We start from the raw sequence: 72,089 nt of genomic DNA, 5'->3' as shown, positions 1-72,089 counted from the left end.
TTTCCTACCTACTGGTTTTGAATGGGTAGTTGAAGTTGACATTGTAACGTCAGTTTGAGCAAGCAATGACCGAGCAAGCAAACAACCAAGCTCAATTTCAGTTGACAGTATTAAATGATTGTTACAGATCAATCAGAGGGAAAGAGAAAAGCAGCTGAAAATGGTTTCTTTGATGCTAGAGACCTATGGGTTTTCTGCTATCTGTAACTGCCACTAAATGAAGCATTCACTCTCCTTTCTGCCTCCCACCCACCCCCAAGTTGTTGTTTTGGACAAAACCCAGTTCTACTCAAGGGTGAAATCTATTTACCTTCCTTACCAATTCGGAAGCACATGTGCCGTGCACGCACAGACCTTCTGTGCATACGCAGAAGGTAAAAAATACATTACTTCCTGGTTAAAACCAGGAAGTAATGACACCCAGGTGGGTGGGCGGAGCTTTGCTCCACCATCGGTACTGGATCACTGAACCACCGGCCAAGATAGCTACTGGACCGGGTGATCCCGTCTGATCCAGGAGCATTTCATCCCTGGTTCTACTTCATTGAAGTGGCAAAAGAGAAGGTCAAAGTATACGGAACTTGATTTTGTGTTCACCTCCACCATGGACCACAACACTTTAGCACTATTGTGCAGAAGAACCCTAAGCATAGGGTTCCCCAGCCTTGACAATTTTAAGATGCATGGACTTCAACTCCCAGAATTCAGCAGCCAGCATGTCCTTGGAATTCTGGGAGTTGAAGTCCACACTACAATTGCCAAGGTTGGGAAACCCTGCCTTAGTTCCATTAGCGGGATAGAAAAGTTTCAGGATTTAAGGAATTTCATTTCTCTTTTGAATGAACCAATTCAATCTTTCTGTAGTTGTGAGAATCTCACAAATTCTTAGAAGTCATAAATAGTTTTGGAAAGTTTACTTCCAGAAACTAAAATGGGCCAGCCTACCAGAATGGGCAAATTTGCAGCAGCCAGCAATAAAGAGAATATTATGGGGAACCATTGATTATATTGATGGCAAAACAGAGGTTTGCATCTGGTTGTTTAAACTTAGAACTACATCTTCCTTTTCCCCCCCTTTTTAATAGTAAATAGAGCTTACGTTTTGCAACTTGTGGCATGACCTCTTCAAAATAAGTCATCAGTTTCTGAAGGCTCCACATCACTTCATTGAAAAGCTGCTCACCTGTTGAAAAGAAGGAAGACACTAAGAGGGTGTTATGGAAAAGTTGTGACCTGGGCCACAGGAACTGGCATATTGAAAGCACTGGAGCATTCCATGGAACAAATTTAAAGTCAAGGCAGCCCAAGAAAAGACTTACAGGTAGTCCTCAATTTACAACCACAATGGAGCTCAAAATTTCCATTGCTAAGTAAATCAGTTGTTAAGTGAGTTGCATCTTATCCTGTGACCTTTTTTGCCACAGTTGTTGACTGAATCATGCAGTCATTAAGCACATCTGGCTTCCCACTTTCACTTTGCTTGTTGGAAGCTGGCTGGGAAGGTTACAAAAGGTGATCAAATGACCCAGGATAACACAACTGTCATAAGTTGCCAAGCACCTGAATTTTGATCACATGACCGTGGGAATACTGCAACCGTGGTAAGTGTGGAAATTGGTCATAAATCACTTTTTCAGTGCTGTTGTAACTTCAAATGGTCATTAAATGAACGGTTGTAAGTTGAGGATTGCTTAAGAAAAAAATCCTATTGTCTGTGATGAGAGGAAGGACTCGGAGCTTCTACTATCTTCATGTGGCTCCCACTGCTTTATTGTCTTATATATTTGTGGAAAGACAGTCATCCTCCCCCATCATATCACCTTTCCTCAGTTTTCTACCTGACTTCCAAAGAACAATAAGACAGAAGACTACTTAAGCCAATTTGACACCTAGGCTGAAACTGACAAAGCAAGTTTTAATGCAGAGGAAATTGGCGAAAGGCACCAACTTAACCAAATAAGAACATCACCTCAAGATATTAAATGTTCCCCATGCTGAACCTAGATTTCCTCACAAAATCCCTTCACTCCAGAGGTCACCATCCTGACTCGCAAAGATAAAAACCACAGGCACCAACCTGCATTTTCTTTCCACCTGACTAAGCACACTCTCCAAAAATTCCTAGAAGGCTGACTGAGCCTACACACTTTCTAGAAACAATACAAGGACTTCTTCTATAGTCTGTGGAGATCTTCTACAGCAGGGGTGTCAAACTTGCGGCCCATAGGCCAGGTACATCATGCACTGGCCATGCCCACCCCCAGTTTAGCAAAGGGGGGAAAAGTTGTGACACCTCACATGACGACGGGTCGTTGCGAGTTTAACACCCCTGTTCTACAGTCTGTGGAGGTCTAAATACGTTTATTAAGATTAGCAAACCCAATCTTAATGATTCATTAGAGTGTCCAGTTGTTGAGCCTAGAGTTAGAGGATCATTTATATCCTCAGCCTCCTCACCAGAGGTGGGCTTCAGCAGGTTCTGACCAGTTGTGGAGAACCGGTAGCGAAAATTTTGAGCAGTTCAGAGAACTTGTAATAAAAATTCTGACTGGCCCCGCCCCCATCTATTCTCTGCCCCCCCAAGTCCCAGTTGATTGGGAGGAAATGGGGATTTTGCAGAAACCTTCCCCTGGAGTGGGGTGGGAATGGAGATTTTGTAATATCCTTCCCCAGGAGAGAGGAGGGAATGGAGATTTTGCAGTATCCTTCCCCACCACGCCCACCAAGCCACGCCCATCAAGCCATACAACACCCACCAAGCCACACTCACAGAACCGGTAGTAAAAAAATTTGAAACCCACCACTGCTTTTCACCTCCCAGCATAGACCAATTTCTGTCTACAGGGACATCATATGTTGTCCATGAATCAACAAACATGAGTTTGTTGATTCATGAGAGCAAATTCTCTGCTAGGTTTACTCCAGTTCCACCAGTTCTATTGTAAACATACAGTGAGGTTATAATTACCAGTCATGAGATGGCTTCCCTATGGAGCCTTTATTTGGGATACTTAAGCCACTGTCTTTAAAAAAAGAGTCTCTTGGAGACAAAAAATATGTGATCCTGGCTTTGCTACCTCCCTCTTTGCAACCTTTGCTATTCCAGCATCTGGTTCTAAACCTAATCCCTGTTAGCCATTATTTCTGAGAACCATTTTAAGATGCTTAGACTAGAATTGTCTTTGAGGCAGGGGTGAAATCCAACAGGTTCTGATAGGTTCTGGAGAACCATTAGTAGAAATTTTGAGTTGTTTGGAGAACTGGTAGTGGAAATTTTGAGTAGTACAGAGAACCAGCAAATGCCCCATCCGGCTGGCCCCAGAGTGGGGAGGGAATGGGGATTTTGCAGTATCCTTCCCCTGGAGTAGGGTGGGAATGGAGATTTTGCAGTATCCTTCCCTTGCCAAGCCCACCAAGCCACGCCCACCAAGCCACATCCACAGAACCGTAGTAAAAAAATTTGGACTTCACCACTGCTTTGAGGCACATTTTAAAGATTGCTAATGTGGAGGGAAGGGAAGGAAGGGAAGGGAAGGGAAGGGAAGGGAAGGGAAGGAAAGGAAAGGAAAGGAAAGGAAAGGAAAGGAAAGGAAAGGAAAGGAAAGGAAAGGAAAGGAAAGGAAAGGAAAGGAAAGGAATATGAATGGGGGAAATCCTTTCTTCCCTTGGATAAGGGAATTTCACAAAACCACCAGATGGTGCTGCTTAGTTAATTCCAAGAGAAGAATATTATATTGGAATACATTATGATCGTGACTTTAGACAAAAGCAGCAAACAGGCTATGGGTGGGGGAATTGGGCAGGCAAGGCAAAATTTTATTGAGGTTTGTTGAGTACCTTGCACCACTAACCCTGTTCTTAATGGACTGCAGTATGTCTAAATTTAAAATAATCCTGAGTGCCCTTCAAGAGGAATAAGTCTTACGCATTCCTTTTATGCCCATACAGTACCATTCTTTTTAGCAGGTCTCTACCTTCAAAGTTATTTTCCTTGATCTGATTCAGGGAGCGTTTGAAGTATACAGTGAGTTTTTTTAGTGTTATTTCATCTGAAAATAATGGAAAAGAGGAAGAATTGTAGATAAAAGAAAATAGCTAGATTCCTTTCTCCCCTCTCATGCATTTGTCTTAAGAAGTCTTGTTTAAATCAGTTTTCCATATATGAACCTCAATCCACAACTTCCGTACAATAAGTCCCTTTGTGAATTTTGTGGTTTGCAAACATAAAAACTGTTTCCAAAAGTTTTCCGGTTCAAACAAGCATTAAACTAAACATTGCTGGATTCATTTTGAGATAGTGTATTGTGGACCCAATATAATTTATGCCTAGTGTGCAGGAAAGTCCAAAGCAAGGGTTCAAAATTGTGGCTTTGCATCAGTGGTGGGTTCCTCCTGGTTCGGCCCGGTTCAGCCGAGCTGGTAGCGGTGACGATATGATGTCACCGAACCAGTTCTCTTAGTTCAGGAGCTGGGCCCTCCCGCCCCCCCCCCGTGTTATTCTTACCTTTTATTTGGCCCCGCCCCCAGTCTATTCACTGCCTCCCGAGTCCCAGCTGATAGCTAGAAGGAAAAAAATTGTTTAAACTCTTGCTGCGGGACTTCAAAGGGCCGCCCTACAGCTGATCACTGTTAAAAGGCAGTGTGGTGGTAGACCAGTGCCTCCAAAAACAAATGAGTAGACCGGTGCCTCCAAAAACAAATGGGTAGACCAGGACGCTCCAAGAACAAATGAGTAGACCGGGATGCTCGACAAATAAATGGGTAGACCAGGATGCTCCAAGAACAAATGGTACAGCTCTGCAAGCAGTTAAAAGCCTGGTAGACCAGTACCTCTGCTAAATCCTAAAGAATTGTCACATCAAACCACACCCACAAAATAAGCCATGCCCACAGAACCAGTAGTAAAAAAAATTAGAACCCACCCGTGCTTTGCATTATGTGTAAATTTCTCCAAATATGCCCTTATAAAATTTCACGCAAAGCCTGAATTCATTAGGGAACTGATTATTAACCCTACTATAGATAATTCTCGATTTATGACTACAGTGGAGCCCAAATTTCCATTGATAAGCAAGACTGTCATTAAGCGAGTTTTGTCCCATTTTACTAACTTCCTTGCCACAGTTGTTAAGTGAATCTGGCTTCCCCACTGACTTTGCTTGTCAGAAAGTGGCAAAAGGTGATCACACGACCCCAGGACACTGCAACTGTCATCAATATCTGCCAATTGTCAAGAGTCCGAATGATCACATGGCCATGGGGAAGCTGCAACGGTCATAAGTGTGAAAAACAGCCATAAGTCCCTTTTTTCAGTGCTAGTGTAACTTCGAATCGTCCCTTAATGAATGGCTGCAAGTCAAGGACTACATGTACATAAGTGTTTACTACATTTTGAAGAAACAGAAGTATTATCTCGCACAGTCACAAACACACATGAATATATCTTCATAAATGCATACACTTATGCATTCCAATTATTTATAACTTCAAAGAAATGATCAGATATAAAAATAAAATATCAGTTCGGTATACTGGGTTTGATAGTAACCCTTTAGTAGCACATAGTCAGATAGATCAGGGGTGTCAAACTTGATTTCATTGAGGGCTGCATGAGGGTTGTGTTTGACCTTGGAGGGCCGTGGGTGTGTGGGGCGTGGCCAGGGTGAGTGTGGCCGGAGGTGGGCATGGCCAGGAGTGGACGTGGTCATGGTGGGTGTGACACGGGATGAATGTCAGGAGCACCTGTGGTGGCCAAGTGCTAAGGCAGGACTTCCCTGAGACCTTCCCTCACTCTCATTATAATCTCCTCCCTCCCTCCCTCCCTTCCTTCCTTCCTTCCTTCTCTTCTTTTTCCTTCCCTCTTCATTCTCCTTTCTTCTTCCTTCCCCTCTTCCTTATTTTTCCTTCCTTGCTCTTTTCCCATCTTTTTCTTTGTCTTTCCTCTTTCCCTTTCTCCTTTCCTGTCCCGTCTTGTATGCTCAGATGCAAAAGGGAAAAAAATTCTCTTTTTATTCTGTTTTGTTTTTAGTTTGTTTTGATAGCCCTCTGCCAGGGAAAACGGAGCTCAGGAGGGCCACGCACCTCCCCCCCCCCCGAGCTCCATTTTCATCAGCAGAGGCACCACAGACTGGTTCTTTGCTGTTTCCAGGCCAGCCCCACGGGCCAGATCTAAGCACCCTGCGAGCTAAATCCGGCCCCGGGCCTTGAGTTTGACACCCTGAGATAGATGCTGAGCCTAGGGTTGGATCTAGATCTTGTCTTACTTAAGATCCATTCAGTTAGGATAACTAATATCAGTTCTGTACAAATGTACACACATACAAAAAGGGATGAGTTATCACAGTGATGGCTAACCTTTTTGCCGTCGCGTGCCAAAAGCGGGGGAGCGCAGGGGGATCGCGTATGTGTGTGTGCCCACACCCATTATTCAATGCCCCATGTGCCCCGCCCCCTGTGCATGCATGCATTCCCCCGCTTTTGGCACGTAATGGCATAAAGGTTGCCGGTGGGCCCGGTAGGCCCATTTTCGCCCTCCCCAGGCTCCAAGAAAGGCTCTGGAGCCTGGGGAGGGTGAAAACAGCCTCCCCACCCCCCGGAGACCCTCCGTAGGCCAGAAATGGCCAGTTTCCCGACTTCCGGTGGGCCCGGAAGGCCCAAAAATCAGCTGGCTGGCACACGCACGCATGCTGGAACTGAGCTAGGGCAATGCTCATGTGCCCACAGATATGGCTCCGTGTGCCACCTGTGGCACGCGTGCCATAGGTTCGCCATCACGGAGTTATCACAACAACCATTTTTGCCAATGTCGACATCTCCCCTATGGAAGCCCCCCGTTGTGTTTATCTGAGTGGGCATCCTAAGCATGACTAGATCTCCATTTAAACAGGGGCTTTAAGTTCATCACATCTTTTGTTAACAGAAGCACCCATTTCAGGGTTAGAAATGTATTGCAAAACCATGATGCAAGATTACATTATTGAAATTGCTTGCATGAAATAGGAATATGGTCAAAGGAAAGGAAAGGAGTCTCCAGACTGCTCCTTTAGAGTTCTCATCTCCAAATGAGAAGAGTTCATCTTAAAAGCTTTTTTAAAAAAATCACTTCATTCATTCAGTATGATATCTTCAGCTTGTATTCTCCCTTCATTGCCCAGGCTCAAAGCAATTGTCATCAGGATTCATGTTTTTGAGGCTTTTACTTTCACCCATCAAGGCAGCTCACCCTCTGACTTTCTAGTTGCCTTCTATTCAGTATTGTTTGTTTATTTATATAGGTTACCAACAAAACAGCCTATGTTGAATACATAGCTTTGGACAGATAACAACCAGTTCACAAAAACCAATATAAAATATCACAGAATAATTAAAAACAATCCAATACAAAAAAAAAAAACCCTCCGAGGCAACATATAAAAAAAATCTATTGGATATACATGTGTATGAGGCATCTCTATATCTTGGTCCATCCCATGAGGACATAGGGCAGGGGTTTGCAACCTTAAAACACTCAAAAAGCCATTTGGACCCATTTTCCACAGAAAAGAAAACACCGGGAGCCACAAAACCTGGGTGGCTGTGGCCAATTCGACATCACTCACTCAGTCACATGACACACCCCCAGCCGTGCCTACCCAGGTTTTGTGGCTCCTGGTGTTTTCTGTGGGGTATGAGTATCTCTCTTTGTGTGTCTCTCTCTCTTTCTCTCTCTCTCTCCCTCCCTCCCTCCCTCCCTCCCTCTCAATGAGTTGATGAGCAAAATGGCAAAACTACTTTCAGGACTTTCAGGGACACATTTCACCTTTAAAATACACAACATATCTCCCCCCCTCTCTCTCTTTACCTCTCCCCCCTCTCTCCCTCTCTTCCCCCCCGTCTCTCTTTCCCCTGGGAGGGAAGGAAACCCTGACCTAGTGCTGGGTGGTAGGAATCTGACGTGTGGAGGCCAACGAGCCCAGGACCAGCGTGCTGAAGACCAGCTAGCTAGCAGGGAGGTGGGGCATCACACCACCAGCAGCTCTGCAGGAAAAGCAACTGACATCCAGGAAGCAAGAGTGAGTCCACGACGACGCTGCTCTTGCCAGGGGCAAGTGAGGCAGGTGTCATAGTGGGCTCCAGGAGGAGGGGACCGCATCTCCCCCATTGTGAAGTGTGCTAAATTTTATTGTGCTGTGCAAGGCACCGTGAGAGAGACAACAGTAAATGCACCGCGAAGAAGGAGGAATGCTGTTTCGCACAAAGGCAAGTGCAGGGGCGCTTCGTTCCTGCACTAAGGCTCCGCCCACCGCCACTACTGCGATGGGGTGACAGCTCTTTCATCCCTCTGCCATGACAGGGCGACAGGGAGCTGCAACAGAGGGATGAAAGAGTTGCATGAGGCTCTGGAGCCGTGGGTTGCCGACACCTGACCTAGGGGAAAGGCCAGGTCTCTGTAGCCTTCTCAAAAACCAAGAAGGCCCGGGACTTCTAAATCTCAGTGGGGAGGCTGCTCCATAGGATAAACACCATGAAAGAGAAGAAATGTTGGTTTCATCCAACAATATGACACAGTTTAAGACAGGGGGTCTGGGACATGCTGACTTTGTTGGGTCTGGTGAGACAAGCAGAGATAAGTGCTCCCACAAAAAAACAGAACCCATTTATAATATGTTCCTAAAAAACATAGCTTTTTGTCCCCACGAATTTCTCTAACTTGGTCCTACCAATGTTTGGGGATGAGGTTGTTATAGCACAGTGTTTCTCAATCTTGGCAACTTAAAGAAGCGTGGACTTCAACTCCCAGAATTCCCCAGCCAGCAAAATATTAATTTTATAAATCAGTATAATTTGGTAACGTGACCTCTTTGTTCCATATATAACTGTGTAAAATTCAAAACCTGCCCTTAAAAATGCTCACAGTGCCAGGAGGTGGGTTTAAGTCTGCCCAAAATGGCCCTGATCTACTCCTGAAAAATTTGGATCTTCTTGGAGAGCTACTGGAAGGAATGCATTCATACCAATAATACCCATATATTTTTGTGGATGTATGGGTTGTTGCCATAACCTTTCCAGGGTATTGTCCAGGAGCTGCTTCAATTTTGTTTTGAGATCAGGGTCTCCTCGGAGTTTGTTTTCCAGGTAGCTGTTTTTGAACTCTTCTTGAAGTGCCATGGCTTCTTTGCTACATTTTAAACAACCCTGAGATCCTGTGATGACCATGGTCAGGAGGAGCCCAAACTCTAACCAAGACATGACAATATCTTGCCTTGTCAGCTGCTGGGAGGGGCCTGGAACAGCAAAACAGTGACATCATAACCACGACCTCACAAACCAGTCAAGTGAATGTGACTCTTCCATTGAAATGTCCCCATTGTGCTCAGCTGTGGTTCATCATTGGCTGAACACATCACAATGGTCTGGCTTTGCTCATATTTAATGGAAACAGAAGAAACCACATTATGGTTTAGCACAGTATATGAACATTGCTACAGCATAAGTCAATGTTGCAACGGACAGGGAAATGCAATCTGTACTTAACTTCCAATTAGCATCCTGAAATGTTTTTTTAATCAGAAGATGGAGGCAATTTAGCTTCTGTCCTTTCTGATATACTTCCAATGCTCTCCTGCATATTTAATGCCTGTTCCTTATTATTCTTTCATTGGTGAGCTTGTATTGGATGAGCCATCTCTCACTAATATAATCCCTGTAAACTTGCATTGAAGTATAATTTCTGTTTTCCTCAGCTGGCTTCTAGACCCTTCTTTCCCAATTGGGCATATTTAAAATAGGGGGATTTCAACTCCCAGAATTCCCCAATCAGCCATGCTCACTGAGGAATTCTGGCAGTTGAAGTCCCCATATCTTACAATTGCCAAGGTTGGAAACACTGATTTAAATAATACTGAATAAGAGGAGCCTATGAATTTAACTTGAAAGCAGATTTCTTCTTTTAACTCTTTAGTAGAAAGGGTTTTTTTTAGTGTTGGTTTATCTGAAAACCATTGAAGAAAGGAACCACTCTACGAATAGGAAAGCAATTAGCTTCCTATCTGCAGCCAGCTTTTGGTCAGCCAAATGAGTATAGATTATTCATAGCCCGCTTTTAGGCCCCTGAAGCTGACAGCAGAGAAGACCATTCTGGCACTTTAAAGCAGCTGCTGGGAGCTTGGAAAGTGAGAAGATTTTCAGTGTGGAAATGACCCAAAGTACTAACTTGTGGGTTGATGAATGTGTTTGCAACATCTTTGTATCAGCGAGATGAAATAAGTGGGCAGAATCAAATAATATTAAGTTTAAAATGGTAGTGACCCTAAAAGAAAACTAGAAATCATAGAATTCCCGGATTTTTTAATTTTTATAAATAAATTTATATGCCACCAATGTCATCATCAAGGGACTGACTTGCCTAGAATTTCCTTCCAAAACTCTTCTTTGTGATACTGGTTGTTATTGTTTCTGTTATATTCTGCCTTTGTTCTCCAAAATTTAAGGCTATACTGCCCCGTTTATCTTGAAAACAACCCTGCAAAGTAGGCTGACTGAGACAGCCTTAGAAAACTGTGTGAAGATTTGAATGCATCAAATGCTTGCCCAAAGGTGTCCAACCTTGGCAAGTTTAAGACTTGTGGATTTCAACACCCAGAATTCCCCAGCTAGCCATACTGGCTGGGGAATTCTGGAAATTGAAGTCCATGTATCTTAAACTTGCCAAAATTGGAGACCCCTGGGTTAGACCAATATAACAACTACCCAGTCATTGCATAGTCTTCCTCACTTTCTGATTTGGGTAAATCAGCCTTTTCAAAGGGCTAAATTCTCTTATTCTGCAAACAGGAAATGCACCTCAAGATTTCAGCCTGGTTGACTTGCATACCAAGTGACTCTGAAGTTGACAATAACAGGAGAAATTTCTTGTACATAAGTAGGGAATGTAGGCAAGATAATAATTTCTATAGGAAAGGTTTTTTAAAAATTAATGAATTGATTTAAAAATTGATAATAAGAAATAATAAAGGAATTAAGAGCTAATTTAGTTAGAAATAGGTAGATGGTGAATTCTAGTTTCTCCTTACACATGAAAGCTAGCTAGGTGATTTTGGGTCAATCATTACCAGTCAGTGAGTTCTAGTTCCGCCATAGGCATGAAAGCTGGTTGGATGACTTTGGGTTGCTCCCTCTGTCTCTCTTTGCCCAACAGCAGGAAAATAGCAGGAGGAAGGTGTCTTGGATATTTTTGTTGCTTTGAGTTGTTTATAAAATAAATATATTTCCTGCCTTGAGTTGTTAAATAAATAAACAAACAAACAAACAAACAAATGTCACATACATTGAATCAAAAAATGGTTTGGCTTTTAATGTAGCTTGCTTCCAAAGTGAATTCAACTTTCCCTTAAATTTAGTGCCCCCCCCAGCTGACCCTGAGAAGGTCAGGTCCCCACAGTCTCCTCTTTCTTCCCTTCGGTCCTCTCACCCGCCACGCCTCATAATCTTCTAAATTCCTGGGCTGTGTCCCCCTTTCATCACATCTTGTATATCAGGTCTTTGGGACCACCTGGCCATATGGGGTCAAAATAACTGTGGTCACGGTCTGCTCTGCATTAATTAACCTTTGATCCTTAATGGGCACCTCGGGGAAGAAGAGGTGGGAGGGCCTCGTAAAAACAACAGAGAGATTAATAGCCAGCCAACCAGCAATTTCACTTTCAGAGCTTGGGACAGCTGGGGGATAGGGAGTGGAGAGGGAGGAGCTCATCGGCTGGGTGAGAGGTGGGAGGAAGGGCAGTAATTTGGGAACTGGGGAGGGGACATCTTGGGCTGAAATGGTAAAGCAACTGCACGGAGGGTTGCCAACTGCTTAGAGGGAAAACCAGCCCGTGCTAAGCAGTTGGATTTGCAGGAATCTCAAAATAGAAATAAACTTCACCATCTGCTTCAGATCTGTGTTTAAGGCTCACAAACAGAGAGGGAGCAAAAAAGTGGCAATTCTAGCTGTGAGCCCAAATTGCAGGGTTTCGGTCTGTGGCACAATTTGAACGTTTATCTTAAATTGTGTGAAAATTGCAAGCTTCAGAATATTTTGACAGGTGGCTGAGGTTTGGGATTTGGATCTGCTGAATTTACCAAAATATGAATTATTGTTAGAGCGATATGTGTAATTGCTAAAATTCTCCTTTTTTGTGCCAAGCATTATTGTTAAGTATTTGGATGCTGATGTGGATTGTAAATCATTGCCAAATGTCGTAAGTTGAGGACTTCCTATATTAGTAGGACTGAAGGTTCAATTTTAACTGCAAGAAAGGGCAATTTTTTCTGGCTCTGTATCCCATCCTGCCATATTTGTACAATATCAAAATCTTGCAACATTTCAGTCAATCTTACAGAAGTTCACAGTATTCCACGTTGGGAACTCATATTCTGAGGATATTAATTGATTAATATTAATTATTTACATTATAATGTCAGACAGTTCCAAGACTATCTGAAGAGATTCACTAGTTTGACAAGACTTGGCCAATCTATTGCTGCTTTATAAATTTAGGCTCCCACTTTTCATTCTGATTACTTTAATATGAAGAAAGTTCTGTGTCTTCTTCTATTTACTGCCTAGAAAGTTTCTTTGATTATTTAAATTTATTAAAATTTAATCAAGTTATTGAATATACCCAGATGATTAAGTGAATGTAATAACAAAACTGTAATACAGTCTCCTTCTTGAGCTTATTAAAAGACAGTTTAATAAGATAATTTAATGATCAGTTTAATAAGCAAATGTAACCTCAGTGGAAGGAAATTTTAGCTAGGGTTTGTTTTATTCTTTCAACACAAGCAAATGTTAGGGATGCCCCCGGGTAGCACCGGTTCTATAGAACCGATAGTAAAACCGGAGGGAGGCTCCGCCCACTGATCCCGACGTCATGAAAACGCTTCTGCGCTTGCGCAGAAGAGCACACGCGTGGCCCCATTGCGAACCGATAGTAAAGGTAAGCAGAACCCACCCCTGATACACATCCACAGACACACAGACACACAAACAAACAAACAAACAAACACAGGAGGTAGGCATTCTGCCTGGATCTACCAGTAGAATAAGACTCTGAAAACAAAACTGAATTGGATAAGATTTGGTATGGCGGGATTTGGTGCTGGGAAGAGAACAACCAAATTAAAAAATGGGCTGTATCAGATCAATGGAGGGGGAAAAAATGAAGAAAGAAATATTCTCAATGCCCTCATGATGGGAAATTGGGCAACGTCTTCACAACAGAACTGAAAAAAGTAACTCACGACCAATTATAATCATTGCAGCATCCCCATGGTCACATGATCAGAATTTGGTCGCTTGGCAAACCTGCATGTATTTGCGATGTTTACCATGTCCCAGGGTGATGTCATCCTTATTGGCAATCTTCCCAGCTGGTTTCCAATAAGCAAAGCCAATGAGGGAAGACAGATTCCATTAACAATCACCTGATTCACTTAAACAATTGCAGTGAATCGTTAAACAAATGTAGCAAAAAAAAAAAAGTCACAAAATTGGGTGTGACACACTAACAATTGCTTTGCTAAGAAACAGAAATTCTGGTACCAATTGTAGTCGTAAATCGAGGACTCCTTGTATTTTCCTGGGCATGCGTGGCTGTAGGATGAGTTCAGGAAAAGCCATAGTTTCTTTTTTGTTTTGTTTTGTTTTAATTTGTATACCATCCTTCTCCAGCAGGACTCAGGGCGGTGAACAGCCAGAATAAAACAGAACATACAAAATTTAAAAACAATTTAAAAATAATTAAATATTTTTGGCCGCAATTTAAAACAACCCAATTAAAATCAATTAAATTTAACAAAAAACAGTGGGATCAAGCCAGCCCGGCTAGGTGAAATAAATAAGTTTTCAGGGCCCGACGAAAAGTCCGGAGGTCTGGTATTGTACGTATCTCTGGGGGGAGGTTGTTCCAGAGGGCGGGCGCCGCCACAGAGAAGGCCCTGGGAGTCACCAGCCAACATTGTCTGGCGGACGGCACCCTGAGGAGGCCCTCTCTGTGTGAGCGTACTGGCCGGTGGGAGGCTATTGGTGGCAGAAGGTGGTCTCGTAAATACCCCGGCCCTAAGCCATGGAGCTCTTTAAAGGTGGTCACCAACACCTTGAAGCGCACCCAGAAGACCACCGGGAGCCAGTGCAGCTCGCACAGGAGAGGTGTCACATGGGAGCGCCCCGTCACTCCCATAATCCCCCGTGCGGCCGCATTCTGGATCAGCTGGAGCCTCTGGGTGCACCCCAGGGGGAGCCCCATATAGAGAGCATTGCAGTAGTCCAGGCGGGAAGTGATGAGTGCCTGAGTGACCATGCGTAGGGAGTCCCAATCTAGAAAGGGACGCAACTGGCGTATCTTTAAGAAGCAGCCAAGAAAATGCACCCACAACAGATTCAAAGCACATTTGTCCACTTCTGAGCCAAATGTAACACACCTGTACTTCTGAAAGCAAACAGCATTGTATGTAGTCTTTAAACAATGGTGTGTTTTTTCTTAGGCCTCCAGAGCAAAATGGACAAGTTAAAGATAGAAAAGTAGGCATTGGGGCCTTTCTGAACCTAGGATGGATTTTCTCTTGGATGGAAAAAGATTAGACCAAACTAACTCACTAGACCAAACTGACTCTCGGATTATAGACCAAATAGGATTAAATGACAACATCTGAAAACTGAAGGAAGAACTATGTTAGAATGGGAAATGGGCCCTTTTTTAAAGGGTCACCTTTCCCCCCCCCCAATATTGAACTTTCTGGGGGGGCCATCTCTTCCTTTTCTGCCTCTGAGAAAGATGAGGTTTTGTGAGCACAAGAAGGTATTGTAATATAAGGGTGGCCCAGGTCCTAAATCTTTATTCATCTGCTTTATGATCCCCTCATACCCTCTGGATATGTGAAGATTGGACTCCAATAGTCTTTTGTTTTTCCTGCTTAAATCCTGTTGGTCTACAATCTGGATGTTTTTCCTGATGGGCCATTTTTATTTTGCCCCTTTTCCTTTGTATATCTCTCCTCTGTTCAGTATCCTGCAGCCCACCTGTCTGCATGTGTTTGGCTTCTGTCCCAACAGTGGAATTTACTCCCTTCTTTGACTCATGAAGATCTCTGTTGGAAGTCCCCTCATGCAGGGCAATGCCATCAGGAAATGTAGCAACCCCAGATCAAAGCCTCTGAGATCTGGAAAAGTGTTTTACCCTCCTGATTCCAGGACTGGGTGAGAAACCTGACTATCAAAACTTGTGTTAACTCATGAACCCTTTAACAGATCTCCAGAGACACTGTTTCCCGTCTCTCCCCACCTCCGTTACCCTCCCATACATCCAACAAGACGACTGTCTAGTATTTTTACCCAACGGCTTGTAAAACTTGCTAAACTTCCTCTTAAACTCTCAACAAAGAGGATTTCATTTTTAAGAAACTCCAGCGTGGCTGATATCAGATTCCAGAAAGCTCGGTGGATAGTGGAGTTGGACACAAGCTCCAGACACAACAATTGGGGGAGAAAAGGTGGGTTTGCTCTCATCAAGCTATTATATCATTCTTTCTTGTTTCCCATTATTTTTCTGCATTCACTTCTTTAATGCATGAGAAATTCTACCTGGAAGTCAACCCCGCCAGCCCCAAATTTGATAAATATTTAGGGTGGCAAAGTGTTGTTTCATACCTGCTGCATTATGTTGGCTTTGCTTGCAAGATAGATAGATAGATAAATAGACAGACAGACCGACAGACAGACCGACAGACAGACAGATAGACTTGAATAACTATTGCAATATAATGTGGACCCAGTTATTTAAGAGCAAGATGTATGACACTGATACTGAAAACATGTAAAGTTTACACTGCAGTTATTATCTGAACAAAGCTATAATATCTCAGATGATGCAGGCAAAGGAAATCTTATAAAGGATATCCAAGCAATAGAGATAGACAGCGTGCCGGTGCTTATATTGCTAAATATATCCATATTTACTGCAGGCCCCCGGCAATAAAACATATAATAGATGCAGAGGAATGCAAGTGGTTTTGTAGCTAATGGTTCATTTGTTGTTCATATTTTGGGGCTTAGTGACAATTTTGTGGGGAACTGGAAGAGTTTTTCAAGGTTTCTTAAAATGTATGGGTGAGATGAAAGTTCCCCCAAGCTTTTGCATCTTAAGACCTCTCTAATCTGCCATTGCCTGTTCCGCTGTGTGCCTGAAATCAGAAGAAATGCTTGAAATTTCCACAGTGACATCTTAAAATTATTACAATTTTCTGTACAATACTTCTTAGAGTACCACAGGTTGGAAAATAAAGAAGTACTGAGACTGATTCTATTATTCTGCATCTTGAATCAGCTTTATGTTGATGTCAACTATTTAATTTTTTATGTATGTGATAGAATCTATGCTACTTCAATAGACCTTGTTGAAATATTCGCTGTTTTAAAGCAAGCAGAGGTTATTGCTTCAAAACAGCTTCTATTACTATGTGAGTGTTCATCAACCTATTTTTAAATGCATTGCTTTTTAAAAAATATTCATTTCTTCTGCATATGTAGAACCTAAGATTTATGTACTTCTGAACATTTGTGTGAAAATGTTAACAGCCAAAATTTCCATAATTTTGGAGAAAACAGATTGTTGATTGTGTAGCATCAAAATCTCAGATTGATAGCCACTAAAATATTTCTCCCACACCGCAAAAATACATTGGAGGGTAATTTTTTTTTAATTCTATAAAACAATTCTCCCTGCCCTCCTTTACAATTTATAGATTAGTTTCTATTCATGTATAGTCATACATGTTTATGATACATTACTAATAAGCATATTTTATGGCACAGAAGGCAAATGAATTATTAGCACAATTTACTACACATGGCTACTAAATCACACCTCCATTTTAAAAGTTCCAAGTAAATGGTGAAGAATTGTTACTATGCTGGAACCAAAATTTCCACTCCATTAAAAAATTGCACTGAAGCACAAGTTAACAAAATTTGAAGATCCTTAGTGACAAATGTCAACATTAGATGATATTAAGTTTATTTTGTTTGGGAAAAGCTTTGATCTATTTAATATGTCTGAAAATGGAAAACAAAACAATAATATGAGCTCTGAAGGTTGGCATGTCCTGCTATACATTTGAGAATTTTTCAGATTTTTATATTTTTCTACAGCTTAGAAACAAACAATTATGCATATTTAAGAACTATTACATTTTTCTGTATAGATCCCAAACTTAATTTGGTAATATTTTAGCTACAGCTAAACTTCTTTTGCTAATATTTTTCTACAGATGTTCGTCTTGGTAGATATTGGTAAACATTATAAAAAGCTCTTACAACTCCTATGAAAACTATTATCAAGGGATGTATTTAAGCATTAGATCCTTATTTGCTGTATTCTTTTAAGCTAATGAATACTTAACAAAATGGCTCTGTATACCTGTGTAAATGTCCCAGTAGAAGAGAATTTATAAAATAAGAATTGATTACCAAAAAAAATTATATCTTCATGAAATGGTTGAGAACTTCATGGCTCTCAATAAACAGTCCAGTATTCTTTTTTAATAGGTGATGTACTAAAATTACAGTAGACTGCATTGCAAATTTTAACAAAAAGGAAATAATGTTTCAAAGTCAATAAGACACAGAGATAAGTTTCATTGGTGTTTGTGCTATGCAAGGTGGCTATTCACTTTATAATATTTATTAATTCATTGCAAGACAATCCCAGATTTAATAAGAATCCTTTTCTTTGGTATTTTAATCACAATCAGAGTTGAAACTAAAAGAGACTGACCAGCAACATCAAATAAATTGTCTCTTCCAGGCATCTGTATGATCCTTGGTTTTAAAATTGTACTCTATGCAATTGATGAACCCATTGTTCCTTTATGGGTAGATTAATTATCAAAGGCAAACTTACTTAAAAGCTTGTTTTCTTTTTCTCTGTAATTTACAGCTTCAGGAATGTTTTAACATGTGCACTAGATTTGGAAGGCACATACATTTCTTGTGTATCTAATTGAGATGAAATAGACATTCATATTTTTAAATAACAGGGCCGGACATACTTGAAATTCAGACTTCTCTAAATGTGTAAACTCTGGTAAAAATAGTTTATAAAAATTGTATAAATTGGGTTAAACAACAAAAAAGTTACATTTAGACATTCAGATCCATTTAAAAAAAAATCAAACAGTACAGAAATGGGAGAAACAAAACTAGAGGATAAATTAAAACTGACATATTTGCATAAATGAAAAGCTTTTCTGTGGTGTACATAAAAATGAGTTGCAGTTAACAAACTCTCATGATGAGAGTTCTGATGAACTTAAAAATCGAGATGCATTGTAAGCCGCCCTGAGTCTCCGGAGAAGGGCGGCATATAAATCAAATTTTAAAAAAAATTAAAAAAAAAAAGTTTCTTTGAACTCCCAAGTTTGAAAACTGCTGCTAGCCTTTGTTTCCATTCTTGATAATTGTAGCGCAGTACCATAAATGTTGGATGTTTATAGACAGGTCCTAGTGTGATAAGAAAAAAACCCCGAAGGAGATATCCAGATAGTCACAAAAAGAAGATATCCCACAAAATCCCATGAACAAAGCAAGATACATATATACATAGTGAAATTCTTTGTGTGGAAGCATTATCAGCTAAAAACTGAAAATTATGTATTTGCTTCCAAAGACATTTACATTAAGATATTTTAAATATAAAAGTTGGTATCTAGTAAAATCCTACACAAAATTACAGAGTCCCATTGAATCAAAAGATGACTCCTATTCCTAGACTGCAATTCTACACATACTCTAACTTAGAACATATGTACAGTTAACATGTATCGTATAGTAATTGTATTTAGGCCATATTAAAATCAATGGGCACTTTGGTTACCGTCTAAATCCCACAGAATTCAGTGGGAATGAAATATAATTAAACTCTGGATCCAACCTAAAGACTTTTCATTAGCAAAAGCTATGTTTTCATAACTTGCAATATTTCAACAGATGAAAACTAAGTTGTATTTATCACAGCTATCACAGAGTAACTAACTGAAGCTGCCCCAAAGAGAAAAATAGAGAAAATAGAGCACCAATTTGTATACCAGGGATCTTCCTGGCATTTACATATAAGTAAATATGTTCTGTATAGGATTGCAAGTCTATTATCCCCAAAAAGAGAGTGACTTGTACAAAGATCAACGTGGGTTGATCTAGGTTTTGTGTTGTGTAAACTCAGTCCTTGAGGTTTCAGAATATGCTTTATGGAATAGGACTATGTGAGTGTCCACCCAATTGTCAATTATACAACAAACTATGATTAAAATGTGGCTTAGAGTGATGTTTGAAATTAGCAGAGATATAAGAAGGAAATGAATTATATCTGAACCACAGGGCTGCACTGAAATTCTGTAAAACAGGAGCAGGGGGAATCATGATTTGACTCCTTTAATGACCTACTCATAACATCCAGCAAAAACGGTCTCTTTGTGCACATTAATGTCCCATTCATACCCAGGATATGGAAGTTCTGAGGCATTTTTAGTATTTATTGGCTTTTTACTTTTATCATAGAAATGCCAGGCCTTCACAAGAATGGTAAGTGGTCCCACTTGGATCGTAATCATGTTCCAATTACAGAGAAGCCACTCTGGTTATTCATATTCATATTATTTTTATTTTTGTTTAATTTATTTGATCCCTATAGCTGCGCATCTCAACAAGTGACGCTGGGTAGAGTACATCATAAATATAAAAACAATGAAACACTATTAAAATAATTTAAGCAGTAGAAAATAAATACATATAGTGGTGAAGGTGGCTGGCTAGAAACCAGGAGAGTTTTGAGTTCCCTAGTCCCGTTTTAGGCATGAAAGCCAGCTGGGTTACTTTGGGCCAATCACCAGGAGACAATGAATTCTAGTCCTGCTTTAGGCATAAAAGATGGCTGGTTGACTTTAGACCAATTGCCAGGAGACTGTGAGTTCTAGTCAGTGGTGGGTTTCTACCGGTTCGCGCCAGTTTGGGCGAACCGGTAGTGGTGGCGGCATGAGGCTCCGCCCACCCACCTGGACATCATCACAGACACTCTGCACATGCACAGAAGGCACGCTCACACTTCCGAACCAGTAAGTGGAACCCACTACTGGTTCTAGTCCTACTTTAGGTATTAAAGCTGATTGGGTTACTTGGGCCAATCACCAGGAAATTGTGAGTTCTAGTCCCGCTTTAGGCATAAAGGGTGGCTGAGTGACTTTGGGTCAGTTGCTCTCTCTCTCAGCCCAATCCACATCACAGGGTTGTTGCTATGGGGAAAACAGGAGGAGGAAAGAGCATTATGTATGTTCATCACCTTGAATTAATTATAACAACAATAAAAATCTAATAAATAATAAATATGGATCCAAGTGGAACTGTTACTATGGTTGTTAATGCAGCCAGGAAATGGGGTCCTTAACACTCACAGGGCCCCAAGCTTGGCACACAATCTAATAAGTATGTTATTGTTGATTTTTTAAAGCATATCCAGAATAATTGGCTTTTTCAGACATCCCACCCAGCTTTATTTACATATATCTCCAATAAAGTTGTTATTTCCAGTTCTAAGTATTTTTTACACAGAAAAGAGTCATATTGTTCTCCGAACTTTATTTTCTGGTAATGTATAGTTAGAGTTGCTGACTTCAGCAATTTTTCCTAGGTTTTCTCTAGACATAATAAAATGAAAAGTTTAATGTTTTCCTCTCTTATCAGCAATCTAAACTACAGTCAGTGGATCTGAACACTGCTTGTAGCATAAATTTGAACAGAAAGGAGGAATATGAATTGAATAAGCAAAAAATACTATAAATTAGTTGTGTATATTTTTCTGTTAACATTCCATTTTAAAAACCCTTCTAAAATTTTGAAAGGCTCAATAGTGTCTATATAATTTGTCATGGAGTTAAAAATTTGAAAGATACATTGCTCTATATTTAAAATAGATTAGAAAGTTGCTACTGGACATAATTTTTAAAAAGCAGATTTTTAAAAATAAGTACATTTCTTCAGAAGGTTTTTAAATTACCATACATTTTGTATACTATATTTTACAGTTTGCTCACCATACTGAATTTTAGAATGTGCAAGGGTGAAAAAAAAATCAATCCATAATATATATAAATATTTGTATTTTGAAGATTTTCAAAGTAGCCTTCTCAAGAAATTTGGGCATGTTTGACATAAACCAGATGCAGGGAACATTTTTGAGATAAATAAGAGAGATGCAAGATGTAGTACTCACTTATGTGAAAAATAGAAAATCTATTGCATGCAATGTGTCTTACTTCTATATAGTAATAAGTCATACAGTTCCTTATAAATCATAAGGCTTATTTTTCTTTGGCTGGATTGGGACTCTTTGGAGAAAAACCTCAACTGGGCATTTTCAGAGGTTTTCAGCACCACAAAGAAAAGAAAATGTTGCAGCTCATTATTATCAAAGTGTTAATGGTACTAATATTAATCCCTTACTAATAAAAATCAGCTTCCCATTAGTGTATTGTTTTGTGACACGTTTGAAAATGGCCAGTTTATTGCAGCACACAGTTTGTAAGCTACACTCTATTTTATTGTGTACATTGATTGTTACTCCAGTAGGCCCACAAAATATGTGATAGTCTTTAAATAGTCATAATCTTCTTCTTTGTTGTTGTAATATTAACACAGCCTACCTATCCAAAAAGCCTTAATGCAAAAAAAAAAAAAAAATCTGTTGCTTTGATATAATTAGGAATATATAAGAAAATGGCAAACTCTTGTAACCGTTTCTTAAATTTGCCCACAGGTGAAAGATTTAATAGGAATAAATTATGCAGAAAAACAGTAAGCATCCAACATTTGAGGGGGTACTATAAAATGAAGAGGTTGAAATATCTGAAACTTGTGAATTTAGCTGGCAGGTTGAAAATAGGTAAACCAGCCGAAATCATGTTAACATCTATCTGAACTAAAGGATCTTTCAGTAATCAACTGGACCTATTGCTGTATATATTGTCATGGCAATGGGAATCTAATAAATAACAGCATCATAACAAGCAGACAAAAATCCCAGCATTGAACAAAGCAGTTCTTTATCCTGATCATTTTTTCTCCAATTTTCTATTGTTCTGAGCCAGAAGCCAAGGCTTTGTGGTTAGACAAACTTGCACTGGGTGAAGGATTTGCACTGTTAAAATGAAAATGATTGTGAAGGAAAGAGATGATAAACAGGAAACAATTGATTAGGTAAATGGGAATGTTGTATTTACAACAATCAAACAGATCAGCAACAATAATAGCTTCTTTTGCTTTAAAGTTGCTTGTTCACAGGAGAAAACAAAACAAAGCAAATTATACAGAGGTAGCAAACAGGGAAGCAAGTGCTCAGAAGTATTTCTGGATTTAATGTATTGGTGTTGCGAAGTGGAACACCGCTTGGATTGTATTATACCAACAGAGGCTTATTTCATTTAATCTTTCAAAGAATGTGAGGAATGAGCTGGATTTATTCAAAGACCATTCGAGTCCAACTTTCTGTTTCTGCAGTCGTCAAGGGTAGGGCTTTGGGAAAGCTGGAAGCAAACTTTAGCAGAAATTTGATAGAAGAAGATATTTTTTAAAAACTGCCTTTGAAGTTTTTTGAGGATTGATTTTAGCCTAGGAAGAGCAAAAATATATTCTTCAACGCAAGTAGCCTAATGCAAAAAAATTTAAACGTGCCATTTTGTTTCTAATTATTAAGGTTGCATTGTTTTATCAATTACAAATATATTATCAATGCATCTATTCTTAACCTATTCTGATGTAAACATTTTACAATAGAAGAAAAGGAGAAAGAGTTAAATCACAATATATGTTTAGGGCTATAATCTTGCTTGATTAAAAATATGCCTTTCCATTCATCAGCAATTTGTTTGCCTCCATTGTACTTAATTGTAAATATCAGAGATTGTACAGAGACAAATTGAGGAGGGGGGATGACAATTTTCCTGCATTTATATTTCAAGTATTCAATATTTCAAGTCACAGGCTCATTTTTCTGAATTTCTTTTTGTTGTTCTTTGTGGACCATTGCAAACAGCAGTGAGAATTGTTTCAGTACCAACCCATCTATCATTTGAATCCTTCGTAAAATCCTACATCTTCACCCCCAAACCCCTCCCCCCAATCCCCAAAATTAGTGATGCTCCAGAACATTATACAGGGAAAATGGCAGGTGAAAATTTAGGAACAAAAATGTATTAAAAATATATTAGAAGTTGCAAAGAAAACTTTCTACAAGACAGCCTTGTCTGGACAAAGATTGAGGAGAAAAAGAAAAAAAATCTCAAATATTTTTTAGGGAATAAAGTCTTTGGGGGAACTTTAAAAAATATTGCAGATGTTATATATATCCTCTCTGACAAAAGAGTGCTCCCTGTTCTAAGGTGATAATAGTTAAAACATATATCACGTCAAAACGAGTCAAGCATGCTCTCACTTCTGATCTACCATTTTCTGAAAATATATGCAAATAGAAGAGTTTGTTTCTAATCAATAAAACCTAATGATACACAGAGATATCTTTGTTCAGGTGAAATTTCTGTACTAAATTAACGCATAGAGGAAATACATGGCAGCTTTAGATACCCAAGAAATCGGGGGACATTATGTCACCTTTGCCGGTGCTAAATAGTAACTAGGAATTATTCAGAAGACCATATAATTGCTTCTCTGAAGATTTGCCAGAAGCCATACTTCCCAGTATTTTGAAAAAATGAAATAAAAATGTTTCCCTTGAGTTTTTAAAAAAATGTAGTCTAACTTTCCGCATGTTTATCGAGAAATCGTGCTTATTCTCAGGCACTTATTTTTCAGTACATGCCATATATCATTCCAGTTTTACGATTGAATTATATGTGATGCTTAAGTCACATATTCCCTCTTCCCTGATTTTTAAATTTTGTAAAATGTAGACATTGAAATCGATATAGATAAGGGGCTGATTTTATGAGTCTAAAACCAAATCCCCTTCTGGGGTCCCCTGTTTCTACCAAATAATATTTTTTTTTAACCCAGAGAGGAACTGAATCCCAAGCAGTGCAAAATCACAGTAGATTTGGGGGTATCAGTAACATCTCTCAGACATGCACCATATGCCTGGAGCAGATTTACAAACTTTTTATTGCTGTATTTTCAAAGAGGAAGGTATGCCTGTGCGTATGAGTGAGTACGCATTCATGCATTTTGATTCCTGTTTTTGCAAGTATCATTCTTAACACTCTTCTATCCTCTCTTGCTTATCTTTCTCTCTATTAGACCTGACAGAAACTGTATTTTTTTTTACTCAGTAATAGCCCTGGATAGCTCTGTTATCTGATTAAAGATAGCTAGAAACCTTAAAATTGCCTCAGAATGTTATTATCAATGGTTCAGAATTATTCAGAGTCTGGCAATACATAGTAGAATATATATTTTCTTACTTTCTCTATTTTTACATATATATGAGGCATATTTTGAATTAGACCTAGAACCCTGTTGAAGAAACAGTTCATTGGTTTATAGCAACAACTGAAGCATGATCAGAATGTAATAGAAACCCAAGTCTTTTTTTTTTTAATGACATAAGACACAGGAATTGGCACACTTGGTGAACGAGCAAGGAATATTATTTTTTAATTTAGGGAAATCTGCTGCTAAAATTGCAGATGGTTCCAAATCATGTTGTCATTCATGTTTGTGGAAAATGTTTGTGGAATAACCAAAGTTTTGTGTTATTTTTTGGTGCTGTTTGAAGATGAAAAATACTGAGAACAGGTTCTTAAAAGTTGTTGATTGCTTCACCCCAGTTTTTGCAGGCAGAATAAAGAGGCTTATGACGCATTAAAGAATATTAAACATCAGCATCTTGAATGATTCTTTTTAGCAGCAGATATGTTAGTCCCTTCCAGCCAAACAACATGACTATCTGTTGATTAAAATAATTATTCCTGCTAATGAGTGGAATAGATGATTCTTAAACTTTCAGTTGCTCTCCATTCCTCATTTTTTGAATTTTAAATTCAGCACATTCAAACTCACATTAATCTGAGATTCTTTTTTAAATTTGCACAAACAATGGATATAATATGAATGTAAACAGGGGTGAAATCCACCTACCTTCCTTACCAGTTTGGAAGTGCACGTGCCGCCCACATGCCCCCCTTCGCTCACATGCACGCATGCATCACATGCGTGTGCAGACCTGCGCATGCGTGTGCAGACCTTCTGTGCATGCGCAGAAGGTAAAAAACACATTACTTCCTGGTCAAAACCAGGAAGTAATGACACCTGGGCAGGTGGGTGGAGCTTTGCTCCGCCATCGTTACCAGATCGCCAAACCACCCCCCACGATCGCTACCGAATCGTCCAATCTGGTCCAAACCGGGAGTATTTCACCCCTGGATGTACAGATTTTTCTTGGTCTTTATAATTGTTCCTAATATAGTGTGCTTGTGCATTGTTTTTGTAACCTACATATTTGTTTAAAATATTTCCACTAGATGTATGCATTTTTAGAAAGTTTGCTAATTAGAAAACTACTTCACAAAATTAGGAGTGAATTTCATGAGTATTTCAGCTCATGTATTGGTTAAAACTAAACAAGTGTGCACCATGGATATTTGTTTTTCCCCTCAACAATACCACATTGATTGTAATGCAAGTCCCCTTCCCCCTTCATACATTGGAAAAACAGATTTGCTTCACAACATCAAAATGTGTGTTTTATGTGTCCTCCATCACCAGGCACTTAAATGTATATATAGGAAATTCTTTTACATTGCAATATGGTTCTAGGAGTGGAGTACCAAGCAAAACATGGAATTCTTTTAGATAAGTGTTGGTGTTTTTAAATAACTATGAAGGACTGTTTCATTGAACTGCTTTCGGGTGCACTATAATCCTTTAAATCACCTTGGAAACAGGGGAAATTCAACAATAGATCAAAAGAATCAAGAATATGGCCACAGCAGCAAAAAAACAAACAAAAAAAACCCACTTTGCATGCAGAGCCAGTTTGGTTTAGTGCTTAAAACACCAGGCTAGAAAGCTGTAGACCATGAGTTCAAGCCTTACTTTAGCCATGAAAGCCAGCTGGGTGACTTTGGGCCAGTCACTCTCTCTCTCAGCCCAACCACCTCACAGGGAGAGGGATCTTGGAGTCCTAATGGACAATCACTTAAATATCAGCTAGCAATGTGCGGCGGCAGCCAAAAAAGCCAATACAATCCTAGGAGGGATAGAATCAAGATCACATGAAGTATTAATACTGCTTTATAAAGCCTTAGTAAGACCACACTTAGAATACTGCATCCTGTTTTGGTCACCATATTATAAAAATGGGGCAGAGAAGAGCGACAAACATGATTAGAAGACTGGAGGCTAAAACATACGAAGAACAGTTGCAGGAATTGGGTATGTCTAGTCTAGTGAAAAGACTAGGAGAAATTTCCTAACAGTGAGAACAATTAACTAGTGGAATGGCTTGCCTTCAGAAGTTGCGGGTGCTCCCTCGCTGGAGGCTTTTAAGAAGAGACTGGACAGCCATTTGTCTGAAATGGTATAGGATCTTCTGCTTGATCAGAGGGTTGGACTAAAAGACCCTTCCAGCTCAGTTATCCTGTCACCTCACAAGGGTTGTTGTTGCTGTTGTGGAGAAAATAGGAAGATGTGTTGGATATGTTGGCTGCCTTGAGTTATTTATAAAAATAATCATAGATAAATAAGATGTGAGGCTCCGATCACACACTTGCGGCTGCCATGGATCTCCTCTTGCTTTGATAGCACCATATTTTTTGCCAGAGGGCATATTTTTGCTAGCATGGTGCCTAAGTAAGAAAGAACCTCAGACAGAAGGCGAAAGCAGAATTGCTTGTGGCCATTTCTTCCAAGTTAGAAGTTGGCTATCCCGTGTCTGTAAAACTGCCATTCTTACTCTTCATCAAGATGTGGCTCTGTCAAGGGAGAAGCTTGTTCCTGGCAATGGAAGCTGTGTTTAACCGGGTGCAGCAGCAAAAGGAGATGAAATGGAGACAGGCTGCGGGAAGCCAAGAGCCGCATATCCTTCAGAAAGAGGCATTAACACACACACAGAAAAAATAAAAAATAAAGAAAATCTGACATCATGGAATGGATGTCACGAGAGCCAACAGCCTGAGTGAGATGGAGAAATCGAGATGGCCCTTTAGCCAGCAGGAATCCCTGCTGCTTGCAGTTTGCTTAAGTAAAGACACATGACAAAATAATGTATCCTTCTAATCCTGAAACCACTAAGCCTTTGTTTTTGCTCGAGGAGGAAGTGAGATGGATCGGTAGCATGGAAACATTAAAGCAAAAGAGAGAATCCAAACACGAAGAGGATTTTCAATTGACAAAAAAAGATAAATGGCCCTTAATATTTAGCAGAATGTGTCTTTCATTCCAGGAATTTTGTAGACACTATAATTAAACACATATATCCATAAAGATGACACAGTACAGACACTACACTACAGTACACTACATAGCCCATGATACTCTATAGGAGGGAAAGTTGCACTTTGAAGAAGCAAAATAGAAATAACATTGACGGGTTTTAAATGTGGTGTTGGAGGAGATTCCTGAGAATAGCATGAACAGTCAAGCAAACAAATCAATGAATCATTAAACAAATCAACCCAGTTCTCAATCAAGGCACAAATGATCAAACTCCAACTATCCTATTTCAGATGCTTGATGTGAAGATCTAATTCTCTAGAGAAGGCATTAATGCAGGGAAAGATGGAAGGAAAGACAAGAAGAGGACAAAAGGCAGCAAAGTAGATGGACTCAGTTACAGTGGCAATGAATGAGTACTATTGTAAGATCTGAAGGACCAGGCTAGGGGCAAAACATCAGGGAGAAAATGTAGCTATACCAGGGGTTTGTAACCTTGGCCACTTTAAGATTTGTGGATTTCAGCTCCCAGAATTCCCCAGCCAGCTGGGGAATTCTGGGAGTTGAAGTCCACACATGTTAAAGTGGGCAAAGCTGGACATCAGAGGTAGTATTCAGCCGGTTCAGACCAGTTTGCCCGAACCAGTTATGAAAATCGCGGGTGGGCCTGCCCACCTTCCCCAGTGCTATGCCATCCTATTTAGCCATGCTTTTGAGGCCAGGCCAGACGTGGGTTGCATCCGGTTCGGTCTGGTTCTATAGAGCCGGTAGTAAATCCGGTGGGAGGCTCCGCCTACCTGCCACGACATCATCATGGGTGATCTGCGCATGCGCAGAAGCTTCTGCATATGTGCAAAAGCATCTGTGCACAAAGCAAGCGCACACGCACACTTCATTGTGAACCGGTAGTAAAGGTAGGTAGAATCGACCCCTGAGCAAAGCACATGCACAGAAGGCTGGGTGCATGCTTGGAAGGTGTGCGCCAGTGGTGGGTTGCCCCCAGTTCGCACCGGTTCTATAGACAGAGCAGAACCAGTAGTAAAATTGGTGGGAGGCTCCACCCACCGACCCCAACATCATCAAAACGCTTCTGTGCATGCGCATAAGAGCGTGTGCGCACAAGAGCAAAGCGAGCGTGCATGCGCGGCCCCGCTGCGAACCAGAGTAAAGGTAAGTAGAACCCACCCCTGGTGCATGCACACGCAGGGCGAACTGGTGGTAACAATATCTGAAACCCACCACTGCTGGACATCCCTGCTCTATAAAGTCACTAAAGCCCCAGCATCAACTGGATGGCACATAATCAACCAATAATTCAACACAATGTTAGCATTACTAGACTATGATATCAGTGCAACATATGTAAAAAAAGGATTGGACTTTGATCACATGATTGTGGCTGCAATCATTAATTTTTTGACATATAATCCTCCCATTGGAAACACCCCTTCCAGAAAGATTTTGTTTTACATGTAGTCCTCAACTTACAACCATTTGTTTAGCAACTTTTGGCACTGAAAAAAGTGACTTACAACCGGTCCTTGAAGTTACGACCATCACAGCATCCCCATGGTCACGAGAGCAAAATGTGGGCACTTGGCAACCAGCACGTATTTATGATGGTTGCAGCATCTTGGGGGTCATGTGATTGATATTTGCAATCTTCTCAGCTGGATTCTGACAAGCAAAGTCAATAAGGGAAGCTGGATTCACCAACCATGACAAAAAAGGACATTAAATGGGTGTAAGCAGCCATTCTTTAGCAATGCTCCTTCTTTAGCAATGGAAATTCTGCTGCCAATTGTGATTGTAAGTCAAGGACTATCTGCCGTATTTTTGTGTGGGACGGAGACACTAAGGCAGAATCCTGAGTGTCTTACAACAGCTTCTCAACAATTCAGATATACGATATCTGGTTTCTTGAAATTCAACGCATTTTGGCATCAATCTTCTGGGTTTCTGAATCAGTTTTTTTAAAAAAAGATTGAAGCTCTTCATGGCAATGGCAGGGACTGAAATGCAGGGCTTGGGTGCCATTTCATTAAATTACAGTCTTTGCTCCTTGATTGTTTGCTCCAGAAGAAAAACTCCTAAACATCCAGGGAAAAAACTAGAATTTTCCTCTCTTGTACTCCCTCTGTGCCAAAATATTTTCTAAAACAGTGCCCCGGTTCCTTTCCATCTTCTCCCCAGTCATTCACACCCAGCAGATTGGAGAAGGTGACACAACATATGTGGAACGAATTAGTACAGACCTTGGGGCTTCCACAAAAATTGATGGCAGAGGAAAACAGGAGGGAAAACATGTGGATAGTTGATGGGAAGAAGGCAGTCGCTTTTAGCCATGATTTATGCTTCACGTACCCCTTCCTGGAACGGCAGAGGCTCTAACCACCTGCCCTCTGGAGATGCCAAGAAGTGTCGGATGCTCAAATTCTAGCCAACACACCAAGGACAATTCCACCGCCTTAGTTCCTGCCGATTTTTGCTTTATAAAGCCAGAAGAAATATGCGAACTTCTTTGATTAATAGCTAGCTCAATAGGGCAAGTTATCTCCAAGTTCTACATGGGTTTATTTTAAGTCCTCTGAGTCTTGATGGTGTCTGCCCTAAAGGCTAAGGCAGGATGAATCTCCAACGAATTCCTACTGGAGCTCTTTTTCACAGAGAAGAAGGCCCAAAACTCAAAAGAGAGGAGAGAGAGAGACAAATTCTACATGTATCAAACACAGCTGGATTTTAGGTTTAAACTGCTGCTGCTCTGTTAACATGACCCAAGAGTAGTAGTGGGTTTCAAATTTTTTTACTACTGGTTCTGTGGGTGTGGCTTGGGGCCATGGCTTGGGGCCGTGGCAGGGGAAGATTACTGTAAAATCTCCATTTCCTCCCCCCTCCAGGGGAAGGTTACTGCAAAATCCCCATTTCCTCCCGATCAGCTGGGATTTGGGAGGCAGAGAATAGATGCGGGTGGGGCCAGTCAGAATTTTTACCACCGGTTTTCCAAACTACTCAAAATTTCCACTACAGGTTCTCCAGAACTGTTCAGAACCTGCTGAAACCCACCTCTGCCCAAGAGGTGTAAATATAAACTGGGGAATGGGAAGGGGAATGTAACATGGTACAATAGTCCTCAATTTACAATCATTTGTAAATCCAGTGAGCATTCAAATTCACAGCAGCATGGAAAATGTGGCTTATAACTGGTCTTCGCATTAACAATCGAGAACATCCTCATCCTCATGTGCCATGCATGATACCGCACATTGGGTATCCCCATGGTCACATGATCAAAATTCAGATGCATGTATCTACAATGGTTGCCATGTCCAGAAGTCACGTGGTCACCCTTTGCGACTTTCCCAACTAACAAGCGAAGTCAATGGGGAAGCTGGATTCTTACGACTGTGTGATTCTACTTAACACTGCAATACGTCGCTTAACAACCATGGCAAAGGGGTCTCATTAAATTAGGCACAATTCACTTAATAAACTCTTTGCTTAATAATGGAAATTCTGGCCTCAGTTATGGTCATAAATGGATCATTATCTCCTGTATAAAAACTTGCCTCCCAGCTAACCATGGGCTGTGTTGTAAAACTAACAGCAAACATCAACCTCCTGTAAGCATCATCTTCACAAAATACATTTAGCACAGTTGTAACAGTCTGTTCAAATATTGTCTCCCCATATTCTTAATATTACCAGTGACTGAAAGTCCATTTCTATTGTTGATTTTCACTTGCCACGCATGTGAAACAGGGGTGAAATCCAGCAGGTTCTGAGAGGTTCTGGAGAACCGGTAGCAGAAATTTTGAGTAGTTCAGAGAACTGGCAAATACCACCTCTGGCTAGCCCCAGAGTGGGGTAGGAATGGAGATTTTGCAATATCCTTCCCCCAAGAGTGGGGAGGGAATAGGGATTTTGCAGTATCCTTCCCCTGGAGTGGGGTGGGAATGGAGATTTTGCATTTTGGATACTGATTATTGGAATGCAGGCTGCTCCTGTGTCCCCAACCCAAGAAACCTACAATTTTATGCCCATGTCAGGAAATTTAGAAAACAGCCAGCACTGCACAAAATTCAGAGACTGTAAATATATAAATGTTACAAGCAGAATCATCAGAAATGTTTTCAGAGTAAGAGTTTCTCTCAATAGACCAACTTATTGACTTTCAGATAGAAGAAGCTGAAGGCTGAGCAAGTGGCTATGTAAATTGATTATATAAATATAAATCAATTGATTAATAAATTTCCATGGATTAGTAGGAAGCACAACAGCATGGCACAAGTATGGAGATAGTAAGAGCCATGGTGGTGCAGTGGTTAAAGTGCAGTATTGCAGGCTACTTCTACTGACTGCCATCTGCCTACAGTTTGGAAGTTCAAATCACACCAGGCTCAGGGTTGACTCAGCCTTCCATCCTTCCGAGATCAATAAAATCAGTAAAAAATTTAAACCGGGTCTAAAATGTCTAAAATGTAACCCAGATTGTTGGGGGCAATATGCTGACTCTATAAACCGCTTAGGCTGTAAAGCACTGTGAAGCGGTATATACGTCTTCCAGCTTTCAGATTGCCACCACTGCTGGCATTGGAAAACCCAGCCAGGATAAGCTTGCCAACTGACTAGTTTTGTCATAGCATCCACAAGTGGTGTCAAAAAATTCAAGATGGTAGCCGCAATTGCACAACTGAAGTTCTCCCTCTGCTTTATGTGTGTTGCAGATGCCCACATTTTATAATACTGTTTGGACAACTCCAAAAAAATTTGAGAGAGAAGGATACAGCTACTTTCAACTACTTTTGTGATAAGTTTACCATCTTAAAAATATTTACAGACCCCTCGCTTCCTGGACATAAACTGTTTCAACTCCTACCCTCAAAATGACACTATAGAGCACTGCACACCAGAATAACTAGACACAAGAACAGTTTTTTCCTGAACGCCATCACTCTGCTAAACAAATAATTCCCTCAACACTCTCAAATTAGTTACTAAATCTGCATTACTATTAATCTTCTCATTGTTCCTATCACCCATCTCCTCCCACTTATGACTGTATGACTGTAACCTTGTTGCTGGTATCCTTACAATTTATATTGATTGTTTCCTAATATGATTTGATTGCCTATTTGTTCCCTATGACTATCATTAAATATTGTACCTTATGATTATTGATGGATGTATCTTTTCTTTTATGTACACCGAGAGCGTATGCAGCAAGACAAATTCAATGTGTGTCCAATCACACTTGGCCAATAAAGAATTCTATTCTATTCTATTCTATTCTATTCTATTCTATTCTATTCTATTCTATTCTATTCTATTCTATTCTACTCTATTCTACTCTACTCTACTCTACTCTACTCTACTCTACTCTACTCTACTCTACTCATAACCATCCATATTTTTTCAGGACAGATTTAGTAGCTCTATTTTGGAATGACTCGAGGGTATTTTCAATGGGCAAATGTTTTATAGCTGGGAACTATGGATGTAGTAGGGCCAGGATTTTCTACAGGTAGTTAAACAGGAAATAAGTAGTCAAAATAGGGAGCGCCCTATCAAACCCAGCACCAGTTAACAGTGGTGTCCCCCATGGCAGCATTTTAGGACCCACACTCTTTCTGCTTTACATACATGACCTTTGCGATCATATTATAAGCAGCTGTGTCCTCTTCACTGATGGCATAAAACTATTTAACACCACCGACAATACTGCTGCCCTACAAAGAGACCTTGACTATGTGTCAGAATGGTCGCGCAATTGGCAACTCCAAATCTCAACCAACAAATGCTCTGTCTTACACATTGGCAACAAAAATCAGAACATGAAGTACAAACTGGGTGGATACGTCCTCGTAGACAATCCTCACTCTGTCAAGGACCTAGGAGTACTCATCTCAAACGATCTAAGCCCCAGAGCTCACTGTAACAACATTGCCAAAAAGGCATTAAGAGTTGTTAACCTAATTTTGCGAAGCTTCTTCTCCGGTAACATTGTACTGCTAACTAGGGCATACAAAACCTTTGCCAGACCAATTCTTGAATACAGCTCCTCTGCCTAGAATCCACACTGTATATCGGACATAAATACAATTGAGCGGGTCCAGAGGTATTTCATGTGAAGAGTATTCCACTCCTCTGCTCACAATAGAATCCCTCATGCCACCAGGCTCAAAATCTTGGATAACCTGGAACTACGCTGGTCTGATCTAAGCATAGTACACAAAATTGTCTGCTACAACGTCCTATCTGTCAATGACTACTTCAGCTTCAATCTCAATAATATTTGGGCAAACAATAAATACAAACTCAAGGTAAACCGCTCCAAACTCGATTGCAGAAAATACTACTTCAGCAACAGAGTGGTCAATGCCTGGAATGCACTACCTGGCTCCATTGTTACATCCTCAAACCCCCACAGTTTCAACCTTAAACTCTACTGTGGACCTCACCCCATTCCTAAGAGGTCTATAAAGGGGTTATGCATAAGTGCACCAGCTGGCCTACCGTCCCTGTCCTACTGTCCCCATTTATTTGTACTCATTTCCTATGTTCATGTTCATGTTTATACTTATACCTGCTATCTTGTACATGTTTGACAAATAAACAAAATAAATAAATAAAAATAAAATAAAATAGTCTGCAACCTATGACCTCAATTGAGTCCAGAATTTCCATTGCTAAAAAAAGTAGTTGTTAAGTAAGTTGCCCTAATTTTATGATTTTTAATTTTTAATTTTTTTTTTTGCTGTTCTTGTTCAGCAAATCTCTGCACTTAAACGAATCCAACTTCCCCAATTGACTTTGCTTGTAAGAAGCCAGTGGGGAAGGTTGCAAATGGTGATCACATGACTCTGGGACCCTGCAACCATCATAAAAACATGCTGATTACCAGGGGTGGGTTCTAAAATTTTTTACTACTGGTTCTGTGGGCGTGGCTTGTTTTGTGGGCATGGCTTGGGCGTGGCCAACTTTTTTTTTTTCCTTTTAAAAGCATTTTTTCTACAACCTTAAGAGGTTGCAGAAAAAAATACTTTTAGAAGCCTCTGACTATCAGGCAACTCAGCTGAGATCGGCAGAGGCCTTTAAAGGCATTTTTTTTTCTACAACCTCTTCGGCTGAAGAGGTTGTAGAAAAAATGCTTTTAAAAGCCTCTGACGATCTCAGCTGAGCCACGCGATGATCAGAGGCTTTTTTTTTTACTTTTAAAAGCATTTTTTCGGAAAAATGCTTTTAAAAGTTTTTTTTTTTTTAAAGCCTCTGATGAGGTGGGCAGGGTAAGCGAGCGGCGACCGGGCCGGGAACCGGTTCAGGGGCGTGACCAGCCAATGTTATTACTGGTTCTCCGAACTATTACAAATTTTTACTACCGGTTCTTGTGAACCGGTGCGAACTGGGAGCAACCTACCACTGCTGGTTACCAAGGATCAAGGATAGCCTGGATAGCTCTGCAGACTAAGCACTGTAATTTAACACCAGCTGTCTGTAATTAAAGTAAGTTCGAATCTTGCTCAAGGTTCAAGGTTGACTCAGCCTTCCATCCTTTCTAAGGTAGGTAAATTGAGGACCCAGTTTGTGGGGGCAATAAGCTGACTTTGTATAAAATATACAAAAGTATGAAGGCTATTGCTTAATGCATTGTAAGCCGCCCTGAGTCTCCGGAGAAGGGCGGCATATAAATCAAATTAAAAAAAAAAAAAGAGGATCAGAATTTTGATCAAGTAACTGTGAGAATGCTGCAATGGTTGTAAGTGTGAGGACCTGTAGTTAAATCACTTTTTTCAGTGCTGTTATAACTTTGAACTGTCATTAAACAGATGGTTGTAAGTCAAGGACTAGCTGTATTATATTATGAGCTTCCATAAAATTCACACCTAAAAAGGATGTTAGAAAGCAATTACGGGAAGGATTCTGTCTGTCAATTTATCAGTGCAAGAACATCCGAACAGGAGTAGATTTGGTGAAGCCAGCGAAAGAAAGCCTGAATTCGAAAAAGGATCAGATCTGGCTGGGGTGCAAAGGATCCCCCGGTACTTTTCTACACAGGAAGCAAAAAACGGAAGGAAGATGGGGAAGGGGGAGAGGCAGCCATTATTGGCCAAAGGGGCAGAACTAACTTCCTGCTGTTGCTTCTGCTCTGGTGGATAGATGCCATAATGATCTTCCTGGGATACAGAGGGAGCAGCTTCCTGGTGATCCTTGCTCCCAGAATGTGCTGATGTACTGTTTTTGTGATGACAAATTGTATGTTCTAATTGGACACGACTGTATCTTTGAAATGATCTTTGCTCCGAAGTTCTTGCTCTCTCCACTCGTGCCAGCAAACACCCCAAAGCAGGGCAGAGCAACAGAGCACAGCCAGAATCAATTAGGTTTTTAGCAGCTCAGTTAATCTATACAAACTCAGAGCAATTCTAATTCTGTCCCCTTATTGAACTCAGCTTCATTCCACTTCAATCTTCCTTAACCTATCAGTTCTCCCGATATATTGGACTCCAACTCCCATAATGTTCATCTTACACAGTGTGGGAAGAAATATCCATCTGGTTCAGTTTCAATCCGGGAGAACGGCACTGGAGACAAAATGGAGGCTGGAGGCTGATCGGAAAGAGGGTCCATTTATTGATGAAGCAGAACCACCAGACTCTTGTGATTCTGGGCAGCTGGCCAAATTGAGAGTGGGGGGGGGGTTATACCTTCTCTTGGACTTTGCACTTGAACTTCCTGTTCCTGTGCAAGAACATGTTTTCTATTGGCTTTTGTAGGGGGTTATGTAGGGGTCATAGCTGGCTCTATAAGTCAGTGTTGGCGAGCCTTTTTGGCACCAAGTGCCGAAACAGGAGCGCGCTGTCAGTATGTCAGTGTTCATGGATCGGAATAGACATGGCCAATGGGGACTATTTGGTAACTCAGACAGTTTGGAGCCTGGGCGGAGCTTAGCTTAACTTATGTATAAAAGAGTTGGTTTGTCCTTGCATTATTGCTTCAGAATAACCGGAAGAGTAGCCGCCTGGAGCGCATGTGCACGCCAGGAAGATGATCTTCTGGTTTCCTGCATGCGCATGTGCACCGGCCAGCTGGTGTTCACATGTGCATGCATGCCAGAAACTGGAAGACCAGGTGGCCGCTGCGCATGCACACGCCGAAACGGAAATATAATCTTCTCAGCGCACGCATGCACACCGGATGGCTGCTCTTTTGGTTTCCAGCGCGTGCATACGGACCGGCCACCTGGTCTTCTAGTTTCTGGTGCACATGCACATCCGAAGACCAGGTGGCCAGTGTACAAGCATGTTCCAGAAACCAGAAGAGCAGCCGCCCGGTGTGTGTGCACTCATCTGGAAGATGTACTCCTGATTTCCGGCGTTTACATGTGCATCGGCCACCTGGTCTTTCAGTTTCTGGCATGCATGCACATGTGAAGCTGGCCGGTGAACATGCGTACGCAGGAAACCAGAAGATCATCTTCCCGGCACACTCATGCGCTCTGGATGGCTGCTGGTTTCCGGCACTCCCATGCGTGTGAAGACCAGCTGGCCAGTGCGCCAGAACCCAGAAGAACAACTGGTGATGGCTTGCATGCCCAGAGAGATGGCTCTGTGTGCCACTTCCAGCACGCGTGCCATAAGTTCGCCATCACGGCTATAGATTGAGTTTGAGTTTCTGAGGGTAATGCAATGAAGCGGCATTGGGCAATTTCTATTGTGGCTGAGGACTAATCCTAACCTTTGCTGGATCTTGGGTGAGGGTATTTGCTTACGAATAGAGCTATGTACCTCTATCTCTTAAGTGCTGACATCTGCTGTGGGCTATTAAAGAAGGTGGGGGTTGCTTTCTCCCTCTAAAAAACATGTTTCCATTTCTCCCTTTGGGAAATATAATATTCTACTTTTTAAAAACATTTAATTCTTCTAGGAGAGAGATGGGTGCTAATTTTCTACAACAGGAAGAAGCTTATTGGTTTATGAGCTTCAATTCATCAAGAAGGTGGAATGAGCTGCCCCCGGAGATACGGCAGATCCCGGATCTTCGCACCTTTCGCCGTTCCCTAAAGACGTTTTTATTCCAGCAAGCCGGGCTGGCCTAACTCTTTTAAATTGTTTTAATTTTTAAATTGTTTAATTATGGGTCTTAATACAGGGGTGTTTTTAATTGTGGGCCAAATTAATTTAATTGGATTTTAATGCTGTTTTTAAATTTTGTATTTCTTGTGTTTTAACTGTTGGCTGTTCACCGCCCCGAGTCCGTCGGGAGAAGGGTGGTATATAAATATAAACAATAAACAATAAATAAGGTGCGAGTTGGTTATATTACAGGTTGTCCTCGTTTAGCAACCCACAGTTGGGGCCCATAACTCAGACATTAAGCAAACTGGCCACTAAGTGAAACTGCACTGGGCTTATGATCTGACCTCAGCTTTCCTTTGCTTGACAGACCAGCAAAGGCTGTAAAAAGTTACGGTACTTTTTCATCACAGTCGTAATTGTGAACAGTTGCTAAGCAAGACAGATGCTAAATGAGGACTACCTGTATTTTGAAGCTTCTCAACAGGGATGTCATAATTTTACTTCTTGCTAAATATTGAGAAGGTCCATGTTAATTACTGCAACTGCTACTTTAATAATAAACAATATAATTTGCATTGATAAACAGTCAAATGTAGCAGAAGCATATGGCTACATAAATCAAACTGTCAAGATTTAAAGTCAGAGGAAATCGACCTATTTACAAATGAGAAAGTTTACCGGTTGCAATAATTATCCAACCTGAAACTAATGAAAATAAAAATCCCAAATAATTGACGTTCTCAGTAAATATGCTCCAAGTCTATTTCCTATTATATTTCCTCCCTATAACAACCATGGTCTTAAAACACATTTTTTCTCAAATCTCTACAGTGTTAAGTTTCACCAGACTGACATCTTCAGCAATTGTGTTAAATTAATGCTAATATAAATTATTCTTCCCATAATCCCTCTCCCAAAGGTATATCCCTATGGTATCTGTTATAGATGACAGACCAATATTGAGGTTAAAGGATTAAGCAAAATGCAATTTCCTTCCAATCTTTGGGAAGGTCCCTAGGTGTTTCTTGCAACCTGAGACCAATGCATACTTCCAAGACAGTTCTTCCAAAATTACTTTTCCTGTGGGGTGAAGTAACAGGATGTGACCCTGTGTGCTTCAAAAAGCATAATTTAAATCAGGAGCGTCCAACCTTGGCAACTTTAAGATTTGTGGACTTCAACTCCCAGAATTCCTCAATTAGCCATGCTGGCTAGGGAATTCTGGGAGTTGAAGTCCACAAGTCTTAAAGTTGCCAAGATTGGACACCTCTGACTTAAATCAAGAGTTGGGGAAAAAATGTTGTAGGCAAAGGTCCGAAAGTACTATGAGATGTACTAAATGACATAGATTGGGGTGTATAAAAGTTAGTGAGGTCAAAAATGGCTACTTTAAAAACAAAAGGAAAAACACCTTCTTGGAATTGGAAATGTAACTCTTCCCATTTTTAATTAATTAATTTAAAAGCTGCCTTTTAATTTAACCCTAACCCTAACCCTAACCCTAACCCTAACCCTAACCCATTACTACTGCTACTACGGTTACTTCTACTATTACTACTACTACTATTACTACTCTCTCTCCCTCCCTCCCTCTCTTTCTCTCTCTCTCCCCCGTCTTTCTTTTGTCTCTGTCAATCAAGTGCTTTAAAATAGATGGCTATCTTTTTGCAATTGAAATAAATGGCATATAGAATAGAATAGAATAGAATAGAATAGAATAGAATAGAATAGAATAGAATAGAATAGAATAGAATAGAATAGAATTTTTTACTGGCCAAGTGTGATAGGACACACAGGAATTTGTCTTGGTGCATACACTCTCAGTGTACATAAAAGAAAAGATACGTTCATCAAGAATCATAAAGTACAACACTTAATGATAGTTATAGGGTAAAATAAGCAATCAGGAAACAATATTGATATAAATCGCAAGGATACAAGCAACAAAATTACAGTCATACAGTCCTAAGTGGAAGGAGATGGGTGGTGGGAACGATGAGAAGATTAATAGTAGTGCAGACTTAGTAAATAGTTTGACAGTGTTGAGGGAATTATCTGTTTAGCAGAGTGATGGCGTTCGGGAAAAACTATTCTTGTGTCTAGTTGTTCTGGTCTGCAGTGCTCTATAGAATCGTTTTGAGGGTAGGAGTTGAAACAGTATATGTCCAGGATGTGAGGGGTCTGTAAATATTTTCACAGCCCTCTTTTTGACTTGTACAGTATAGAGGTCTTCAATGGAAGGCAGGTTGGTAGTAATTGTTTTTCTGCAGTTCTAATTATCCTCTGAAGTCTCTGTCTGTCTTGTTGGGTTGCAGAACCAAACCAGACAGTTATAGAGGTGCAGATCACATATTTGTCTAACTAATGAAGCTCACTTTTGCTCTTTCGCTGATCAAATCTACTTACTTGAGGAATGTTATGGAATTACCATAAATACAGGTAATCCTCCACTTACGACCGTTTGCTTAGCAACCATTCAAAGTTACAACACATCTACCAAAGGGGACTATGATCAGGACCTGACGTTCCAATGACCACCCCCCTTCCCCCCCACCTCCCCATCCTTATGGATAAGAAAATGTAACTGTACTTTTGGGGCACTTTGCAACACAGCTGCAAAGCCATTTTGTAGCATCCTGCAGTCATAACCAGATTTTATGATGGTTTTGCCAAAACCTAGCACATAGTTTTGGTTTTCAGCAAAACCATGCCATAGCAAACAATGACTGCACCGTTCAGTTAATGACTATGTGTTCCCACTTATGACCGCTGAATTCACTTAACAACGACTGCAAAAAAAAAACCCATCCAATTGAGTTAGTTGGTGCTTTTTTCATAACCGTCATCACTTACAACTGCAATGAACAGCCTGCATTACAGTCGTAAATCAAGGACTGTGTGTGTGTGTGTGTGTGTGTGTGTGTGTGTGTGTGTGTGTATGTGTGTAGCTTTTGTGCTGGTGCTTACATAACCTTGACTGCTTTATGGTATGAACTGGATGTGTGAATGACAATAATCCTAGAGAAATGCAGGTCTTATTTTATTTTCCACATTTCCACACTGATGTTTCCATTCGCTCTCTTTCATCTGAGCATTGGGCTTGATTTGCAAAAAACGTAGCGAAGGTAGCAGTGCAAAATCTTAAAGCCTTGTTCCATACCTTCCTTAAAAAAAAAAAGATTTTTGTTCTGCTTGACAAATGATCTATTGAAATTCCAGATGGTTTTGAAACTCTTCTGCGTTATGTCAAGATGGTCTACTAGAAGGGGGAGTGGGGGAGGTGTTTGGTTTGGCAGTTTTAAAAAGAAAATTGTTCCCCTCCACCCAAGCCTCTTTGCTAAAGTGACGGGGTCTATTTCCCAAAAGGAACAATAGAAACGGATGCCAGAACCTCGTCTTGATTTCTCCCTCTGCAGAGCAGGTGCTAAGACAGAAGGGCTGCAAAGGAGGATGTTAAGAATTGGACAAGATGGCATGAAGTCAAGCCTGGGATGTTTCACATATTGCAGCAGAAAGGAGTAGAGTGACAATTTGACAATTAGAAGTAACACCATTAAGACAGTCAAATTGGGTGACTTTACGGGGAATCTCCAGCAGTTGCCTATACGGGTAGTCTTAAACCTACGACCACAATTGAGCCTGGAATTATCGTCATAAGTCATGCTGGTTGTTAAACAAGATATTGTAAAGGGGAAGGGAAGGAGGAAAGAAAGAGGGAAGGAAGGAAAGAGGGAGGGAGGTTAGGGAAGGAATGGAAGGGAGGGAGGGAGGGAGGAAAGAGGGAAGGAAGGAAAGAGACAGGGAGGAAGGGAGGGAGGGGAGGGAAGGAGGGAAGGAATGGAAGGAAAGAGGGAAGAAGGGGAGGGAAGAAGGGAAAGAATGGAAGGAAAGAGGGAAGGGAGGGAGGAAGGGAGGGGGAGGGAGGGAAGGAATGGAAGGAAAGAGGGAAGGGAGGTAAGGAGGAAAGAGGGAAGGAAGGAAAGACAGGGAGGGAGGGAGGGGGAGGGAGGGAAGGAATGGAAGGAAAGACGGAAGGGAGGGAGGGAGGGAGGGAGGGAGGGAGGAAGGAAGGAAGGAAGGAAGGAAGGAAGGAAGGAAGGAAGGAAGGAGCTTTCCTAAGCTCCCTATCAGATTCCCCCAGAGAAACACAATGGATAAACTGGCCAGAAGCCAGAATTTGCTCTTGCTCCCTCTTGTTTTTTGCTGGTCCTTTATCATTCTGTTTCTTTGTTTAAGTAAGAAAAGCTCTCTCAAATGATGACACAACGGGATACTGCTTGTCTAGTCATCCCTAAGAGTCAGCCATCAAGCCTCTTATATATGGAATAGCCTAACTACCATTTTGCCTTTTATTCCATCTTCATTTGATTTGATTGCACCTGCAGCAAAAAGAAGGTCCTAACCCCACTATGTAGGGCTTTAATCAGACCCCATTTGGAATACTATGTCCAGTTCTGGAGACCTTATTTTAAAAAAAGATATTGATAAGATTGAGCAAGTCCAGAGAAGTGGGGTGGGGGTGGGGGTGGGGAATGGTGCCAAGTCTGAGGGACAAAACATATCAGGAGAAATTGGAGGAACTGAATATGTGCAGCCTGGAGGATAGAAGGGAAAAGGGGGACATGATTGAAACCTTTGAATATATTAGGGGTGTGAATAAGGTCCTAGAAGGCAGTACTTTCAATATTAAGCAAAAAATCAAGAACACGGGAACATAACCATAAACTAACAGGAGGAAAGTTCAAAAGCAACATTAGAAAGAATTACTTCATAGAAAGTATGCTTGGGACAAACACATGTCCATCATCTGACAAAAATTTAAAAAATATTTTTTTTTAAAAAAAAACATTTTTAAAGAGCATACTCAATGGATCACTAGGTTCCTTTCGGCTGACAGTTTTCTATATTTCTGTGTTTTATATTCCATTCTTCTGTGGGGCTTCCTATTCTTGCGCCATTTTGCACAAGATTCTCAAAAGGCGTCACTCACCAGATCTTCATTTCAAGAAACAAATTAGACTGTTGTGAGACAGCTTAGTTTTACCCTACTGATGATATGTTGCTGCGCTAGTAATCCTACTCAGTATGAGAGGAATTGCAGGTTCAGACTTTTGGTGTACAGACTTGGCTGAGGAGCCAATGGGGCGAAGCTACCATCTTTAGGATTATAACTGAACGCCTCTAAGTCAGAATCCCCCCTAAACGTAATGATACCGCAGCACAAAGAGCTTCAGTGGGCCTCGAATAGCTGGGCCACCCAGCCCAGTGCAGAGAGTTGTTTGTCACAGGAGTGGTATGTGGCTGGAAGGCGGCCACCTCACACCCGTGGCAAAGTGCTCGTTCGCGGAGAACCCGGTGCTAAATCATTCGTAAACAACCTGATTCTGGGTCGGGGATTCGTGCACAGCAGAGCAGCTCCCTCGCTGTGATCTACTGAAAGTCAGCCCTTGACACAATCTTTTGTAAGAAGATTAATGACAACAACAACAACAACAACAACAACAATACAGTTATAACACAGTTCAACTGTTCAGCAGTGACATCAAAATAAACTTTGGACTTGAAAAATATGCTATATTATCCATGCAGCAAGGAAAAATGGAAAAAAAATAGAAGGAATAGAACTGGGAAATGGAAACATAGTGAAAGCATTAGAAAAAGATGATGGTTACAAATATCTAGGCATATTGAAACCAGATAACATCTTGAATGGAAAAGTCAAAGACCCAACGCAAAAGGAATACATCAGGAGAGTCCGCAAAATATTAAAATCAAAGCTGAATGCTGGAAACATAATTAAAGCCATTAATACATGGGCAGTTCCAGTGATACGCTACTCAGCTGGAATCATCAACTGGACTTTGGCTGAACTGGAAAACCTGGACTGGAAAACGCGCAAACTTTTGAATATGTATCACACTTTACATCCACAAAGTGACATCGACAGGTTGTACCTGCCAAGAAAAATAGGGGGCAGAGGACTATTGCAAATCCATCAAACTGTAGAAAAAGAAAAACAAAGTTTGAATGATTATATGAACCAAAGTACAGAAAAATTGCTGCAGGCTGTGAAAACAGAGAACATTATAAAAACAACAGAAACAAAGGCAGAATATAAGGAAAAACAGCTGGATGACAGATTAAATAGATGGAAAACCAAAGCTTTGCATGGACAGCACTTGAAAAACATTGAAGGAAAATGTGAAGACAACTTTACATGGGCATGGCTTAAGATGGGAATCATCAAGAAAGAAATGGAAGGTTTAATAATCGCTGCTCAAGAACAAGCACTACAAACTAATGCCATGAAAGCGAAGATACAAAAATCCACCGACAATCCAAACTGCCAACTTTGCAACAACAAAGTCAAAACTGTTTCACATTTAATATGTGAATGCAGCAAAATCGCACAAACTGATTACAAAGCTAGACATGACCAAGTTGCTAAATTAATTGGTCATTATGTAAAAAATATGACTTACCTGTATCCAAAATGTCATGGGAACATAAAGTGGAAAAAGTTATAGAAAATGAGAAAGTGAAGATCTTGTGGGACTTTCAAATACAGACGGATTGTCATTTGAAACACAACAGGCCAGATATCGCAGTTGTTGAAAACCAAAATGTACAATTTATTCACATTGCGGTACCAGGAGTTGCCAGTCTAAGAAAAAGAACTGGAAAAAATCACGAAATATCACGATCTGGCCATTGAAACTACACGATTATGGATGAAACATGTAACAGTGATACCCATTGTCATCAGGGCACTTAATACTATGTCCAAGAATTTTATAAGATACATCAACAAATTGCAGCTTCCTGCAATAACACCAGCAGAACTGCAAAAAACTTGGAACATCATACATCTTAAGAAGGTACTTGGTTGATACCTAGGACACTGGCAGCATCCTATCAACCATTAGCACCAGTCAATGGTTTTGTGATGCATTTTTGAATGTTAATTCGACTGAGTTTCATGTTTAATGAATAAAAGAGATAATAATAATAATAATAATAATAATAATAATAATAATAATAATAATAAAGTCGAAGTTTACTTGGAACATCGAATAGTTTAAGAAGGTACTTGGTTAATACCTAGAATGCTGGCAGCAAACCATATCAACCATTAGCACCAATCAATGGTATTTCTGACACATTTTTAAATGTCCAGTTGACTGAGTTTCATTTTTATTGAATAAAAGATAATAATAATAATAATAATAATAATAATAATAGGAAGAAGAAGAAGAAGGAGAAGGAGAAGGAGAAGGAGAAGAAGAAGAAGGAGAAGGAGAAGGAGAAGGAGAAGGAGAAGGAGAAGGAGAAGAAGAAGAAGAAGAAGAAGAAGAAGAAGAAGAAGAAGAAGAAGAAGAAGAAGAAGAAGAAGAAGAAGAAGAAGAAGAAGAAGAAGAAACAAATTGGCATGGGCCAGAATCTACAGATAGTACTCGACTTAAAACCACAATTGGGAGAAAATTTCCCTCACTAAGTAATGTGGTTGTTAAGTGAGTCTTGCCTGATTTCCTAATCTTTTTGCCACTGTTGTTAAGTGAATCATCATGGTCTTTAAACAAATCACAGGGTCGCTAAGCGAACCTGACTTCCCCCATTGATTTTGCTTGCTGGGAGACTCCTGTGAAGGTCACAAATGGCAGTCATATGACTTTGAGATTGTCAGGGCGCTGATTAATCCCATTCTGTCTTTGGGATAATCGCACCTTGATTAAGAGGAGTGGATCGAGGTTTTTCCTTGCAAGCATACTTTAAGAAAAAAAAAACCCGAAGATATATCTTCTAAGAAAACTCATTTATTTGTTAAGAAAAATAAAACATCTAACTATCTAAAATTAATTGTTACATTTTTGCAAAAGTTCGTGCTGGTTATTTCTTAGCCGGGCCTTTCTGGGCAAGAGAAGAAAGGAAAGTGTGAGTGTGTGAGAAGGAATGTGGGTGGATGACATGCGCAGTTTAGCTTACTGATAAGGATTCTTGGCAAGCTACAGAAAGTCTGATAGTCCAGAAATGATGAGCTCAGCTGGTAAATAAAAGAACGCAGTGACAGAGATGGTGCAACCTTTGTAAATACATCCTGGTTGCCAAGCACCCAAATTTTAATCATGTGTCTACAGGGACACTGAAATGACTGTAAGTGTGAGGTCCAACCATAAGTTACATTTTTATCACTATCATAGCTTTGAATAATCATTAAACAAATGGTTGTAAGTCAAGGACTACCTGTAAATCATTCTTCAAGCATAGGAGGGAAAAATCCATTGACAAACTGGATGAAAAATTTCCATTCCAGTCTTGGAGTAAGATGAGTTACTTGATTGTCGAGAGGGCAGAAAGATCTATTTCTGTCACTCATGCAAAAGATCTGAAACAGATGAGATGTAATCCATCATCACCCAGCTGTACATCTGTAAAATGGAAGGAAGTTTCTAGTATTAAATTGGCAGCCCCAGAAATTTTAGTACCAAAAGGGGACAATGATTGGCCAGTTCCAGAAAAGTAAATGGACCCACAGGGACATATCTGCATCTCCGGCAACTTGGAGAAGGGATCATACATATTTCATAAAGTCTTAGCAAGTGGTCTTAAGTTCTGAACGTCTATTTTTTTCTCCTGCTTCCTAAGCATAAAGAAACTCATTGGTTGCACAGATTCCAGAAGAGACTTCAGGGGAGGTTCTGAGAGAATCCTAATGAAACCAAACTCAAATTGATGGCTCAGGAAATGTGGTCAGCATGTCTGTGCAGTTCCCTGCGGCATTCAGATAGAGGGAAAGACTGATTTAATTTCAGAAGCAGCGGTTTATGGGGTCCAGCCCACCATTCCTCAGCCAGGTAATCCTCAAATGGGGTGGATTTCCACATTTATAATTCCTAATCAACTTAGCCAATGCTCATCAACACCTGGCTATGAGCCTTCTGTATGAAGTTTTAACTGTTGATCGGAAGGTGATTCCCCCCCCCGAATAATGACCCATAATTTGAGAGGGGTCTTTTGCATCCACTGATGAGAATAGGGCTGCTGTAAACAAAAATTTAAACAAGAAAGAAACCCAAATAGCTGTAGATTTTCCTGATAAAAAGCTTAGATACCTTTCTCAGATCAGTCAAAAATCAGCTCTTTGTTGGAAGAAGCTGCTTCCCTTGTACAGGTAGTCCTTGACTTATGTCCACAACTGGGACCAGAATTTCCATTGCTAAGCAAGGCGGTCATTAAGTGAGTTGCACTCGATTTTATGATCTTTTCTGTCATGGTTGTTAAGTTAAATCACTGTAGTTGTTAAGTGAATCACATGGTCATGAAGCGAATCCAGCTTCTCCCATTGGCTTTGCTGTCGGATGTTAACTGGAAAGGTCACAAATGGTAATCACATGACCTCGGGATGCTGAAATTGTCAGAAAGACACGCCAGTGGCCAAGCGTCTTAATTTTGATCACATGACTGTGGGGCTATTGCAATGGTTTAAGAACCAGTTGAAAGGTCATCCCAAAGGTACTTTTTCAAAAGCAGCTGGACTTTCTTTTTCTTTGAAAGTGTTTCCAGAACTTCAGAACTGAAGAAGTTTCTTGGATGAGAAGCAAAATGTTTTCAAAGAAAAAAAATCAAGAAAGTCCAGTTACTTTTTGGAAAAGCATTTTGGGGACAATCATGAACTGGATGATTAAGAAGCTCCATAGAGGTTGTAAGGCCCTTTTCACTGTCATTGTAACTTCAAGCAGTTGCTAAATAAATGGTTTTAAGTTGAGAATTGGCTATTAAACTTTTCTTAGTTAAAAGGATTTTGTTCACTTTTCTTTCACACCCTGTCCAGTTCTGTCTTACTTCATGTCATTTCCATCCAACTCTCTCTATTTTTCCCTTCCTAGTGCAGCTGTTCTTTCCATATCTCTTCATTTGTTTCAATGTTGTTTGCAGAGATTGTCAGTCATCCAAGTCATGGTTGTTCCAAAGATGCTTTTTCAAGAGGCAGCTGGACTTTAGGAGGCAACTGTATAGACTTTTGGCTATCCAGTTTGGGATAAGCACCCTTTGAATGGTGTGGGAGTGGGATGAATTTCCAGAGGAGGGGTTGCAGACTGCAGGAACTGGGAGCACTACTCAGGTGACCCTGAAGACACAGATAAACCTCCAAGTGCTTCAACGACCCACTAAAAGGATGCAAATGACCAGCTGTCTGCAAGGAATATACAGGTAAATCCTTCCATTCCCCACTATATTTAATTATACTTAATGAAAAGAAGGACTAGGGGAGACATGATAGCAGTGTTCCAATATCTCAGGGGCTGCCACAAAGAAGAGGGAGTCAAGCTATTCTCCAAAGCACCTGAAGGCAGGACAAGAAGCAGTGGGTGGAAACTCATCAAGGAGAGAAGCAATCTAGAACTAAGGAGAAATTTCCTGGCAATTAGAACAATTAATCAGTGGAACAATTTGCCTCCAGAAGTTGTGAATGCTCCAACACTGGAAGTTTTTAAGAAGATGTTGGATAACTATTTGTCTGAAGTGGTGTAGGGTTTCCTGCCTAAGCAGGGGGTTGGACTAGAAGACCTCCAAGGCCCCTTCCAACTCTGTTATTCTATTCTATTCTATTCTATTCTATTCTATTCTATTCTATTCTATCCTCTCAGAGCTGAAGAATCTTCTTGGATGAGAAGTCTTCAAAAGAAAAAAACAAGGAACTCCAGTTGTCTCCTGAAAAAGCACCTTTGGGACAATGCTGTTGTTGTTGTTGTTTTTCCTGGAAGGAGAGAGGGGTATTCAGGTCTGTGTTGTGTGTACTTCTGTGTTTCTCTATGGGAAAGGAAAGAGTAGAGTTGGGAGTCTGTAGAGTTTGGAATCAATTAATGTTATAAGATACCTTATTTCACAGGTAATTAATTCTAATCAGTAGCTATTAATATATTGTTTCCCCTGATTCTACTTTTTTCACCAATGTGGCTTCTGGAAGATATAAATACATGTGCATATCTTTATTTTAGGGGGAAGGAAAAATTTCAGATTCATTTGCCTTGCTATGTACAGACATAGTCACAAGTTCCCACTGGAGAAAGGAAGGATATGACCGAAATAAACAAAGTGTTTGGTCAGAAGTATTCCCTCTTATCCTACATATTATTAGGCCATTAAATGCAATAGAATCACTCTTCAACATCTACAAACAATGAAATAGTAAATTAAATGGGTTTATATGAACTTTTATTGCCCTTAAGAAAACTGACACTTTCCATTTGTTGAACTCCTGCCTTAGTGCGTGGATCTTATACACACACACGGGCAGAATTGCATTTTAAGCCCCATAATGTTTCCAGCTATAGGTCGGCTCTGGAAGAAAGAATAATATACACAGAGCACTAATTCCAATATGTCACATGCAGACCACCAAGGAAGCCATGCCAAACCTGGAATTTGCAAAAGAGGCAAGATGGAAGAAATTCTGGCTTGTAGCCAACATAGGGTTGCATCATGCATGACAATCAGAAGAAACTCATACTCTGCAAGAGAAGCTACCTCTCTGGTGGTTGAGGATTATCCCACCAGCAACCTCCTCAAGGCAATTAGCAACCAGAGGAGGGAAAGTGATAGGCAAGCTGGAGACATCACGTTCCTCTCTGGCAATGATGATCCCCTATCAAGGGGGAAGAAATCAAAGATTAGACTTGCTAGGCCTCCAAGGGGTGCCTCAGCCTATCCCTTAATTAACTGCCTTGCTAAAGCCCAAGCTCTATTCGGAGCTCTATTTACAAGGCAGATGCTGAGATTATGTGGTTTATGGGTTTGTGGCCATTTTTCTGCTTCTCACGCTGTATTTTTGGGAAATGATACTACAAGTGCCTTTGAATGTCTCTTGGGGTTATGCATAAGAGAATTAAGTCTAAGGGCATGAAAAGACAATATAGGTGGTCCTTGACATACAACTATTGATTTAGTGATGTTCAAAGTTACAATGGCACTGACAATAGTATTTTACAACCAGTCCTGGCACTGTCAATTATCCCATGGTCACAAGATCAAAATTTGGATGCTTGGCAATCAGCATGTATTTTCTGACTGTTGCAGCAAATGGTTACGTGATCATTACTTGTGACTTTCCCAGCTGGCTTCTGACAAGCAAAGTCAATGAGGGAAATTACATTTGCTTAATGGCCGTGTTATTCACTTAACTGCAGTGATTCCCTTCACGACCATGGCAAAAAAGGTCATAAAATCATGTGTGACTCACTTAACAACCACCCCAATTGTGGTCATAAATTGAGGACTGTCTGGTAGTAATAAAAAAATAATCCCATCAATGCAGCTATTTTTATCTAAGCAAGACAAACTGCATCTATTTTTAATATGCTACTGTTTGCACTGCACTTTGTCAGGTCAATTGTAGATCTAATGAGTTTTGCAAGCACTGGAATAAGACAGGATTCTTCGGCTTTTTGGGGGGAAGAGTTCTAAATGATTTTGTTTTAGCTTCCCACCTCATTCTGCCATTTATTACAAATGATAAATAGTTGGAGTCAGTGGTGAAATCCATTTTTTTTTCCTACAGGTGGTAGTGGGCGTGGCTTGGTGGGCATGGTGTGGCTTGGTGGGAGTGGCTTGGTCGGCGTGGCAGGGGGATTTTGCAGGATACTGCAAAATCTCCATTCCCACCCCACTCCAAGGGAAAGATACTGCAAAATCCTCATGGCCTCCCCACTCCTGGGGGAAAGATATTGCAAAATCTCCATTCCCACCCCACTCTGGGACCAGCCAGAGGTGGTATTTGCCGGTTCTCTGAACTACTCAAAATTTCCGCTACCAGTTCTCCAAACTGTTCAAAATTTCCACTACCGGTTCTCCAGAACCTGTCAGAACATGCTAGATTTCATCCCTGGTTGGGGTCAATAACTATTGAGGATAAATATTTGGGATGTACTTCTTCCTGTTTTAGGAGCCCTGAGCACATCTGCATCTGGTAGCTTGACAAGAGGCAATGTTACACAACCATATTATGGTTTTATTTAAAAATCTATATAGAGACTGGGTCATAGAACACACTAAGGCATTATGTTGGATATTTTTTTTTCTAACTTTGGCTTAAGATATTGCTTTGACCTGTCAATTGTAGTTTATTTAACAAACAATTAAGCAAAGGATGTTGAATGTGAACACAGCCAGAACATGGAAGCTGCATTATTAGGTAAGAAGACATGCAGAATCCATGACTTTTCTTCTTTGAAGGACACATCTTCCCAAACTTGGGCATTGCTATGAATGTATCTCTCTGAGACCAAAGGATGTTCAATTGACAAGAGATTCTGTTCCTCTAAATCTCTCACTCTCTCTCAGGTTTTTGGGCCAGAATTGCAATGGTTGTAATCCCCTTGAGAAACCAATATGTTTACTCAATCCTCCAGCATGCTGGAATGTAGACAAAATTCAGAATTTGAATTTAGCATAATCCACAAATGGTTACTCCTTAATCCAAAATTCCTCTTCGTGTGTTATTTCTGCTAGAATGGTTAAAGCATCCTTTCCAACATATGCAAAGCCAAAAGCAACTTATCCTTGTTTATCCCCTTTCTGTGGTCTCTTCTGAGTCCTCCACTCCATCCACCCACCAGGCCCTTGTGTTGTGCCAATTCCCATCCATGCCTCAACTGTGAAAAGGGAGTTTAAAGCTACTTTCTCGTGCTCATTCCATCCTTGTCTGCTTGGCTCTTGGGCATGGGTTCTATATTAGAGAAAGTTGTTGAGATCAGAGGCAGGATGGTAGGGGGAGACATCCATGTAAAGGAAAAGGAATATTAGGACAGGGACGGTAGGCACGCTGGTGCACTTATGCACGCCCCTTACATACCTCTTAGGAATGGGGTGAGGTCAACAGTAGACATTCATGTGTTCATGTGTGTGAATTAGTAAACATTAGTAAACGTGTGTGAATTAGTAAATGTGTGTGAAACAGTAGACATTCATGTGTGTGAATTAGTGTGGTACAAATGATCAGAGAGCCCAAAACAGCTGCTTTAACAACTTTCGAGGTGAGAAAACCATTTGCATTGATCTCCATACTAGTGGTAACCATCACAGAATGCTTTAAATGTCAGAGATGGGAGATGAATGCCAAGTTGGCTGGGGATTATGGCAGCTGAACTCCTCAACAGGCACAGATTTGTGTAGCTTGACTATCATCAAACATCTTCAGTATCATAGTCCCATATCTTTATCACATGAGCCTTTAGCTTGCTTCTCTCTCTCTCCCCCTCCTTCATTCTTTTTCTCTCACTCACTTCCTTTCTCTCTCTCCCTTTCTTCCATTCTCTCCCTCTCTCCCTCTCTCATTCTCTCTCCCTCTCTCTCATACACACACACACACACTTTCTCTCTCTCTCTCTTTCTCTCTCTCTCTCTCTCCCTCACTCTCTCATTCTCCATCTCTCACTCTATTATTCTTGGAAACAATAGGTAGAGGATAGGAAGAAGAGGCAGGGAAAAACAGAATCTTTTGTCCATCACTCTTTTCTCATCTTCCAGGTGATGAGCTTTTGACTCCTGAAGCCTTTCCCCAGAGATGCTTCCCTTCCCATGGGGTGTTGCAGTTTTCCTTCCGTTCCTTCTGGGCCAAACTCCTGACCCTCATGATCCTTGCTACAATGCCAACCAACGCCCACAATTCTGCCTGCCTGAGCTGTCCGAACTTGCATCGGGCCGTCTGGTGGAAGCGTCCAGTACGTGCAGCGGTCCTCCTGGGCGATTCTGCGCCTTTCGCGATTCGACCAATCCAGCTTCCAAATTCTGCCAAGGTTGTCAAGAACATACCCACCGGTCAGAGCGTCTCACAGACAGTGATGGAGATACAACATGTTGGTGGTCTCAGCCAACAGCCAATGCCACGCTTACTTTGGCTTTGGGCCGGCGAATGGAAATCCTTTATGTGGCTCTGCGATTCTGCTCCCCGCGACCAGAATCTTTGGCCATTTACAAGTCCATGGACTATGGACGCAGTTGGATGCCTTTTCAGTTCTTTTCCAGCCACTGCTGGCGGCGTTACCGTCTGCCACCAACCACCACCATTGTGAAAAGCATGGAGCATGAAGCAGTTTGTATCGAGGCACAAACAGCACTGAAGCCCCTCACAGGAGGGCTGGTGGCCTTCATGCCTCTTGCAGGCCGCCCTTCGGCCCAGAGGTTCGAGTATAGTCCCATCCTCCAAGACTGGGTGACCGCTACTGACCTCCGCATGTCCTTTGACCGCATGCACTCAGCCCGGATTTTAGGGATGCGCAGGAAAGAGGCCGCCTATGGAGTAGCTGAGCTGCAGGTTGGAGGCAGATGTAAATGCAATGGACATGCCTCACGGTGCACAGCTGGGAAAGATGGAGGGGTACTTCAGTGTGATTGTCGGCACCACACAGCCGGCCCTGAATGTGACACCTGCAAAACTTTCTACTGGGATAGGCCCTGGCAACGGGCAACCCCCAAAGATGCTCATGAATGTGTGGGTGAGACTGTGGGGGAGATAGAGCACCCGTGGCTGAGGACTTTTGTGTGTGCAGAGCTGGGATCTGTTCTTTGGAATTCTGCAGAAATAAAGCCCCATTCGCACGTGGTCCTTTCCAGCCTAGATTGCCACGAACACTTTTCAAAACCTTATTCAGAGAAAAAAAAAATCCCACCCGCCCTGCTGTTGGTTTGTTTAGGCTGGGGGCCAGCCATCTTTTCAGATCCCCCGAAATAGTTTTTTTAAAGAATTTCCAACAACTCATGAATTCTCTGCTTTTTAAGAGATCCCTGGAAAAAAAGAGAATGGCCAAACTGGATGGCAGTTCTACCAATATTGTATGCCAATTTGGCCCTCATCTAAAATCTTAAAACATCTTTTTCTAAAGCCCCAGTCAGCAATCTTTTCAGGCATTTTTAGGATCATTGCTGGACTCTCTCCAATTTTATTTTATTTTTTTTGAAGTCCAAAATTTCATGAGGTCAGCAATTTCACCAAATCCTCATACAACCTAGCATCTTTATTTGGATAAAGATAAGATCTCATGTGAAAACACTGAAATCTTGTGACATGGAAGGTTTTGGCCCTTTTTCAAAAACAATTTTAAAATTCAATTTATTTGAGGATTACCTTGACGCCACTTAGAGGCACCAAGGAGTTCTTGGTACTCACAAGCAGTGAACTGCTAATCATTTAAAGCATTTGGTTGTTTTTTTGTGGGGACAAAAATTCCTAAAAAGGCCAGAGGGTGGCTGTGATAGGATCAAAGCTCAGCCCTATTTATTTCTTTATTCTTTATATACCATGTTTCCCCGAAAATAAGGCCCTGTCTTATATTTTTTTTTGAACCCTTATTGCCATGCGCTCAAAAGCCCGATTGGGCTTATTATCAGGGGATGTCTTATTTTGGGGGAAACAGGGTATTCATCAAATTTAGATGGCAAGTCCTCTAACACATGTATGTATCAGTGGTGAAATTCAATTTTTTTTACTACCGGTTCTGTGGGCGTGGCTTGGTGGGCATGGTGTGACTTGGTGGGAGTGGCAGGGGAAGGATATTGCAAAATCTCCATTCCCACCCCACTCTGGGGCCAGCCAGAGGTGGTATTTGCTGGTTCTCCAAACTACTCAAACTACTCCAAACTACTCAAAATTACTCCAAACTACTCCAAACTACTCAAAATTTCCACTACCAGTTCTCCAGAACCTGTCAGAACCTGCTGGATTTCACCCCTGGTATGTATTATGTATTTATTAAATTTGCTTGCTCCCCATGTCACCAATACAAGTAGTCCTCGACTACAACCACAATTGGGACCAGAATCTTTGTTGCTAAGCAAGGTGGTTGTTAAGTGAGTCAGGCTCAATTTTACAAACTTTTTTGCCACCGTTAATCACTGTAGTTATTGAGTGAATCATGCAGTTGTTAAGCAAATTCAGCTTCTCCCATTGACTTTGCCTGTCAGAAGCCAGTTGGGAAGGTTGCATGTAGGCATCAGGGGACCCCAGGATGCTGCAACCATTGTAAATTTGTGCCGGTTGCCAAATGCATGAATTTTGATCACATGACCGATGGAATGCAGTGACAGTTGCAGGCGCAGGGATCATCATAAATCACTTTTTTTCAGTTTCACTGTAACTTCAAATAGCTACTAAGCGAATGGTTATAAGACAAGGACTACCTGTTTTACAGATCGCTTCAAACAATTGCATTCATTAAACATGAATAAAAACGAGATCGTGAGTTACAATCAGCACCCCGCATACATTATTTTTCTTCCCAGGGGCTCTCTAGGCCTGTTGAAAAAAAAAACCCACATTATAAGGGATTTCTGGAAGGTCACAAAGCTTACGGCAGGGTGAGGTTATCCTATGTAGCTGCACAATGTATGTAAAATAAGAACTGGGGTTTGATCACCCTGTTGCATCTGGATTTCTTGACCCAGTCCATCCCTCTGGATCCCTCTTGTATGGGGGGGGGGCGGGATTGCAGGGCTGGGCATACTAGACATAAAGGTGGGGTGGAAAGAGGTTTTGGGCATCGTTAGAGGAAGCTGCCTGAACTGATGAACCCCCTTCCTGTGTCCTCAGCCTGCAACTGCCACCGCCATTCCCATCGCTGCCGCTTCAGCATGGAGCTTTTTGAACTTTCGGGGCGCCAGAGTGGGGGGATCTGCTTGAACTGTCGCCACCACACGGCCGGGCGCCACTGCCAGTATTGCTCACCAGGCTTTAAGCGTGACTTCAACCATCCCATCACCAGCCACAGAGCCTGCAAAGGTGGGTCAGGTCCTGTAACCCAGACCATCCGTGCCAGGAGAGACCACAAAAACATCAAGATGGCGGCCTTGCCTATCTGATCGAAGCCTGCTCCTTTTTTATTTCCAAGGAATAGGTGTCACCTATAAAAAGTGTCACTGCGTTTTTGTATTTACCAGATGAGCTCTTATTTTTGGACTTTCAGACTTACCGTAGCTTACCAAGTTTCTTATCAGTAACTGATACTGCGCATGTCTACATTCTTTCACTTTCTTCTAAAACTTTCTTTGTTCTCCGGCCAGGAGAGGTGGCCGGGAAAGCTGCCAAGATGTAACTAATTAACTAGTGAGATGTTTTATTTTTTTTTATAACAAATAAATAAGTTTTTCTTAGAAAATATATCTTTGGGGTTATTTTCTTAAAGTATACTTCAAGGGAAAAGTCTCAATCCGCTTCTCTAAATCAAGGTGCAATTACCCAAAAGCAGAATGGGATTAATTGCCACCCTGACAAAAAGGAGCAGAGCTTCCATCACACAGTTACAATGGTCACCTTGGCTATTCTGCAAATACACCTTTATTATTCAAGGCGTTTCAGTTCTTTATCCATAAGCAAGGTTTTTTTTTAAATCCTGCCTTTATTACTTTATAATTAGCTGAAGGCGGAGAACATATCTAATATTCTTTCCTCCTCCTATTTTATTTGTTTGTTTATATTTCGTATTTCTTAACCGCCCATTGTCAAGCTCAGGAAATCCAGGCAGTTCAAATGAATATAAAAGTTTATTGCAAAGATGCTCTCTACAAGAATCTGAACAAATAATGGTCAAAGCAAATAGAAGGTAGATAAGAGTCAATGGAATTCAAGGTGGGCTGAACTTAGAACTCTTGTGGGTGCCAAGGGTCTCAAGACTGATGACGCACTTGACTCCTCCCTTGGGCTCAACCTGGCCATTTCCTACACCCATCTCCCTCAGAGCAACAGTCCTGTGAGGTGGGTTTAGCTGAGAGAGAGAGAGACTGGCCCAAAGTCACCTAGCTGGCTGTCATGCCTAAAATGGGATTAGAACTCACCATCTGCGTAAAATGGAACTAGAACTCACTGTTTCCTTGTTTCTAGGCTGATGCCTGAATCACTAGAACAAACTGATTCCCTAATTGTTTACAAAATGGAGTTTTTTGTCTCCAACATGCTTAGGAAATGGGTTTCAATGCATATTCCTGGAAAAAAGAGGGGCACCATTGCAAAAACCAAAAATGGATGTATCAGTCTCCTGTTATCCTCTCTGGGATGTGAAATCTGGAATACCTGAACACTCAATCAGGAAGTTTTTAAGACTTCCTGAAATTCTCACAAGAAGGAGAGGGTCCAAAAAGGGTTTCAAAACCTCACCCTTTTTTGCAGAGTAATGACACCTTTTTAAATGGGGCGGGGCTTTGATTATGGCCACGATTGTAACTTTTTTGACTCCCCCTGGAATGTATACAGAGAATCAAAATCATTTGAATAAGGCTTGCAATGGTTACATGCAAAAAAAACAACAACCCAAAACACCCACCCTGTATAAAATTCATTTTTTCTATCAAGGCCTGCTGGCTGAGTTGCCTTCTAAATACCTTAAGCTTGTTCCCTTGCCTTGAAATTTGCCTTTAAGGCCAATGTAATGATCAGGACTTCCTTCACTATGAATCCTGGGAAATGTAGTGTGGTGAGGGAGATGAGAATTTTCATGGTGGTTCCTTTTTGGATTCCCTTGAGTAAAAAAGTTAGGCTATGTTCTGTTAGAAGAAATTTCCCTGGCTCGTTCCCAGCTGGGACACACCACAGATGCTGAGAAGAAATGAATGCAGAAGCCAGCTGGAATTCTTTTAATGTAGGAAGGCAAGAAGCACAAAATGACACAGCTCCAAGGTTCCTGACTTGCAAACAACTTGGAAGAGACTTTTATGCTTAATTCCCCTTTGAAGCTACTGCAGCTTGATGGGTTTTGATGTGCTTCTGATTGCCCTGGGTTTTGTTTTCCTGGGGTTAATCTTGATCCCAGGTCTTTTGTTTTTCCTGTGCTTGGGGTTTAATCCTTTCAGGGGCTGGAAAAAGAGAGTTTCAGTTTACCTTGGAGAGTTTATTTTTAGCATGATTCCCCTTCCTGCTGATTCCTGCTCTTCTTAAGTGTTTCTATTGTCAGCTCTGTAAATAGGACTGCTCTGAGTTTTCCTTTCAGCTGGTGCTTCTCCCTTTTCTTGAGTTTTTTGGCACTGTTTTCTGAGGCTTCTGGTGCTGTGAGGTTTCTGGCATTGTCCTTTTGGGGTGTACTCAGGGGTGAAATGCTACCGGTTCACACCAGTTCTGGCGAACCGGTAGTAAAAAAAAAGCTACCGGTTTGTCCGAACCAGTATTTCTGGTGATCAGCTGTGCCGTGCGATATATATTCGCTGGAAAACTGAAAATCCTGCTTTCTAGCGAATCTAAATCGCGCGGCACAGATGTTCCCCCCCCCTCGCTGTTCTACTTACTTTGTTAAGCTTCCTTTTTCCGTGTGAAGCACCCGTTTGGCTCGCACTGCGCATGCACACATGCATGTGCAGTGTGCATTTGGCATGCACTGTGCATGCGTGCACGCACAGTGTGCTTTTGGAAAGTAAACCGATGGCAATCCGTGGAGGATTTCACCACTGGGTGTACTTCCCACAGTTCTATAGGCACTTTGCTTTTAATTTTGCTGTTGTCTTAATGTACACCTGATGTTTTGTTAATGCTTGTTTATGATTGTAGGAAGTTAGCACCCACCCCTTTCCTGGAAGAGTGAAATATTTTAGAAAATATGAAAAAGGCAGAAATATGAGAAGCATATTTTACAGACAAAGCAGCTCCCACCTTCCTGCCCCCCACCCTTTGTCAATGGGCCATTAAGGCTTGGGCCAGTCTATTCTACATAACAAAGATCTACCTCCTTCAGGCAGAGCCATAGTAGGAATTGCGAAAGATAGGATTAGCCCTCTACACAATAGCAACAGAAACTAACACAATGGGACCCATCTAGACGAGGCTCACCACATGGCACCTGGGAAGATTGCATCAGCCAGCAAGACCCCCACCCCCTGGGAGTCTGACAACCAATCAGGATACTCTTTCGTGGCCCCAAGAAATGCAAAGCCAGAGAGAGCATAAAAACCCGAGGATTTACTGTATCACCCCTTTTCTGTTCAGGAACTCAAGCCATGTGATCCTGTCCACCATTAAACCATCTTTCCAAGCAGTCTCCATGTTTCCAGTGTCTGTTTTCCCCACTTGGAGCAGAACCTAGAAGGATGTTTCTTCCAACAATTGGCGACCCAGCGGGACTCCAAGCTAACCTAACCAATGGACCAGGCCCAGGTAAGCCTCCCTTGCTAGCAGCAGACCCATTGAGTCTGTGGGTATGTTTTCGTGGACCTTGGCCATTTGGAACTAGGTTTTAAAGGGGTTTTGAGTTTGAGCTCAAAGGCTGCTTGGAAAGAAGGTGAGTACCTCTAAATTTTAATTTTGAAGTATGGAAAAGCATGGGAAATTTGTGTATGCCTGCATGTGTGTGAGTGAAGGCCCTTCTCCCAATCACAGTTGGATCTTGCTTCCTCTGTGCATTTCCTAGCCGCAGAAAGACTAACAGTCTGGAGAGCATGGGGGTTTTGCCAGAGCACAGGACCTTCTGTTAGGGAAGGAGGAAGTGTGTGTGTGGGATTCCACCTGGAAAACAGTCTGATTTCACCTCTTTGCGTGACCTCTAGCCGCACCTCTGCCTACTGCTAGCTCCACCGAGCCATGACCAGTAGGATAGAGAAAGCAAGGGGGGGTTGCCAAACGTGGAACTTTGTGTTTAAAAGGAATGGAAGCCAAACAAAAGCCAAGCGTGTGAAGGGGGGGTAATGAAACTGTAAAAGGGAATCCCGGTTTTGTCCAGCCCAGACATGGGGCGAGCGTGTGTGTGTGTAAGAGGAGGTGCCCACACCTGGCTGCAGGGGTCAGCAGGTCCTCGCGGATCCCCTTTTTGGATCCGAAAAGTTGTGGTGATTCCCTAGAGGAAGGGGCCCATACTTCGCAAGGGAATCGAAGTCCTTCCCAGAGCTTTTTCCTCTGAAAACTGAGAGCGTGCCACCCGGCTAAGTCGAAGTGATCCTTCCGGAGAAAAGGAAAGGGTCATGGGTAGCGATAGTTCGCGGGTGGCGGGGACCCCAGTAGATGAAGTGCTCGCGGCCTGGGACGCCAGGCGGGTGCCTATATTGAGGGGCATGGATAAAAGGAAATTAGGAAAATTGTGTCAAAAATGGGCTTTGCTAAGAGATAACACCGGGAGACAAATTTGGCTAAATAAAGGTACTTAAAAGAAAAGGGAAATATATAAATAGGAATGTTGGGGATTTTGTTTGTTTTGTTTGTTTGTTTTGTTTGTTTGTTTGTCTCTCTGTCTTCTATGCAACCACGTGGTATGTTTAAGATTTGTGCCTTCCCTAATTTAACTGAGATTTATGTGGGAATGATCAGTGTGTGTGAAATCTCAGAGTTCTGTTTTCTTCTCTTTGTTTTCCTTGTTTTATGTGTGTGTGTCTAAGTCTTTGTGCGCCCTCGAGGTAATTGTAACTGTAAAATGTATCTGATCTCTAGAGACAAGAATTTTAAACTGTTAGAAACAAAAAAAAAGGTTGAAGCAATGAAAATGGGGGAGAGAGAGAAAAAAGAAAGAAAGAGCCTTTGCCCTGTGTTTGTCTGGCCAACAAACACAGATTAAAGAGAGCATTTCATTTCATTTCTGGTTTTTTTTCTCCTCCTCTCTCTGTATCTTAAAGTAACAACTCAAGTTTATGAGGAAACGTTTTAAGTTTGTTTACAAGAAAAAAAATCAGTCTTGCATTTACTGTATGTGTTTAAATGGGTTTACCTGTTCATCTCCTTCCTGAAGCATGTGAATCCAGTTTTTCTTATCTGTTGTGTCTCCATTTTGTTGAAACTGCATTATCTGTTTAGTAACTGCAATACTGTTGTGTTGTTTCTTTTCAAACTCTGCCTGCAAGCTATCTAAACCCCCCCCAATCTCTAATCCTGTTACAATGCCTTTCCTGTGAAGATTACCCACAAAAGGGAGGAGGGGACCCTGTTCTAATGTCTTTCAGCCCTGCACAAAGGATTCTGCAACCTGTGGAAGCAGAGCACATGGATCCAGATGCTGCCTCCAGAGGAGACCTTCCATCAGTTTGAACCAGAAATTGGGTTTGAATCCAGTCTCCACTCAAAGTCAGCACAGCAACCAGAGTGGAGCAGACCTTCCCAAGCCTGACTGACCAGCCTTACCACCAAGCATGCTACCCAGCAGACATGAAAGAAAAGACCCTGAGATGTACAAGTAAAGACCAAAAGACTCCTTTCAATTCCCAGAAGACAGCTGGAAAGACTATGGGGGGAGGGTGGAAATTCATTGTAAGGTTTTCTTTCTTGTCTCATTTATATTGTAATCAGTTTATTGTAAGAATTGTATTTGGGAGTGATTGCCACAGCAAGTTATGTACACTCTAGATTTCTGTCTGGTGGAGAGGAGAAATATGTCCAAAATGTTTGTATTGTCTGTATTGTAAAAGTAGCTGCATACACATGCACACACAGAGAGACACACTATTCAGAATTAGATTGAAACTATTTCCTTCACTTACCTCCACACAAAGCTTCTCCTAGGTTGATTTTTGCTCCATAGCACTAAAAGCCCAAGGAGTCATACCTCCCTGCTAATTCCATGGGGAAGGAAGCAATCCCCCCTCAGGCAATTCCCTCACTTGAAGAGATAGCAGAAAAAGTGATCTCCAAAAACCCAAGCCCTGACTGTGACTTACAAATGATGCTGCCCAGTTGCCCAGTAAAGGAAGATATATTGCACTGGTGGTCTCATGAATAGAAATCTCAGGGCTCATTATGTGTAACACCAAAAAAAAAAAAAAAAAAAAAGAATGGATATTGTACACTGGCTAACCTCAATTTGGACTCACAAATCCTGGATGCACTAAACTAAGAGCTAGGACAGGTTCAGTAATCAACCCATGAAATGGGCAGCCTGTAATTTAAAGGAAAACTATGGCTGTGAAAAATTTTGGGACATGTGCTTGCTTGAAACCTGACTGAAAGCTCACAGAAAGTGATATCTGATATCTGAAATTAATTGGCATGGAAAATTGGATACTGTAAAATTCTTACCAGAAATTTTTTCCTGGCTGCTAGACCTTCATGGTTGAAAGCTTTTGGAAGCCACTGAAGGAATCCTTTTCTGTTGCCTCTATCAATGTCTTTCCCCTTTGCATTAGAGCAATTAAAAGCACTCATCAAGCCTCCCTGACCTGATCAATTTTAATCTTTCGCTAAGAACTTGTTTCAAAACTCACGTTTTGAAAAAAAAAAGAGTAGGGATTGTAGGAAGTTAGCACCCACCCCTTTCCTGGAAGAGTGAAATATTTTAGAAAATATGAAAAAGGCAGAAATATGAGAAGCATATTTTACAGACAAAGCAGCTCCCACCTTCCTGCCCCCCACCCTTTGTCAATGGGCCATTAAGGCTTGGGCCAGTCTATTCTACATAACAAAGATCTACCTCCTTCAGGCAGAGCCATAGTAGGAATTGCGAAAGATAGGATTAGCCCTCTACACAATAGCAACAGAAACTAACACAATGGGACCCATCTAGACGAGGCTCACCACATGGCACCTGGGAAGATTGCATCAGCCAGCAAGACCCCCACCCCCTGGGAGTCTGACAACCAATCAGGATACTCTTTCGTGGCCCCAAGAAATGCAAAGCCAGAGAGAGCATAAAAACCCGAGGATTTACTGTATCACCCCTTTTCTGTTCAGGAACTCAAGCCATGTGATCCTGTCCACCATTAAACCATCTTTCCAAGCAGTCTCCATGTTTCCAGTGTCTGTTTTCCCCACTTGGAGCAGAACCTAGAAGGATGTTTCTTCCAACATGATCTAGCAGGATGAATGAATCCATTGAAAAATGGGCAGCATCTGAATCTAGGCAACTGAGGCTTCTCAGCAAATTATAATTTAAAAAGCAAAGCCATGGCTTACTCCACTGTGTGAATCCAGTCACTATGGTCAAGAGAGGGAATTTTGGAGCTTTTTCCTCTTAAAACCACTGAGAAAGTTTGCAGTCCTGTAGAAGAACGCAAACCTTTTTTTAACAAAAATGGAGAATGCGAAGATTATTGTAGAGATACTCAAGTACATATTCTCCTTCTATAGGAAGTTAAAACCCACCCCTCTCCTAGAAAATGAAATATTTTAGGAAATATTAAAAAGGCAGAATATTTCCCCTAAAAGGGAGGCAGAAACTCAGCCCACCCCCACCTTTGCTAATGGTGCCATTAAGCCCTGAGTCAGTCCATTCTACATAACAAAGATTTACCTCCCTCAGGCAGAGCATTTAATTGCCCTTCATAGCATCACCCAACAAGATTCAACCAAACTTAACACACAGACAACCTACAAAGCTAGCCATGACCTCTGACAGTAACCAATCAGGCTACTCTTTCTGTGCTCCAGGAAGTTCAAAGCCAGAGAGGATATAAAACCCAGGGACTCTCAGCATCTCTTCCCTTTTTTGCCCAAGCTCTCCAAGGCATGTGATCCTGTTCATCAATAAACCTTCTTTCCAAGCAACTTCCAGTGTCTTTTTCCCCACTTGGAACTGAGCCCAGAAGGATATTGCTTCCAACACTTCCATAACTCCTCTTTTTTCTTTTCAGCATGCCAGTGTCATCCTATTGGGGCTACTGGGGCCATTTGCAACCAGACCACTGGGCAGTGCCAATGCAAGAACGGAGTCACAGGCCTGACCTGCAATCGATGTGCCCAGGGTTTCCAGCAAAGCCGCAGCGCTCACATACCCTGCATTCGTAAGCTTTCTTCTTCCTTAAACCTCCTTCCATGTCAGCCTTGTGGAACAGCCCAGTTTGCATCCGGACAGCAATTCATTTCTTGGGGGCAGTTTGAGAATGGGACATCTTGGTCAGGGGTAGGATCCACTTACCTTTATTACCGGTTCGCAACGGGAGCGTGCGTGCGTGCTTCTGCGCATTCCCAGATCATCCATGATGATGTCCGGGTGGGTGGGCGGAGCCTCCCGCCACCATTACTACCAGTTTGCAAGAACCGGACTGAACCGGGAGCAACCCACCATTGATCTTGGTGCAGCCTCCTCCAACCTGGCACCTTCCTAGTGACACACCCCTATGACTAGGTAAGCATAAGATTAGCAGTCCCAAAACATCTATAGGGCACCAAAGGCAGTGGTGGGATCCTTCCGGTTTAACAACCAGTTCGGTGATTGCGTGTACCCATGCCAAACCTGCACTGTGCGCGCAGGCACAGTTCAATGAAAAATCACCTTCTGCGTTAGTGCTAGGGAATTAAAACAGCTGAGGCTCAGCAATCCGCTCTGCTGCACTAATCAGCTGTGAAGATAAAGGTAAATAAAGTTCAGGGGCAGGTGGGCGGGTCCAGCTGATCGTCGGAGCGGACCAGTTCGGGCGAATCCGGTAGAATCCCAAAAACTGGTAGAATCCCACCCCTGACACCTAGTTGGGGAAACTCTCCTCTGCCCCTTCGGTCAATAGGGAAGAAGAAGCAAGAGGCCAGGATCTACAGATTCTAGTTTCCCATTTCTTAAATTTTGCTACCCAAAGTCTTCAGGTAATGCCATAAAATCGTTGTTTGGCATTTCAGAGTGGTTAGCAGGGTCATGCAGCACACATAAAAAAGAACTAGAATGTCAATCACACAGCAAAAGCTACAGATCCCATGGAGGCCCCTGGTGGTTAGACTACCAGTCTGGGAAGAAACATCCTTGGGAACTTCTCTCCTCTCTAGCATAAAACTCGACTGGGCTACTAACCATCTTACAACCTCAGGGTTGTTGCCAGGATCAAATAAGGGAGAAAAATAATGTCTATATAAACACAAAGGGTCTGGGAGGAATGGCAGAGAATTATATATACCGTTTTTTTTTTTTACTATAAGACGCACCTTTTCCCCCCAAAAAAGAGGATGGAAATCTAGGTGCGTCTTATACTCCAAATGTAGCCCCACCCTGATTCTCAAACAGAGGTTTCAGAGGCTGAAAAAAAGCATCAGAAGAAGTCTGCAAACAGAGCTTCAGAAAAGAAGCCCCCAAACAGAGTTTCAGAGGCTTTTTTTCTGAAGCTCTGTTTCAGAGGCTTTCAGAGGCAGGAAAAAGAAGCAAAAAAAAGCAAGGCCCAGAGCTCACAACCAAAGAACCTGTTGCTATAATTCACCTCTGGGAAAAACTGACCTGCCAATCAGCTTTTTTCTTATTTTCCTCCCCAAAAACTAAGGTGTGTTTTATACTCCCGTGAGTCTTATACTCCAAAAAATATGGTATATTTAAAATATAAAATTAGAAAGCTGCAAATCAAACATAGACCATCTCTGAAGATGGAGGTTGGATGGTGGATAATAACCATTCATCATTCCATATGTCTTGAGTTTATCTCATGCTATCCTTGTATATATATTGGTCTTCGGTGCAAAATTACAATTTTCTTAAGAAAAGAATTCAGTAGAGAAGCTGCCATTCTTTCAGTTCTATTCACTTCAACAAAGTAATATCCATACAGGTCAGTGGTGGGTTCCTCCCGGTTTCTCCCAGTTCCGCCGAGCTGATAGCGGTGACGATATGACGTCCACCAAACCGGTTTTGCCCCCCCAGCCCCCCCGCGTTATTCTTACCTTTTATTTGGCCCCATCCCCAATCTATTGCTGCCTCTTGAGTCCCAGCTGATAGGCTAGAAGGAAAAAAACTGTTTAAACTCTTGCTGCGGGGCTTCAAAGGGCCGCACTACAGCTGATCAGTGTTAAAAGGCAGTGTGGTGGTAGACCGGTGCCTCCAAAAACAAATGAATAGACCGGTACAGCTCTGCAAGCAGTTAAAAGCCTGGGAGACCAGTACCTCTACAAAATCCTAAAGAAATGTCATATGACCATCAAGCCATGCCCACAAAATAAGCCACGCCCACAGAACTGGTAGTAAAAAAATTTAGAACCTACTCCTGATACAGGTAGCCCTTGACTTAACTACCATTCGTTTAGCGACCGTTCAAAGTTACAACAGTGCTGAAAAAAGTGACTTACAACAGGTCTTCACTCTTAAAACTGTCACATCATTCCCATAATCATGTGATCAGAATTCAGCCGTGTGGCAACCAGCATATATTTATGACGATTGCAGTGTTCAAGGGTCATGTGCAACCTCCCCAGCTGGCTTCCGACATGCAAAGTAGATGGAGGAAGCTGGACTTACTTAATGACCACATGATTCATTTAACAACTATGGCAAACAAAAAAAAAAGATTGTAAAGTCCTGACATGTAACAATCACCTTGCTTAGCAACAGAAATTCTGATCCCAAATGTGGTTGTAAGTCAAGGAGTACATATATTGCCTGTTTGATCTAGTGGTTAAGGCACAAGGCTAGAAAGTGAGAGACTGAAAGTTCAAGTTTTGCCTTAACCATGAAAGTCTTTTGGGTGACTTTGAGCCAATCACTCTCTCTCAGCAAAACCTCACAGGGTAGTTATTGAAGGGGAAATTGGAGGAGGACGAAGGTTGGATATGTTGACTAATTTGAATTATTTATAAAAATAACAAAGGTCGGTTGTAAATAAATAAATACATTTTGCTCCGTATGCACACGCATGAAACCCATCAAATCTCTTAATTTTTTTCCAGGTAGCATGCAATCATGATTAACAGCAAATTCTTCCCACTCCTCCTTCCAGCATACCCTTCCATAGAATAAAATATTGTTTCCTGATTTCTAAATCAGGAAGTGAGTTCATGTTTTCCGGTAAAGGCTTGATCTTTCTAACAAGGCAGGCTGAATGAGGCAGTCAGGCAGCCCAGCGCTGAGCTTCTGGCGGTATCATACCAAATCTATTATTCTACATCTTATTTTCCATAGGAATCCAGGAGGAGGTGACAACTACAGTTATCCCACCGCAGGAATGGAAAGCAGGTGAGAAGAGAGGGTGTATATATTATTTTATTTTTTTTCTAAGGAAATCCGTTAAAAATTTAAAAGGGATTGGAAAACCACATCACCATAAGAGGAGCCCTTTCCATCTCTAAAAATGAAAATCATAGTAAATGCAAAGAATAAGGAAAATGATCAGTGGTGGGTTTCTACTGATTTGTCCCAGTTCGGGCGAACTGGTAGTGGCAGCAGTGGGAGGCTCCGCCCACCCACCCGGATGTCATCATGGACGCTTTGCTCATGCATAGAAGGTTCTGCACATGCACAGAAGTGCCACACATGAGCAAAGCGACTGCGCAGACACGCGCTCTCCCAGTTCCAAACCAGTAGCAAAGGTAAGTGGAACCAACTACTGAAGATGATGTTCACAGAGCTATGTTGGCAAGGCTTTGTTGGCAAACAAACAGTCCAAAGCAGTGATTTTCAACCTTTTCTTCAACATGGACCCCCTTTAAATACCTTTTGTGGCCATGGACCCCCAAAACTTAACTCAAGATTTAAATCAGTGGTGAAATCCAAATTTTTTTTACTACCGGTGGTAGTGGGCGTGGCTTGGTAGGCGTGGTGTGTGTGGCAGGGGAAGGATATTGCAAATTTCCATTCCCATCCCACTCCAGGGGAAGGATACTGCAAAATCCCCATTCTCTCCCCACTCCTGGGGGAAGGATATTGCAAAATATCCATTCCCACCCCCTCTGGGGCCAGCCAGATATGGCATTTGCCAGTTCTCCGAACTACTCAAAATTTCCGCTACTGGTTCTCCAAACTACTCAAAATTTCCTCTACCAATTCTCCGAACTACTCAAAATTTCTGCTACCGGTTCTCCAAACTACTCAAAATTTCCACTACCGGTTTTCTGAACTACTCAAAATTTCTGCTACCGGTTCTCCGAACTACTCAAAATTTCCACTACCGGTTCTCTGAATTACTCAAAATTTCCACTACCAGTTCTCCGAACTACTCAAAATTTCCACTACTGGTTCCCCGAACTACTCAAAATTTCCACTACCAGTTCTCCAGAACCTGCTGGATTTCACCCCTGATTTAAATCATAACATTACTTCAAGCTTTCACAAACCCCCTGTGATGACATCACAGTCTTCCAGGGGTCTGCAGACTACTGATTGAGAATCATTGGGCTAAAGCATTCTTTAAGTCCAGAGTGTCCATATAACATTCAGAAGCAGCCCAAACAAACACCTCCCTAATTCATAGGAGTATAGGAAAAGGGAAGAGGTACAGCACAAACTTGCAAGATTCTTATAGCAGCGGTCTCCAACTCTTCCAGCTTTGTGCCCACTGCTCACACAAATGGAGCTGCATGCAGACGCTCCCCCGCTGCTTCCACAGCCCAATTTTGAATGGGCCCAGCCCAGTAATGGGTTGCGGCCTGGGGTTTGGGGCCCCCTGGTTTATAGCCCGTTCTATTTTAGCCATCCATTCGAATTGATTTCCAGCTCTGGTCCACCTAGTGAGGCTGACAGTCAACTTGAGAATTCGTAGGAGGCATTGTACAAGGGAAACAGCGTCTTGCTCCAAGATAATCCAGTTGGCAGCTAAGTCAGGTAGACCAGTGCTTTCAACCTTTTTTGGGCAACTCCCATAAGCTGCAGATAGCATCTGAGATATCAACAGGTTACCTAATCTTGCTCTAATGAAAATAATATGTGAGACAAATAATAGGTCTTAACTGCAGTCAGATATTGCCCAAAAGAATGATTCATCCCTCCCATCTGTTTGCTTGTTGTTTGCTCACCAGGTACTGAATGTCAGAGCCATTGCACACCACCACAAAAACAAAGTGTCCACATGAACTTGAAGAACTACTGCAAGAAGGATTACGGTAACATTTGTTAATTATTTGAGATTCCACCTTTTCTTGCAGGAACTCAAGACAGGTATGGGTAGTCCTTGACTTGCAACCATTCATTTAGTGACCATTTGTCGTTAAACGGCACTGGAAAAAGTGACTTATGACCAGTTTTTACACTTACAACTGTTGTAGCATCTCCATGGTCAGGTGATCATAAATTGGGCAGTGGCAACTGGCATGTATTTCTGACAGTTGCACTGTCCCGGGGTCCTGATGGTGGACATTAAACAAGGACTACCTGTACACCAAACTGATGCACCATATCTCATTTCCCTGCCCATTATTTCACTGCTTGCAAAACTGTGATCAAAAAAGCAATTGGAACGATCAATCAGGAAGTGGTGATGCTTTACAGGTAGTCCTTGACCTATGACCACAATTAAGCCCAATATTTCTGTTGCTAAGTGAGACATTTGTTGAGTTTTGCCCCATTTCACAACCCTTCTTGCCACAGCTTTTGAGTGAATCACTACAGTTGTTAAATTGCACTATCAGCAATCGTATGGAATCAGCATTTGCATTTGTGTGAACAAGAAGTATATTGAATTATACATGAATTTCTAAAGAATTGTTTCTCTTGTTCGGGGCTAACACACCAGCAGAATCAAGTTACGCATTTTCTGAATTTTTGACTTGCCAAGTCCAAAGGTTGTAAAGTGAATCTGGTTTCCCCATTGATTTTGCGTGTGAGAAGGTTACAAAATACGATCATGTGATCCTGGGACCCTGCAACTATCTTAAATATGAGTCCGTTGTCAAACATCTGAATTTCGATCACGTGACAATGCTACAATGGTGGTAAGTGTGAAAAACGATCATAAGTCACTTTTTTCAGTGCCATTGTAATTTTGAACTGTCACTGAATGAACTGTTGTAAGTCAAGGGCTACCTGTATAACATGCCCCTCCCACAAAATCAATCCGGGAAATATAGTTAGAAAAAGGAAATTTATGATACTGATCATCTTCGTGCAGAAGGTGATGCTGTGGCCCTCTGATACATCCTCTGTTAAAGCACCCATTTTCTGGGAAACACTGTTTTTCCCAGAGATGACACGCCTAGTGATGACAGCATAGGGTTGCAACTTGGAGTCTTAGATGGCACTGGTGGGTGGGGGGAGGGCAGGGGGGGAGAAAGAAAAGAGTTGTGAAAGGAGTGATGTCATAACTCCAGAAATAGGGCAGGATCACATAACAGTTCACTTCCTGATAGATTTTCTCTCTCTCTCTCTTTCTCTCTTTTGGTGACCTTCACAATCCTGATGGCAGTTCTCCAGGCCCAGCTCTTAGCCATAGAGAAGTCTGGAACATGGTGGCAATTTACAGCCTCAATCCTGACTGTCTACCGCCAGCGTCACGTGCCTATTCGTCGGGGAGAGCAGCCGCTCTGGGTACCAGAACAAGATTTGGCCTGCCGATGCCTCCACCTCCAAGTGGGCAAATCTTACCTTATCATCGGCAACGACGACGAGTCGCCTGACCCTGCCCGGCTAATCCTTGACAAAAACAGTCTCGCTCTGCCCTGGAGGGACGCCTGGGCGCATAAATTGCGGAGTTTCCAGCAACAAAGCAAGCGTGGAAAATGCTGGGGCGTCTAAGCCGGAGAGGTGATAGGAAAGTGGGTGAAGAAACAAGTAGGAAAAGACCTGAATGGGTAAAAAAAAAACACCTCACACTCAAATTGAGTTTCAGAGTCCCACACAGACACTCCCTTGGGTATAAAAAGCTGAGCCTAAACTGGAACTGATTTTGATTTTAAAGGTTTAGTTCTGCATATCAATGACCTTTCATTCACCCTTCTGACAGACCTATGGGTTGAGACATTATGCCCTCTTTGCAAGACAGAGAACTCAGCTGAACTAGAAACTTAGTTTTGGATGAATTAATGGAAAATATTTGGGCATGGGAAGCTGCTGATAGCACCCTCCGCCAGCTTCTGAGTCAGCAGGAGACTAGCTGGGAAAAACATATGCTACTCTTCACTAGCAAATTCTATCCCGCAAATAGTGCTGTCAATATTTAACACATAACACATAACACAGATGGAGATTGGAGGAGATCCCTTCTCTCCCTTCATAGGAAAAAGAATAAGACTCAGGCAGAGGTGAAGCTGAGTTTTGACAGAGGGCTAAAGAATCCATCTTGGTCATCTGTCAAAACCCAGTATTTGGGGGCAAGTTTTTTTCACAGCTACATTCAAAAAGAACCTCACCATCAATTGATATCCGCTAATAGTCAAGTTTCTTTTGGTCACGAGTTTGGCATTTTTCAAGGGTGATGTCTAAATTAGTCAAGAACCAGTTCAGACAATAACTCTTCCTGTGAGACCTCTGAAACCAAAACTATCAAAGTAGTTAAGAACAGTAATATATCAAGTTGTTAAAAAAGCTGTATTGTGTCAAAATATATTTTAAACACATCAAATTACTACAATGCCAATAAAACAGAACTTCTCAGACATTGTGGTGTCAAGAACCACTAAAATTTCAAATAGATCTGACCTTTCCCATCACCTTCATATCAGACATACAGGAAACTGCTCTAAATAATACAATTTAACTAAAGCTAAATTGAAACCCTTGAGAAATGCAGTGGTTTTAGAATGTAAGACTGACAGAAAAATGTTCCATATAAAGAATTCCCTTTGAGCTGGATGGCATTTCTTGATAATAAAAGGTTAGAAAATTTGTCCTGGTTGCTTGATTCAAAGAAATGAAGTCATAACAAGAAACAGCTTGATATCCCTCCTGAATGGGGCTGGTGAAGAACTGAGTGCTTAGAAATTTTTCTTATTTAACTCATTTCCTTTTTAGTATTGCTAATGTAGAATGCAGATCATTATCACAGTTTTACAGGTAGTCCTCAACTTACAACCAGTGGTGGGTTGCCCCCGGTTCGCGCCGGTTCTATAGAACTGGTAGTAAAACCAGCGGGAGGCTCCGCCCACCGACCCCAATGTCATCAAAGTGCTTCTGTGCTTGCGCAGAAGAGCGCGTGGCCCCGCTGCGAACCAGTAGTAAAGGTAAGTAGAACCCACCCCTGCTTACAACCATTAGTTTAGTGACCGTTCAAAGTTACAACGGCCCTGAAAAAAGTGACCCATGACTATTGCATCATCCCCATGGTTATGTGATCAAAATTCAGATGCTTGGCAACTGGTTCATATTTATGACGGTCAGTGTCCCAAAATCATATGATCACTTTTTGTGATCTCCTCGCCAGCAAAGTCAATGGGAAGCCAGATTCACTTAACAACTATGTTACTAACTGAACAACTGCAGTGATTCACTTAACATCTGTGGCAAGAAAGATCATAAAATGGGGCAAAAGTCACTTCACAACTGTCTTGCCTAGCAAGAGAAATTTTGGGCACAATTGTGGTCGTAAGTCAAGGACTAACAGTTTGTGCTCTGAATCCTGCTGAGCTGAACAGTTAAAAAGGCAAATGAACTCATAAACATTTGGGAGAAATCCTTATCCATAAATAACGATTATGAACATCAAGTTCTGTTAAAATGAATTCAATAGACATAAAATGCTCCATTAGGTTTTAAGTCTCAACCTTTCCAGTACAGTTAAGCTAACTCGCATTTTTCCTACTCTGCCTGCGCTAGCTGGCTGTTCGCAAAGCACAGAGTGGTCATGATGAAACCTTTGGACTTGGCATGTCAAAAAATTCAGAAAAGCGCTTACGGTAACTTGATTCTGCTGGCGTGTTAGCCGCGCAGAAGACAAACAATTCTTTACATATTCATGTATAATTCAATGCACTTCTTGTTCACACAAATGCAAACGCTGGTTTCATACGATTGCTGATAGTGCAGTTTTGGAGGCTGTAGTCACAAATATCCTCTGCACTTACGCCTTGGAAATGAGCT

The 72,089-nt window shown here is 41.5% G+C and overlaps 2 protein-coding genes across 7 annotated transcripts in view; one reads left to right on the top strand and one right to left on the bottom strand.

The window, feature by feature from the left end:
- The window catches only part of IZUMO1 (izumo sperm-oocyte fusion 1), a 21,840-nt gene extending 12,493 nt beyond the window's left edge, over positions 1–9,347 (bottom strand). For 3 of the 5 annotated variants that reach the window (XM_034419876.3, XM_034419875.3, XM_034419878.3), the window contains exons 1-3: positions 8,994–9,337; positions 3,975–4,049; positions 1,100–1,183 (exon numbers count right to left, since the gene is read on the bottom strand). In XM_034419876.3, coding sequence (XP_034275767.2) covers positions 1,100–1,183; positions 3,975–4,049; positions 8,994–9,228 — 394 coding nt within the window. In that variant the 5' untranslated portion in view covers positions 9,229–9,337. Of the gene's footprint in view, positions 1–1,099; positions 1,184–3,974; positions 4,050–8,993 lie in introns of all 5 variants that reach the window. The other 2 variants (XM_087891840.1, XM_034419877.3) reach the window with 2 other exon arrangements.
- A 5,990-nt stretch (positions 9,348–15,337) lies between these two features.
- Positions 15,338–70,898, top strand: NTN5 (netrin 5). 2 transcript variants are annotated; one of them, XM_034419527.2, is made up of 7 exons: positions 15,338–15,510; positions 52,045–53,012; positions 55,103–55,291; positions 63,034–63,183; positions 66,267–66,320; positions 68,099–68,182; positions 69,481–70,898. In XM_034419527.2, the coding sequence occupies exons 2-7, from the start codon at positions 52,082–52,084 to the stop codon at positions 69,807–69,809; spliced, it is 1,737 nt and encodes a 578-aa protein (XP_034275418.2). In that variant the 5' UTR covers positions 15,338–15,510; positions 52,045–52,081; the 3' UTR covers positions 69,810–70,898. The 2 variants fall into 2 exon arrangements, with proteins under 2 accessions (XP_034275418.2, XP_034275419.2); XM_034419528.2 differs by having other exon boundaries at positions 15,382–15,510; positions 52,045–52,844.
- The last annotated feature ends 1,191 nt before the right edge of the window (positions 70,899–72,089 follow it).

Source organism: Pantherophis guttatus, chromosome 4, assembly GCF_059756535.1.
Source record: "Pantherophis guttatus breed Tessera chromosome 4, ASM5975653v1, whole genome shotgun sequence".
NCBI lineage: Eukaryota > Metazoa > Chordata > Lepidosauria > Squamata > Colubridae > Pantherophis > Pantherophis guttatus.
The sequence above is the reverse complement of the archived record's forward strand: the minus strand, read 5'-3'. Positions and strand labels throughout refer to the sequence as shown.

What these genes read in the sequence shown, in the direction of transcription:
- NTN5 (XM_034419527.2), top strand. Translation starts at nt 52,082, where the DNA reads ATGCTTCCCTTCCCATGGGGTGTTGCAGTTTTCCTTCCGTTCCTTCTG. An exon ending in CAGCCACAGAGCCTGCAAAG is followed by an intron (nt 55,292 to 63,033) that starts GTGGGTCAGGTC and finishes TTTTCTTTTCAG; the next exon opens with CATGCCAGTGTCATCCTATT. An exon ending in ACCGCAGGAATGGAAAGCAG is followed by an intron (nt 66,321 to 68,098) that starts GTGAGAAGAGAG and finishes TTTGCTCACCAG; the next exon opens with GTACTGAATGTCAGAGCCAT.